Below are 64,356 nucleotides of genomic sequence, written 5' to 3'. Positions count from 1 at the left end.
TCTCTCTTTGTATGTGTGTTAATGTGCGTGTATGTGTGAGTGTGTGTATGTATGTTTGCATGTCTCTCTTTGTGTGTGTGTGTGTGTGTGTGTGTGTGTGTGTGTGTGTGTGTGTGTGTGTGTGTGTGTGTGTATGTATGTGTGAGTGTGTGTATGCGTGAGTGTGTGTGTGTGTATGTATGTATGCATGTCTCTCTTTGTGTGTGTGTGTGTGTGTGTGTGTCTCTCTCTCTCTCTTTCTCTCTCTCTCTGTCATGGATTGGTCAGGCTCTCACGACCCCCACTCACGAAGATCACCATCACCTGACTTCTAATGAGCACACAGCTGCATCACATTCACGAGCACCAGATAAAAGCACAGCACTCCAGTCGCTCATTGTCCGGGCTCGTCTCGACGAAAGCGGACAACTGAGCGACCACTCAGCGTAGTCATCCTCAGCTAAACAAACGATTTACTTACCTGTTCTCTTTGTATTCCTCCTAGTCTTCCTGGTCCTCCCGAATCGTCCTGTCTTCCAGTCCTTCCAAGTCTGTGTCATCCTCTGTCAGCTGTATCTGGTGTGTGCTGTCCATCCTCGTGTATTCCTGTTACCCAGCCACGGAGGAAAAGACCCCAACATCATTCCTGATCCTCCTGGCTATCCTTCATGTGCTCCTTGTTGTCATTCAATAAACACCCTAACGTTTCCTTACCTCTGTCTCCTGTCCGCTTCATAACAGAAGCCCGGACCCATAACGACGACAACATGAGCACCCTCGATCACTTTCAAGAGCTGGTGGACCAGTTGAAGCGGATTCTACAGCCACCAGCTCCACTTTCCAACGCACCACCAGCACCGAGCACTTCCGCCTCCACAGTTTCTTCTTCGGCCCTTCCTTCCAGTCCCATGGCCCGACCAGCGCCCTACTCAGGCGGAGCGGGGGAGTGCAATGGTTTTCTGTTACAATGTTCCCTCATATTCGAAATGCAACCTTCTCTATATCCCACAGATAAGTCAAAGATCGCCTACATCGTATCACTACTCTCTGGACCTGCACTTAAATGGGCTGAGACGATCTGGAACCAAGCCGGGCCGGTCATGAATTCCATCACTACCTTCACGGAGTATTTCAAAGAGGTGTTTGGACGTTCTGATGGGGAAGTAGCCGCTGGAGAGCAGCTGTATCATCTAAAGCAAGGTACTCTATCTACACAGGAATATGCTCTCCGGTTTCGCACTCTAGCAGCTGCAAGTGGATGGAATGAGAGATCGTTGTTGACCACGTACCGGCTCGGCTTGGAACCCACTCTCCGAATCCAGCTGGCCACATTAGATGATACAATGGGTCTGGAGAGATTCATCCAACATTCTCTCCGATGTTCCGATCGTCTCCGTTCCTATCAACAGGACACCATCACCCCCTCGTCTGCACTCCTCCAATCGCCTGAGTCAACAGCCTCTCCAGAACCAGAACCCATGATAATAGAGTCTGGAAGACTGACATCAGCGGAACGACAGAGGAGGCTGACCCGGGGTCTGTGTCTATACTGCGGTGTCAGTGGACACACCCGTATGGAGTGTCCCCTTCGTCCCATTCGGACTTCAGTGAGTGTATTCAGTACGAATATTGAACAATGTAAACCACTTACTACCACCGTACAAATAACTACTGCCTCTATTTCTCTCCTTGTCACAGCCCTCATCGACTCCGGGTCAGCAGGGAACTTCATCTCCCAATCCCTCTGTCGTCAACTCCACCTCCGTACTGAGGCGTCCTCGCATATATACCAGATACAACCGATAACCCAGTGCACTCGATCTTCGACCCGTATCCATCGACAATGCGAAGACATCCTTCTTCAAGTGGGGCTGTTACATCAAGAGAGGATTCAATTTCTGGTTCTGGAGGGTGCAAATATGGACATCATTCTAGGGCGCCCGTGGCTGGTGAAGCACGATCCCATCATCTCTTGGGGCACAGGAGAGATAAAGAAATGGGGATCTGGATGTACACCTACCTGTTTTCCAAATCTCCCTCTTCAAGGTCGGAACCCCATTTCTTTGTTTGCAACATCGGTCGAGAGCCCTCCTGAGAAGCAGTCTATCCACATTCCTAAGGAGTACAGCTCCTTTCATGATGTCTTCTGCCCCAAGAGAGCTTCCCAGCTACCGCCGCATCGGCCATGGGACTGCGCGATCGACCTAGTTCCAGATGCCCAGTTGCCAAGAGGTAGGATCTACCCGCTCTCGCTTCCAGAGAATCAGGCAATGGAAGATTACATAAGGGAGGCTCTGAGTCAGGGGTACATACGTCACTCAAAATCACCAGCCGCCTCAAGCTTCTTCTTTGTGGCCAAGAAGGACGGAGGGCTGCGTCCATGCATCGACTACAGGGTCCTAAATAACGGTACAGTAAAATACCGATATCCCCTTCCTCTGGTACCAGCCGCTTTGGAACAGCTCCGAGAAGCTAAAGTCTTCACTAAATTGGACCTCCGCAGCGCGTATAATCTGATAAGAATACGTGAGGGGGACCAATGGAAGACAGCATTCGTGACCCCTACTGGCCACTATGAATATGAGGTCATGCCTTACGGTCTGGTCAACGCCCCCTCCGTATTCCAAAACTTCATTCATGAAGTCCTCCGGGAGTTTCTTCACCACTTTGTAATAGTGTACATAGATGACATCCTCATTTACTCCCGGAGTGAGGCCGAACATCGCCAACACGTTGCGGAGGTCCTACACACATTGAGAGAACATCACCTCTACCTCAAAGCGGAGAAATGCTCATTCCACCAGAAGTCGATTCATTTCTTGGGATACATCATTGATCAAACCGGTATACGTATGGATGGGAAGAAAATTGAGGCTGTTCTATCCTGGTCAGAACCCACTTCCATTAAGGAGCTCCAGAGGTTTCTTGGGTTTGCTAACTTTTATAGACGGTTTATCAAGGACTACAGCAGGATTACATCACCTCTCACTAATCTCCTCAAGGGTAAACCCAAAGGACTGGAGTGGACCAAAGAAGCAGCCGCAGCCTTCCGCCTTCTTAAGAAGGAGTTCACAAGGGCCCCACTCCTGACTCATCCTGACCCAAATCTTCCTTTCGTGGTGGAAGTGGACGCATCCACCACCGGCGTCGGGGCAGTATTATCTCAACATCATGATACACCGCCCCGACTGCATCCCTGTGCCTATTTCTCTCGGAAGTTGAGCCCGGCGGAGCAGAATTACAGCATAGGAGACAGGGAGCTGCTAGCAATCAAGCTAGCCTTGGAGGAGTGGCGTCACTGGTTGGAGGGAGCCAAACATCCGTTCCAGGTGATCACAGATCACAAAAACCTCCAATATATCAAAGAGGCCAAGAGACTATGTCCACGTCAAGCCAGATGGTCACTTTTCTTCTCACGTTTTGATTTCTCCATTTCCTATCGTCCAGGACCCAAGAATCTAAGAGCAGACGCTCTCTCTCGTTTACACGAGCATCACGATCATGAAGAACTCCCAACGAAGATTCTTCCCGAACACATCTCCATTTGTCCGATCACCTGGAACGCTCCTCCAGTCGTTGCCACTCCGGAAGCCCCTGCTCCGCCGGGATGCCCTCCTCATCGGCAGTTCATACCACCTGAACACCGGGTAGATCTGATCCACTCCTTACATACCTCGCTAGGCACTGGACATCCAGGGATCAACAATACTCTCTCGCTAGTATCCCAACGATTCTGGTGGCCAAACATGGCAAGGGATGTGAGGCAATATGTTCAGGGCTGTAAGGACTGTGCCCAATCCAAGAGCCCACGTCATCTACCCGCTGGAAAGCTCCATCCCTTGCCGATTCCGAACCGTCCCTGGTCACACCTAGGAGTGGACTTTATCACTGATCTCCCTTCGTCAGAAGGTAATACCTGTATTCTAGTCATAGTAGATAGATTCTCAAAGTTTGTCAAACTAATCCCTCTGAAAGGTCTTCCCACAGCCTTTGAAACAGCCGACAATATCTTTAATCAAGTCTTCAGGTCATTTGGTATTCCAGAAGATATTGTGTCGGACAGAGGTCCACAGTTCATCTCACGTCTATGGAAAGCCTTCTTCAAGCTCCTAGGTGTGGCCGTCAGCCTCTCTTCTGGATATCACCCCCAAACCAACGGGCAGACAGAGAGGAAGATTCAGGAGGTGGGACGGTTCCTGAGGACCTTCTGCAGTGGTCACCAGAGCTCCTGGAGCCAGTATTTGGGCTGGGCAGAATATGCCCAAAATTCACTGCGGCAACCCTCCACCGGACTCACGCCATTCCAGTGCGTCCTGGGCTTCCAACCACCGCTCTTTCCCTGGGATGGCGAACCATCTGATGTCCCCGCAGTGGATCACTGGTTCCGGGAGAGCGAGAGAGTCTGGGACGAGGCTCATCAACATCTGCAGAGGGCAGTCCGTCGAAGCAAGGTAACCGCCGATAGAAGAAGGTCTGAAGAACCCAGATACACACCCGGACAAAAGGTGTGGCTATCCACCCGGGACATACGCATGCGACTGCCCTCTCGCAAGTTAAGTCCCCGATTTGTTGGTCCCTTCACCATCGTGGAACAGGTTAACCCCGTCACCTACAAACTACAATTACCCTCTCACTACCGTATTCACCCTACATTCCACGTATCACTCCTGAAACCCTATCACGATCCTGTTCTTCCCTCCACAGAGCCTGACCACGAAGAGGAACCCCCTCCTCCACTGCTCCTAGAAGAAGGAGCCGTCTACGCAGTGAAGGAGATCTTGCGTTCCCGACGTCGTGGTGGCCAGTTGGAGTACCTGGTGGACTGGGAAGGGTACGGCCCCGAAGAAAGGACATGGGTTCCCAGAGCTGATATTCTCGATCCTAGTCTCATGGTGGAGTTTCATGAGAGCCACCCTGAGTTCCCAGCGCCTAGAGGCAGAGGGAGACCACCACGGCGTCGGAGGTGTCGGCCCTCAGGAGCGGGCCCTGGGGAGGGGGGTACTGTCATGGATTGGTCAGGCTCTCACGACCCCCACTCACGAAGATCACCATCACCTGACTTCTAATGAGCACACAGCTGCATCACATTCACGAGCACCAGATAAAAGCACAGCACTCCAGTCGCTCATTGTCCGGGCTCGTCTCGACGAAAGCGGACAACTGAGCGACCACTCAGCGTAGTCATCCTCAGCTAAACAAACGATTTACTTACCTGTTCTCTTTGTATTCCTCCTAGTCTTCCTGGTCCTCCCGAATCGTCCTGTCTTCCAGTCCTTCCAAGTCTGTGTCATCCTCTGTCAGCTGTATCTGGTGTGTGCTGTCCATCCTCGTGTATTCCTGTTACCCAGCCACGGAGGAAAAGACCCCAACATCATTCCTGATCCTCCTGGCTATCCTTCATGTGCTCCTTGTTGTCATTCAATAAACACCCTAACGTTTCCTTACCTCTGTCTCCTGTCCGCTTCATAACACTCTCCCTCTCTCTCTTTGCATGTGTAACTGTTTGTGTCTTTGTGTGTGTGTGAACCACAAGCATTTGCATCATGTATGCCATAAAGGTGGACAATATTCAAATGCATGAAAGTTTGAAAGAACAAAAGGCATACAGTATAATAATAATAATAATAAATAAATAATAATAATGATGATAATAAATAATAATAATAAATAAATAATAATAATAATGATAATAATAACAAATACTAATGATAATAAAAAATAATATTGATAAATAATAATAATAATGATAACAATAATAATAATAATAAATAAATAATAATAATTATTATTATAATAAAATAATATTAAATAATAATGATAATGATAATATTAATAAATAATAATAATAATAAATAATAATAATATTAGTAAATAATAATAATAATAAATAATAATAATAATTATTATTATTATTAATAATCAATAATAATAATAATAATTATAATAAAAATAATATTAAATAATAATGATAATAATAATAATAATAATAATAAATGATAATAATAATAATAATAATAATAAATAATGATAATAAATAACAATAATAAATAATAATAATAATGATAATAAATAATAATAATGATGATGATGATAATAATAATAATAATAATAATAATAATAAATAATGATAATAAATAATAATAATAAATAATAATAATAATGATAATAAATAATAATAATGATGATGATGATAATAATAATAATAATAATAATAATAATAATAATAATAATAATAATAATAATAAATAATAATAAAAATAAATAATAATAACAATGATAATAATAATAAATAGTATTAATAATAAATAATAACAATAAATAATGATAATAATAATAAATGCTAATGATGATAATAAATAATAATAATAAATAATAATAATAATGATAATAATAATAAATAATAATGATAATAAATTATAATAATAACAAATAATAATGATAATAAATAATCATAATAACAATAATAAATAGTAATAATGATAAATAATAATAATAATAATAATAATAATAATGATAAATATTAATAATAATAATAATAATAATAATAATAATCTTATTTAACAGCTGAATGTGACTGAAAGAGAGCTGAACTGATCCGTTTCTGCAGACTCAGTCAAATGCAATAGAGAGAAACAGGAAGTGGAGGTTTCCTTTCTCTTAATCTGGACAAAAAACTGTGTATTTATATATGAACTTTTCCATCACTCTTTCAGGAAAACCTCATCCACAATTTTCTGATAAATCTCTCTGCTGTCCTGATTTATTCAACCATTCAGTCATTTTCCTTCAGCTTGGTCCCTTTATTCATCAGGGGTCGCCAAAGCGGAATGAACCACCAACTATTCCAGCATTTGTTTTACACAGCAGATGCCCTTCCAGCTGCAACCCAAAACTGGGAAACACCCATACTCACTCATTCACACACACACACTCATACACTATGGCCAATTTAGTTCATCAATTCCCCTATAGCGCATGTGTTTAGACTGTGGAGGAAACCCACGCCAACACAGGGAGAACATGCAAACTCCACACAGAAACGCCAACTGACCCAGCCGAGGCTCGAACCAGCGACCTTCTTGCTGTGAGGCCACAGTGCTAACCACTGAGCCACCGTGCCTTCCTGCTATGCAATATTTTAAATTTTATTTTATTTTATTTCATCGAATCGTATCTCCGAAACATGTAGATTTCATGCAAATAAAATAAATGTCCTAACCATGTGCAAAAGTAAAACAAATAATGAAACATTTCAGATCTGTCTACATTAATTACTAAATGTTTATTATTAATATTTCAGTTATTTACTAATAAACTATTGATCAGTCAGAAAAAAACACAATAATTAACACACTTAAATCAAGAAAAACAACAGAATCATTCAAAATTAATTAGAATATATTAATAATTTATTTTGATGCATTAATAAAATGCTAAACTCAAACTATATCATATGAATATAAATGTTTTTGTTTCAAATAACTGCATAGAATCAAGAAAAATACAGAAGATATTTAAGGCATTAATATTCTCAATATACTTCATGTTTCCCTTCAGTTTGTTGCATATTATAAAAGATCCGTGATCCACTGATCTGCCGCCGCTCTCCTGTCAAAACACATATGAAAATGAAGATATAAAGATTTGAACTTAAAGAAACAGATCATCAAAAACTGACAAATCAGTGATTATTTCAGCACAAATGACTCTTGTTGAGTTTGACTTCATGATAATTATGAACAGTTAGTATATGTGGAGATGATAATGTATGTCTAGATGAAACTGAATATTGAGTAGAGGGCGGGGTTTAATTTCAGTACGATGACATACTTCCAACTGAAACTGAATATTAAGCAGTGGGCGGGGTTTTATTCCAGTATGATGATGTATTTCCAGCTGAATCTGAATACTAAATAGGGGGCGGGGTTTTATTTCAGTATAATGATGTATATCCTACTAAAACTGAATATTGAGTGGGGGCGGGGTTTTATTTCCGGTATGATGATGTATTTCCAGCTGAATCTGAATACTGAGTAGGGGGCGGGGTTTTATTTCAGTATAATGATGTATATCCTACTAAAACTGAATATTGAGCAGGGGGTGGGGTTTTATTTCAGTATGAGGATGTATTTCCAGCTGAATCTGAATATTGAATAGGGGGCGGGGTTTTATTTCAGTATGATGATGTATTTCCAGCTGAATCTGAATATTGAGTATGGGCGGGGTTTTATTTTAGTATAATATTGAATATCCTACTGAAACTGAATATTGAGTAGGGGGTGGGGTTTTATTCCAGTATGATGACGTATTTCCAACTAAAACTGAATACTAAATAGGGGGCGGGGTTTTATTTCAGTATTATGATGTATATCCTACTGAAACTGAATATTGAGTTGGAGGTGGGGTTTTATTTCAGTATGATGACGTATTTCCAAATGAAACTGAATTTTGAGGAGGAGGCGGGGGTTTTATTTTAGTATGATGATGTATTTCCAACTAAAACTAAATATTGAGTAGTAATAATACCATGTATGATACCAAGTATTATTCATATTATTTATTAAATTACCCATTAATTGTGCTTTATCAACATCTACCCCTGAACAAACCCTTAACCCAACCCTCACATTAATGTAAAAATATTAATTATACAAAGTATTATTCTTATTATCTATTAAATTACCCATTAATTGGATTTTACTAACATCTATCCCTACCCCAATCCTAAACCCAACCCTCATATTAATGTAAAATATTAATTATTGTTGTACAGAGTCAGATAAATGATGCTATATTGAAGTGAGTACCCATGACTGAAACTGAATATTGATTAGGGGGCGGGCTTTTATTTCAGTATGATGACGTATTTCCAGCTAAATCTGAATATTGAGTAGGGGCGGGGTTTTATTTCAGTATGATGACGTATTTCCAGCTAAATCTGAATATTGAGTAGGGGCGGGGTTTTATTTCAGTATGATAATGTATTTCCAACTGAAACTGAATATTGAGGAGGGGCGGGGTTTTATTTCAGTATGATAATGTACTTCCAACTGAAACTGAATATTGAGTAGGGGCGGGGTTTTATTTTTGAGCTCTACCTCTCATCTATCACTCTCAGCAAACTGATTGTAGGGGCGTGGCTTAACATGTTTACATACATATTAATATGTATATCTCAACATATATACACACACACATATATATCTCATTCCAGAGCAGAAGCACGTGGTCAGATTTTAATTAACAATTACCAAAACAAACTTTTTATTCAGTGGATTAACTTGCACAGATTAAATGTTCCCATTAAGACTCACAATGTGCACTAGCAAATAAACATTGTACATTTTGTTATCTTGTTTTCTAAAAACAATTATCAGAATAAAGGGAGTTTATGAATAAAACAACAGTAAATATCAGCGCCAGTGGTGTAGTGGTTAATGCGTCGACACATGCACTCCGGTGCTCACGGCGACCCGAGTTCGATTCCCGCCTCGTGGTCTTATGTCGAGCCTTCCCCTCTCTCTGCTCCCCACACTTTCCTGTCAATACTCTCTACTGTCCTATCAATTAAAAGGTGGAAACCCCACAAATAAATAAATAAAAATAAAAAACAACAATAAATATCTATAAACAATAAATATAATAAAAATAGCTTCCCTATCCGTTTTTTTATTTTGGTTTAAACAGAAACCCTCATAATTCAATATCATTTTGCTATCCAAACCATTCATGAATTTTGTTTTTCTGGTGAACACATAAGAATATATTTTAAAGAAAGTCAGAAACCTGTAACTATGCAAGTACTATCTTGTACTATACAAGTCAATGGTTACAGGTTTCCAACATTCTTCAAAACATCTTCTTTTGTGCTCAACAGACATTAAAAACTCAATCAGGTTAGGAAAAATTTAGTAAATGATGACAGAAGAATCCTCATTTTTGGGGGAACTGTCCCTTTAAGAATGTTTAGAGATGTTTGTACGAGAAATTGGTTGCTGCTGGAAGGAATATATATTTGCAGATAGAAGTTAACAAGAATTATGTACATTATTTATAAAATTATTGATTAATTGTATTTTATTAACGTCTACTACTCCAACCCTAAACCCAACCCTAACAGTAATGCAAAAACAGCAATTATACAGAGTATTATTCATATTATTTACAACATTACCAATTAATTATATTTTATTAATGCCTACCCTTATTCCAACCCTAAACCAACCCATTTAAAGTAATGTAAAAATAGGAATTATTGTTGTATGGTGTCACAACAATTATGCTATAGTAACACGAGTATCTGCAGCTGTATCCCTTTTAGACTTTATCCTGGAAATACCATAGAACATGACTTTTTGCAATGCATGATAAACCATTAGTGCAAATGTCTAAATCCACTGAAAAAACAGACATGTTGCAACACAGCTCATGCAAAACTAAGTTTAGCACCAAAGAAAAGCAGAAGAGCCACAGACTCTTTCCCCAATCCTGCTTTTAGCTGACTGTCTTATATTTTCCCTTAAAGGGGCAGTACATAAAAAAAATGGAAATTCAGAACACTTCTCGTTTACTCACTTGTTAAAACCGGTTTGAGTTTCTTTCTTCTGTTGAACTCAAAAGTAGATATTTTGATAAATGTTGCAAACAGGTAACCATTAACTACCATAATATGTTTTTTCTTATAGCTGTCAATGGCTGACAGTTTCCCACATCCTTCAAAATTCCTTCTTTTGTGATGAGCAATAATAAAGATTTAATGAGCATTTTGAGGATTTAATGTTAATGTATAATGTTAAATATGTTAAAATGTTATAATAGTTTTACTGTTCAAATACTAATATCTTTGAGCTATTTTTATTTTAGTAAAATAGTTTTTTGTAATTTTGTTTGTGATTTTTAACAAAAAAAAATATCTATACCATTTTATATAATATAATATGGGCAACACAGTGGCTCAGTGGTTTCAGTTTCAGTTGGAAATACGTCATTATACTGAAATGAAACCCCTCCCCCTACTTAATATTCAGTTTTAGTAGGAAATACATCATCATACTGAAATAAAACCCCTCCCCCAACTTAATATTCAGTATCAGTTGGATATTCGTCATCATACTGAAATAAAACCCCTCCCCCTACTTAATATTCAGTATCAGTTGGATATTCGTCATCAGACTAAAATAAAACCCAACCCTCTACTCAATTTTCAGTTTTAGTAGGAAATACGCCATCATACTTAAATGAAACCCCGCCCCTACTCAATATTCCATTTCAGTTGGAAATATGTCATCATACTGAAATAAAACCCCGCCCCTACTCAATATTCCGATTCAGTTGGAAATACGTCATCATACTGAAATAAAAACCCTCCCCCTACTCAATATCCAGTCTCAGTTGGATATTCGTCATCATACTGAAATAAAACCCCTCCCCTTACTCAATATTCAGTCTCAGTTGGATATTTGTCATCATACTGAAATAAAACCCTGCCCCCTACTCAATATTCAGTATCTGTTGGATATTCGTCATCATACTGAAATAAAACCCTGCCCCCTACTCAATATTCAGTATCTGTTGGATATTCGTCATCATACTGAAATAAAACCCCTCCCTCTACTTAATATTCAGTCTCAGTTGGATATTCTTTATCATACTGAAATAAAACCCCGCCCCTACTCAATATTCAGATTCAGTTGGATATTCGTCATCATACTGAAATAAAAACCCTCCCCCTACTCAATATCCAGTCTCAGTTGGATATTCGTCATCATACTGAAATAAAACCCCTCCCCCTACTCAATATTCAGTCTCAGTTGGATATTCGTCATCATACTGAAATAAAACCCCTCCCCCTACTCAATATTCAGTGTCAGTTGGATATTCAGCATCATACTGAAATAAAACCCCTCCCCCTACTTAATATTCAGTCTCAGTTGGATATACGTCATCATACTAAAATAAACCCCACCCCCTACTCAATATTCAGTTTTAGTAGCCAATACATCTTCATACTGAAAAGTCTTCAGCAACTTCTAGTTCGTACAGACCGTAAGTTAAAATAAGTTATATTACTTGACAGAAAAAACACCTATTTCATATGTTGATATATGGTAATATTTTCATATTTAATGACTACCAGTGTGCAACATTCTCCAAAATATCTTCATTTGTGTTATTAAGAATCTTTTATGGGTGAACTGTCCCAATAAATCAATAAAGCATGATTATTACATAAAAACCGCTGCATAATGCACAACACAAAGTGCTTTTCTTTGCATTCGTTTCTGGACTTCCTGTTCTACCCTCATTCCTCTAAGGCCAACTTCCTGTTGATGTAAAAGAGTGGATCAGGCCTGCCAAACAGCTCTCCGGATGCAAGTCCAGCGCTGCAGGCTAAAAATAATGTCCCACACAGCTGCGTGTATGAGTATGGAGAACCAGAGGGTGAAATGAGTTTATATTTGAATAGTCAGAGAAGCTGCACATCGCCTCAGGACACACACACAAATGAGCTCACTAATAATCATCGCATTGTCATAAACACTGCTGTAATAAACATTCATACTCATGTATTAGAAAACAAAAGTGCTTCAGTTTCATGCCGCCCGCACCAAAATCTGCCTTATAATAATATATTCATTTTCATTGATAGTAGAATTTATTTAGTAATTGAATATTTGGGTCAAGTGAAACAGAATATTGAGTAGGGGCGGGGTTTATTTCACTACGATGACAGATTGACAGCGGTAAATGAATATTGATTAGCACAGTTTCATTTAGTATGATAATATATTTCCAACTGAAACTATATATTGAGTAGGGGGCAGAGTTTTCAGTATGATGATGTATTTCCAGCTAAATCTGAATATTGAGTAGGGGGCGGGGTTTCATTTCAGTATGATGACATATTTCCAACTTAAACTGAATATTGAGTAGGGGGCGGAGTTTTATTTCAGTATGATGTATTTCCAACTAAAACTGAATAATGAGTAGGGGGGGGGGGTTATTTCAGTATGACGACATATTTCCAGCTGAAACTGAATATTAAGTAGGGGAGGGGTTATATTTTAGTATGATGTATTTCCAACTGAAACAGAATATTGAGTAGGGGGTGGGGTTATATTTTAGTATGATGTACTTGCAACTGAAACTGAATATTGAGTAGGGGGCGGGGTTTTACTTCAGTATGACGACATATTTCCAGCTGAAACTGAATATTAAGCAGGGGAGGGGTTATATTTTAGTATGATGTATTTCCAACTTAAACTGAATATTAAGTAGGGCGGGGTTTTATTTCAATATGATGACATGATTCCAACTGAAACAGAATATTGAGTAGGGGGCGGGTTTTATTTCGTATGATGACATATTTCCAACTGAAACAGAATATTGAGTAGGGGGAGGAGTTTCATTTTAGTATGATGACATATTTCCAATTGAAACTGAATATTGAGAAGGGGGAGGGGTTTTATTTCATTATGAGGACGTATTTCCAGCTGAAACTGAATATTGATTAGGGGGAGGGGTTTTATTTCATTATGAGGACGTATTTCCAGCTGAAACTGAATATTGAGTAGGGGGAGGGGTTTTATTTCATTATGAGGACGTATTTCCAGCTGAAACTGAATATTGAGTAGGGGGAGGGGTTTTACTTCATTATGAGGACGTATTTCCAGCTGAAACTGAATATTGAGTAGGGGGAGGGGTTTTATTTCATTATGATGACGTATTTCCAGCTGAAACTGAAGATTGAGTAGGGGGAGGGGTTTTACTTCATTATGAGGACGTATTTCCAGCTGAAACTGAATATTGAGTAGGGGGAGGGGTTTTACTTCATTATGAGGACGTATTTCCAGCTGAAACTGAATATTGAGTAGGGGGAGGGGTTTTACTTCATTATGAGGACGTATTTCCAGCTGAAACTGAATATTGAGTAGGGGGAGGGGTTTTACTTCATTATGAGGACGTATTTCCAGCTGAAACTGAATATTGAGTAGGGGGCAGGGTTTTATTTTGGAGCTCCTACTCTCATCTGTCACTCACATCAAACTAAAGGTTGGAGGGGCGTGGCTAAGCATATTTCGCCCAATCAGAGTCATCAGAGAATGACTGAAAGAAATTCACAGAGAAGGGCACTATTACTAAATAAACATTGTACATTTTGATTTCATGCAGACTGTCCTGAAGATGTAGTGTAGCCACTGACTTCATAAACTGGTTTATTTAATTGAACTACTACTCAAAATTCAGGTCCTGTATTAGAAATAAATCTCAGTGCATTATTGTGTACCTTCAGTCTACAGCAGTGTGCATGAGCGCGGCTCTCTGAACGGGTTGCTGGCGGCAGGAAGGCCCACCAGCAGCGCATCTTTATTGGCGTTCTGGAGGCAGTACTCCTGCAGATCTGCTGCGGCCTGAGAAACCTGCATACAAACACATTCACAGCTAGTTTTAAAACTTCTTAATTGTTTTTGACAACTGTAAGGCTCCTTCATAGCAAAAATGAAATGTGAAGAGAAAAAGCTCAGAACCAGTACTCTGCAACCCAGTACTGGGAAACACCCATACACACTCATTCACACACACACACACACACACACACTGTTAGTTGATCAATTCCCCTATAGCGCATGTGTTTGGACTGTGGGGGAAACCGGAGCACCCGTAGGAAACCCACGCCAACACGGGGAGAACATGCAAACTCCACACAGAAACACCAACTGACCCAGCCGGGACTCGAACCAGCGTCCTTCTTGCTGTGAGGCCACAGTGCTAACCACTGAGCAACCGTGTCACCCAATTATTTATTTATTTATTCATTCACTTTCTTTCAGCTTAGTCCCTTTATTAATCTGGGGTCGCCACAGCGGAATGAACCTCCAATTTATCCAGCATATGTTTTATGCAGTGGATGCCCTTCCAGCCGCAACCCAACACTGCGAAACACAATATAAAATATTTTATAAAATATTTATTTTCAATTCAAAAAGGACACACAGCATTTGATATTAGGATTATTACGGTTTACTGCTGTTTTTGCAATGTTGAAAATCTATTCTTATTTTAATTTAATAATAATAAAATACTACTACTACTACTACTACTACTACTAATAATAATAATAATAATAATAACAATAAAATAATAACAACAATAATATTTTTCTTATTATTTTTATTAATAATTTAATAATTATAAAAATATATTTATTTTGATTTCAAAAAGGACGCACAACACACATTAGCATTATTACTGTTTGCTGCTGTGTTTTTTGCAATGTTGGAAAATTATTCTTATTTTAATTTAATAATAATAAAATACTACCACTACTATTAATAATAATAATAACAACAAAAATAACAACAATAATATTTTTTTCTTATTATTAATTAAATAATTTTAAAATATTAAAAAATATATTTATTTAAATTTCAGACAGGACATACAGCACACATTAATTCATATTAGCATTATTAAGGCTTACGGCTATCTTTTTGCAATGTAGGAATTTTTTTTTTAATTTTAATTTAATAATGATAAAATACTCACACTACTGATAATTATTCTCATTAATATTATTAATTATATAATAACAATACAATATTTTTTATATTTATTTTTGCTTTAAAAAGGACACAAAGCACACATTATTCGATATTACATTTGTGTCCAACATGTAAATATGCCAGATTTAGTTCATGCTTTTTTACCAGTTCTTTATAATTATTATAAGGTTTTAGGGGTATAATATAAATTGGTGTTTGGTGACAATATTAATATAATAACAACAACAACAACAATAACGTAGAAGTGTGGCATATTCAACATATATTTAAAACTTTGAAGTTATAAATTCATATTCAGCTACACATTTGTTGTAATATTGTATAAAACGCTCACGTTTACCCAATTATGTTTGTTTTTAATGTTTACGACAGTCAATCTATATATCCTAGACAAACAAACAGCAGAACCGTAACTCTCATCGAGTAATAATATGCTAATTTGATGACCGTAACACAGCAACTACACCAACGTTATAGGTTTGTTTCGAGTTACTGTACATCCCTGTATACTGAATTAAATGCATATATGAGAGATGTTTTGGTGTCTTACTTTGATTCTCTCCACGCTGGCCTCCAGTTTGAGCTGCTCCACACTCCGTCTCAGGGTCGTCAGGTTGGAGTTTGAAGACATTATGAAGATTAATATGAATATTTTCCTCAGCAAAGAAGAAATTAAGCTTTTCTGGTGATCGTCAGCTTCATGTGTGAGAGGGACGGTTGATCTGCGGACACACAGTGGAGCTGCGGGGGCGGGGCGGTGGGCGTGACATAGACGTGGGTGTGGAGGTGGGCGTGGTCCTGAGCGTGGAGCGGATGCTCAGAATCATAATTTTATATAATTTTAGACATTTATTACCTAAAAAAAGCTATTTAAAGGAAATGGAGAAACTGTTTAAGACGGAAATGTTATTGGTATTCCTTATTAAGAGAAGTTACCTTGAAAGAAAGCATGGCAGCTACTCAACACATTTTGTATTTCAAATAAAGTACACTGTAAAAAATATCTGTTTATTTCCAAGCTAAGTGTTTATTTTTGGTTGTGAACTGCATTATGGGATGTTGATCTCTTTAATGTTGAAAATTCATCTCTACAGTTCAACAAAGTGACTTTTTTTGGCATTTTAGTGGTTTAAAATAATAATATCATGTATCAGAAATAATATGTAGAGAAATAAGTCTGTAAAATAACAGAAAATGTGCTGGCAGTATGTTACAAGGTTTTTGTACAATCAGACATGCAAAAGATCAGGTTTTAAGTGTGCATAATGGCTTGTTGCATGCGCATTAACAATTATGCACACAACAGATCATGTTTTGAGCATCCACAGTGGCTTGCTGCATGCTCAAAACAGGATCTTTTATGCTTATAAGTGTTAACATGCATGCAACAAGTCATTGTGCATGCTCAAAAGTGCAAACATTTTATTGACATTGCAGAAGTTTGATATAAGATAATGTATATAAGAAATCATATACAGAGAAACAAGTCTGTAAACAAAATGTTCTGGCTGGCAACACCAAAACTGACTGTACTTGGCAATATCAACACAGACAATATAGCACTTTATACTAATAAACGTTCATAAAAGTGACTTTTTTACCCCAAAATACAGAAAACTACTAATGTATGGTTATTTTATACCGTAAGGGCAATTCATTTAAAGACATTACACAAAATATACTCAACTAACATATGTTGCTCTCTAAATAGTGGATACTGAGACCTTATCCTTTTGTAACAGTGGTGAGGATGTCATTTAGTCAAAGTCAAAGGCTTTATTGTCATTTTAAGCACATGTACAGGACATACAGAGAATCAAAACTGCGTTACTCTCAGACCCTAGGTGCATAACAGATAATATTAATACAAAAAGTAGACTTTTAAAAAGAAATACAGTAAATACAATAACAAATATAATCTAAAAAATATGAGTAAAACTAAACATCTGTAAACAATACAATTACACATTTATTTATTTGTTGATTATGCGGCCATTTTGAAAAGATTGTTTATGTATATGTATAGCAATAGTCAATTACAACAGAAATACAAACGGGTAGAAGTATAATACATGCAATACAAATATAACTTTTTTGCAACAAGAGAAATGTGAGAATTTTAAAGAAATATGATAAAGGTAAAGCAAAAGGAAGACAATGAGAAAGAAAAAGAAACAAAAAATGAGTAAATAAATGAGGGCACATGAATAAATAATACAAATTAATTTCAGAATATTAAATAAAGCACATGTTTTATAAGTTTTAAATGCTTTCTTGTGATGAGACTCCGTGATGGTTTTTAAGTAGTTCCTTGTTCAAAAAACACAAAATTTGGCTTAAATTGAGTATATTTGTGTTTATGTATAAAAAACTTTCCGATAAATAAAATGAGGTTTATACAAAAAGCTGAATGAAGGAAGTGTTTTATTTTAATATAAAACCCCAAAACAGGTCAGGATTGGCTAATCGCGAGGACCAGGAGAATTCCTGGTGGGCCGGTCTTTTTTTTTTTTTTTGGCCGCGAGGGCCGGTGTCCCTGGCTGTTTGCACTCTCAGCAGTCACACTTTTTTCATTTATTTATTTATTTGACCACAGTCTCACTCTTTTTATTCATTATTTTGCTGCTCTTTTTATTCATTTTCTCGCAGCTCCATGAGCCATTCGACCCCAAACAGCGGCACCTTAGTGAATATAAGAATTGGAATAATTAATATTAATGGATATTACACCTCTTAATGAAAATTAGATGATTCACTACATTAATAAATCTGACATCATTTAATCAGAAATCTGTAAAGGGGACAAAAAGATTAAGCCATAAACAGAAAGTAATACTGTGGTTAAGAGTCTTGCAGATGACAGCGCAATACTTTCTCTTCCACATGCTCTTGCATAACAGCTCTATTGTGGTCCAGTGGTCAGCATGCTGCGTTACGACGCTGGAGTTCGAACCTCAATTGAGTCATTTATTTTTTTACTTTTTAGTGTTCAGACATACATTACTGTGTGGGTTACTTCTGTAGGTGTACATATTACAGATTTTATTTTAATTGTTTGTGTGACCACCGTTAAGGAGGCTGGACATCTATAAAGAAATTTGCACAGAATATATATTCAGATATTGCAGGAAAGGACATTGTGATGTTTTAGAGTATAGTGTTGGAGATTTAGCTCCCCTTTAATCTTCTCATATTTATGAAAAACATTTGACGTTCTAAAGCAGCTGTTTCCTTGAAAAAGACGAGATTGTGTCATTAGACACTGAAATGGAAGCGACCTTATTTTAATATAGTCAGTCGTGAACTGAGGTGGGCCGGTCTAAGGCTTAAAACTCCAGGGCTGAAAAGGAGTCCCACTCTGGCCCTGCCTCAAGATAATGTGTCTATAGCCTAAAGAAAAATCACCACAAACCTTTTGGACAATTAGATAATTAACATCAGACCAGAAAGATTTAATAAAGGGACATTCCCTAAACAAGTGAGCAGCAGACTCTCAGAAAGAGCAAGACACGTCAATGTCATTTTTTAATTTTTGTAAAACTCGTTTAACTGGTTAAAATCACTGAATAATTTTAAAATATATTTATTTCATTTTATTTATTAAAAAAAATTAAAATCCAAACATACGACCATTTATATCATCAAAAGGTTGTTCCAATAAGAAACAGAGGAGGGATTTGAGATGACAAGATCTAAAAATGAAGACCTGATTTCATGATTGGATTTTTAGTGGAGAAACAAATGGACCCAACAACAGTAGAATCAGGTGACATACAGAGATCAATGAATTATTATTATTTCTTAAAAAGCATACAAATCTCAGAGGAGATGGCCTTACAAACAATATTAAATTCCTTTTAGACATGGGCAGAGTATATCTTGCGGTAAAATCAGGGTAAGTAAATAAATTTATATATAAATTGACATATATATATATTTATTATTATTATTATTATTATTATTATTATTATTAGGATGTATTTACGGTACATTTATATTGACATTCTCAAAGCATTTAATGAATAAATGAATGATAATATATTTTGTGCGAAGACTTGCACTTGCTCATAACTTACGTTTACTCCGGAAAACCCAAAACATGTTAAAATAAAGCATTAAAGTTCGTATTATTACTTATTTTATTTTATAATTTTTCGTCGACTGAAAACTTTTATTTTGAAATAATTTCCGGCTAGGTTTTCCCTTCCTTCTTCTGTCTGTCAGTCTTCTCCATCATCGATCACATTAACATTTATCGATAAAGGTAAATCCTGATTGCTATCGATCTGCTTTTGCACGAGGCGTCTGTCGTGGCGTCATAGCTCACGTGTTGAGAGTGTAGATTTTACGCGCTTTAACGCCGTCCTGTCTTGGCAACGGAACCGGCGTCCCTGGAAACGGGCTCCTTGATACTAGTTGAACGGAGTGTGTGTGTGTGTGTGTGTGTGTGTGTGTGTGTGTGTGTGTGTGTGTGTGTGTGTGTGTGTGTGTGTGTGTGTGTGTGTGTGTTTGTGTTTATAGAGTGTAAACTGGTGTAAATGGAGCTGATTCCTGTTCTGGAGCCTGAGCAGAAGCCGCAGCACGGCCACTGGTAAATATACTCGTATAATAATATGATTAGCGCTCTCGCCTTACAGAAAGAAGGTTGCTGGTTCGAGTCCCGGCTGGGTCACTTGTCATTTCTTTGTGGAGTTTGCATGCTCTCCCCGTGTTGGCGTGGGTTTCCTCCAGGTGCTCCAGTTTCCCCCACAGTCCAAACACATGTGCTATAGGGGAATTGATGAACTAAATTGGCCGTAGTGTATGAGTGTGTGTGAATGTGAGAGTGTATGTGTGTTTCCCAGTACTGGGTTGCAGGTTGGAAGGGCATCCGCTGTGTAAAACATATGCTGAAATAGTTGGCGGTTCATTCCGCTGTGGCGACCCCTGATAAATAAGGGACTAAACCGAAGGAATGATTGAATACATCTAATATTTCTGCGTAATTGACCGTTTTCTGTAGTTCTCACCTTCTCTCGCACCATTATTGGTTTATAAACGTTTATGTATAAAGCCTGCATGTTGTTATTGGTCAAACCATCTCTTTAAAGCACAAATGTCTTGATACCTCAGGCTGTTGATGTTGATCATCCACTCTGCAGATCTCTCACACACCCCCATACTGAATATAACCCCAAACCATGATTTCTCCTTCACCAAACTTGACTGATTTCTCTGAGAATCTTGGCTCCATGCTGGTTCCAGTAGGTCTTCTGCAGTATTGGTGATGATTGGGATGCAGATCAACAGATGATTCATGGGAAAAATCCACCTTCTGACACTTTCCCAAATGATCAACTAGAAGTCAAGATATTATTTGCTGCTCTTACAACTGAGATCCACCACAAGACTTGTGTCAGGTAGTGTATATGTGCCTGTCAGTGGTCTTCATCATGGGTCTCTGTCCCACACAGGTATGTTCTGGAGCCCACAGGTGCGGCTCCTGGAGTCTCGGTAGGCCACACCTGCTCATTCCTTCCCGCTGCCCATCACCATGATGACGATGGAGGAGGAAAGGGGAGGATTGTGATTGTCGGGGGAGCAAATCCTAGTGGAAGCTTCGCTGACTCCTACATCATCAATCTAGGTGCTGCAGAAACACCCGACACTGACAGCTGTAAAGAGAGGCAGATCCAGAATTACAGAGAAAACACTGCAAACAATGAACACATTATTGAAACAAAAGTAGACCAAAATCAAAATGTACAGGGCGATGCGGTGGCGCACTCGGTAGCACGATCGACTCACAGCAAGAAGGTTGCTGGTTTGAGTCCCCGCTGGGTCAGTTGGAATTTCTGTGTGGAGTTTGCATGTTCTCCCCGTGTTGGTGTGGGTTTCGTCCGGGTGCTCAGGTTTCCCCCACAGTCCAAACACATGCGCTATAGGGAAACTGGGTAGGCTAAATTGGCCGTAGTGTGTGTGTGTGTGTGTGAATGGGAGTGTGTGGGTGTTTCCCAGTGATGGGTTGCAGCTGGAAAAGCATCCGCTGTGTAAAACATATGCTGGATAAGTTGGCGGTTCATTCCGCTGTGGTGACCCCAGATTGATAAAGGGACTAAGCCGAAAAGAAAATGAACGCAAATTACTATTGTCTTCGTCATAATTGTCTATAAAAGAAACAGATGCTTTTTTAAATTGAAGATGGGTATTGATTGATCATATTTAGCATCAAGAAAACCTATTATTAAAACACAGGCATGGGCAAACTCGATCCTGGCGGGCCGGTGTCCTGCATACCAACCCTAATCAAACACACCTGCCTGTAGCTTTCTAGTGGTCTTGAAGATGCTGATTAGTTTGTTCAGGTGTGTTTGATTTGTGTTGGAGCTAAACTCTGCAGGGACATCAGCCCTCCAGGATTGAGTTTGCCCATCCCTGAAAACTCATTGATTAAATTCATTGAAATATTTGTACATGTTAGCGACACCTGGTGGTGAAAACCTTGTAAATGCAATGAAAACCCCAAACCAAAACATGCATTAAAATTGACTTTGTCAAACAAATTGGCGGTGTTGGGCAAGCTACTTGAAAAATATAGTGAGCTAAGCTATAAGTAGGCCCACACGGAATCTGCGCAGAATTTTTTTAGCTCATCATTAATTCTGTTTATTTACTGGAGTAAATGTGTGTAAATCTATATTTATTCAGTTTTTAAATTCATTACAGTAATATTATTGATTAATATGAACATGTCCATCTGATTTATGTACAGTGCAGTTTGTGCACTAATATTTTTTAGATATCTTTTAGTAGAGATATTATATGAGAGACTTGCTTTATTTATAAAGTGAATCTAATTGGATTTGCATTTCAAACATTAAATAAAAGTTTAAAAGACATTCTTTTTTATTTAATATATTAAGGTTTTAGTTATGATACTCCCAAAATAATTCAGCAGAAATCAGCAGATTTTCACCAAAATTCTCAGCAGAAAGCTGGCCCTAGCTATCAGCTACACTACTTAAAATGTAGCTCAACTACACTAAAAGCTAGCCCCTGGGAAATGTAGCAAGCTAAGCTAAAAGCTACTTCGCTAAAATAGTTTAGCTACATTTAAGCTATTTTTGTATATATGTGTATATTAAGTTTTTGCTTCTTATATGCATATAAACAAATAATAAATAAATAAATAAATAAAATAACATCCTTGCAAAAAAAAACAACAACCAAGAAGGTACGGTCCAGCTCACATACACAAATAGGGCTTTACAGGTGCCCATATACATACATGGGAGTTCAGTAGATCTGGAAAATGAAAAGAATGTTGAAGTATTAATAGTAAGGCATTTAAGCCATTTTTGCAATTTTCATTTTTAAATTGAAGCAACTTAAATTATCATTCATATCTCAGTGATCTCTAAAACTACTTAATTAAATGAGAGCAGAATTGTTCAGTTCAGTTATTTACTGTAAATAATATTGTACCAAACAGAAACAAATTATAGTAAATAACAGCAAAACCAAAAAAAATCCAATAAAACCAGCAGTTACGCATTTAAAATACTATAGTTATGTATAGTAAAGGGAAATATTTACCAATAGGCATTAAATTACACTCACTTGGGAGAAGCACTTACATATTGTAGTGTCATTAATAACTATAATAAAATAATAGTAATTACCGTAGTATACTTTAGCCTTTACTACAGTAAACTATATATATATACAGTTGAAATCAGAATTGTTAGCCCCCCTGTTTATTTTTCCCCAATTTCTGTTTAACTGAGATATTTCTCCAACACATCTCTAATCATAATAGTGTTAATAACTCATCTCTAATAACTGATTTATTTTCTCTTTGTCATGATGACAGTAAATAATATTAGACTAGATATTCTTCAAGACACTTCTATACAGCTTAAAGTGACATTTAAAGGCTTAACTAGGTTAATTAGGTTAACTAGGCTGGTTAGAGTAATTAGGCAAGTTATTGTATAATGATGGTTTATTCTGGAGACAATTGGAAAAATTATATAGCTTAAAGGGGCTAATAATATTGACCTGAAAATGGTGTTTAAAAATGTAAAAAAACTGCTTTTATTCTAGCCGAAATAAAACAAATAAGACTTTCAAGACATACTGTGAAAATTTCCTTGCTCTGTTAAACATCATTTAGGAAATATTTAAAAAAAAAAAAATCAAAGTGGGGCTAATAATTCTGACTTCAACTGAGTATATATATATATATATGCACATACATTTGAAGACAGAACTCCTCTCCTTCAGTCATCTCTCCATCAAGTAAGTTTCTCGTGTCAGCCCAATGATTGATTTGCGACGTCACCGACCAGTGCGAGAGCTGGCAGTAACGCACTAAAAAGTTTGTTGTCAACCATCGTAAAACAGGAAGAAAAAGGAATCACCATTCTCGCCATCATATTGATTTACCTTCATCGGCTAGACCAGGGGTCACCAATCACGGTCCTGGAGGGCCGGTGTCCCTGCAGGGTTTAGCTCCAACTTGCCTTAACACACTTGCTTGATTGTTTCAAGAATACCTAGCAAGACCTTGATTAGCTTGTTCAGGTGTGTTTGATTAGGGTTGGAGCTAAAATCTGCAGGACATCGGCCCTCCAGGAACAAGTTTGGTGACCCCTGGGCTAAACACTGGCCTCACAGCTCTGTGAATGGTGGTGCCGTCACTTATTGATCTGCGATCGGTAAATGTAGCTTGTGTGGACACTACTGCGCTACTTGACTAAAAAATAGCTTCCCTACTGAAAAGCTATTGGAGTTATAAAGTAGCGACGCTACCGCCACGCTACTGAGCAATGTAGTGAAGCTGCTACTGCCCAACACTGCAAATTGGAAACTTGAAATTGAAAGTGTGACCTATAAATGCACTTAGCTTATCTTCTAATATCATTAAATATTAAGTGTCTGCGTAATATGCTTTCTTCAATACGTTTTCAAGGCTTATATAATGTTTGTTTCAAAAAGCAGCCATCACTAGATCAAGCAGCATCTGATCTTTCTTACGCAGGTAATATATGAGCTCATGAATATGCAGTTATTAAGCTAATTTCTCATTTTTTTCCCACAGATACTCACCAGTGGGATCTTCCAGATTGGGAAGGTCTGCAGGCGCGTTATGAGCACTGCAGTTTCACACCTGAGAGTGAGCCGCGAAGCCTCTGGGTGTTTGCTGGAGCAGAGAAGAGCACAAACCGCAACTGTGTTCAAGTGCTGCGCTTCTCAGGTTATTAGTACACCATCAGTGTTTATACTACTGTTATATTCAGACTTGATGAAAACAATCTGCAAAAACACTTTGATTGACATTCTCCCTTTATAAGCATCACTGGGAAAGCCCCGCCCACTAGTGACCATCTCTCCCTCATTAGCATAAATAACAGCCCTGAGTGAGAAGCAGCAGTCCGCCATTAATGTTTTAGCACCTCTTTTAGCTCCAAAAGACAGCTAATTTAAAGCGACAGTCACCAAAACACTACAATTAGGATCAAAGTCTAAAGGGTTCAGTTTCAGAGAGATAGAAAACATTATCTGTGTGCTATTTTCAGCTCAACACACACTAGAGACATCACCGACGTATTTTACAGTTGTACATCCCCCATGAAAAGGGAAATAATAGGTCCCCTTTAAGTAATTATGCTGAAAATTCAGCTTTACAGCTATAAATTACATTTGACTATGTATTCATGTTTAAAACAGCTATTGTAAATTCTAAAAAAAAACATTTAAAACAAATTATTAACCTGTATTTGATCATGTAAATGCATAGGAGACTTTTTCACCGAGTATTTTCTTCTCCTGAGTCTCCTGCAGATGGTGGTGAAGGCCGTGGGTTTTGGCAGTCGGTGAAGGTGATTGGAGCGCCTCCTTCAGGCCGCACGTATCACACGAACTCAGCTTGTGTTGGAAACCGGCTGTTTGTGTTTTCTGGAGGAGAAGCAGGATCTTCAGCAGTCACTGATGCGCAGCTCCACGTGTTTGACGCAGGTCTAGATGCATTTCAACTGAAACAGAATATTGAGTAGGGGGCAAGGTTTCATTTCAGTATGATGACGTATTTCTAACTGAAACTGAATATTGAATAGGGGGCAGGGTTTTATTTCAGTATTTTGAATATTAAGTAGGGGGCAGGGTTTCATTTCAGTATGATGACGTATTTCTAACTAAAACTGGATATTGAATAGTGGTGGGGTTTTATTTCAGTATTTTGAATATTACGTCGGTGCGGGGATTCGTTTTTCATTTCATTTCAGTAAGGTGACGTATTTCCAAATGAAATTGAATACTGAGTAGGGGGCGGGGTTTCATTTCTGTAAGATGACATATTTCCAACTGAAACTGGATATTGGATAGGGGGCGGGGTGTTATTTCAGTATGATGATGTATATCCAACTGAAATTGAATATTGAATAGGGGGCGGAGTTTAATTTTTAGTGTGATGTATTTCTAACTGAAATTGAAAATTTAGTAGGGGGCAGGGTTTTATTTCAGCATTTTGAATATTAAGTAGGGGGTGGAGTTTCATTTCAGTATGATGACGTATTTCCAACTGAATATTGAATAGGGGGTGGGGTTTTATTTCAGTATGATGACATTTCCAACTGAATATTGAATAGGGGGTGGGGTTTTATTTCAGTATGATGACATTTCCAACTGAAATTGAATATTGAGTAGGGGGCAGGGTTTTATTTCAGTATTTTGAATATTAAGTAGGGGGCAGGGTTTCATTTCAGTATGATGAATTTCTAACTGAAACTGAATATTGAATAGGGGGCAAGGTTTTATTTCAGTATTTTGAATATTAAGTAGGGGGTGGGCTTTCATTTCAGTATGATGACGTATTTCTAACTAAAACTGGATATTGAATAGTGGTGGGGTTTTATTTCAATATTTTGAATATTACGTGGGGGGCGGGGATTCGTTTTTCATTTCATTTCAGTACGATGACATATTTCCAACTGAAATTGAATACTGAGTAGGGGGCGGGGTTTCATTTCTGTAAGATGACATATTTCCAACTGAAACTGAATATTGAATAGGGGGCGGGGTGTTATTTCAGTATGATGATGTATTTCTAACTGAAATTGAATATTGAGTAGGGGGCAGGGTTTTATTTCAGAATTTTGAATATTAAGTAGGGGGCGGAGTTTCATTTCAGTATGATGACATATTTCCAACTGAATATTGAATATTGAGTAGGGGGCTGGGTTTCATTTCAGTATGATGACGTATTTCTAACTGAAACTGAATATTGAATAGGGGGCGGGGTGTTATTTGAGGATGACATATTTTCAACTAAAACCTAATATTTAGTAGGGGCGGGGTTTTATTTCAGTATGATGACGTATTCCCACTGAAACTGAATATTAAGTAGGGGGCGGGGTCATGTTTCAGTATGGTTAAAGAGGTGTGATAAACGTCGCACATAGTGATTTATGAGGACTTTAACAAATGAGGACACATTTAATTACCAAATCTAATGTTAAGAACTGTTTGTGAATCTGGAGGAGAGTTTTCCGGAAGCACAAAATCACTCTATTTCCCCTATATTTGCGAATGTTTCCGCTGTGTTTCTGTGCAGTCAGTGTGACGTGGACGCAGCCAGACATCACAGGAACGGCTCCAGCTCCGAGACACGGACACGTGATCACAGCGGTGGGTTCAGACATTTACATACACGGAGGAATGAGCGGAGAGAAGTTTCACAGCGACATGTTCACACTGAACACAGGTGAGGAGCGCAAAACCAGCACAGCAAACACTTGAGATCCGTGCACTTACAGTTGAAGTCAGAATTATTCGCCCTCCTCTTTTTATTTTTTCCCCAATTTCTGTTTAATGGACAGAAGATGATGACAGTAAATAATATTAGACTAGATATTCTTCAAGACACTAGTATTCAGCTTAAAGTGACATTTAAAGGCTTAACTAGGGTAATTAGGGTAAAGTTAGGGTAATTAGGCAAGTCATTGTATAACAGTGGTTTATTCTGGAGACAAACTAATATTGCTGAAGGGGGATAATAATATTGACCTTAAAATGGCTTTAAAACAATTAAAAACTGCTTTTATTCTAGCTGAAATAAAACAAATAAGACTTTCTCCAGAAGAAAAAATATTAGAGGAAATACTGTGAAAAATTCCTGAATCTGCTCAACATCATTTAGGAAATATTTGAAGAAGAAAAAAGTGCAAATTATGTTGACTTCAACTGTGTTTATAAGAAAAAAACATACTTGGAAACACTGAACTCTTTTACTTTCTTGAAAAAAAAATCCAAATACATTATATACCAGCATCTTTCTGAAAATAGCATCTCATTATTTGAGAAAAACTAAATAGGAGTGTTACTTACTACGGTGCTTCTGTTTTCCCACCAAACTGATGTCACTTCCTGGAGGAGGATGCTGTCATTTAGGATTTGTTTTTTCTTTATCCTGAAAGAACAGAAAGTGACGATGAAGTTAGAAAATAAATTATTGATCTGGTAAAAATTGTCTTTATCCTACTATTTCAGTAGTATTCCTTCAGCTTTGCATTTTGGGTGCATTATACATTAAATCTATTATTATTATTATTATTATTATTATTATTATTATTATTATTATTATTATTATTATTATTATTGTGGTCTCTATTAACCTTATTGAGTAGAACTACAGTTTATTCAATATGTTATGTTTAGATTATTATAATCAATTATATTTAGATCAAGAATCATTTGAAGGCATATTACAAGAGTGTTCCTAGAGAAACAGAATATTAAATGAGAAAGCAGTGGGCGTGGCTTGTTTTTTCTACTGCAAGCTGATTGGATGTAGTAAAGTAGGCGTTTTATTCAGAAAGATGGGGAAAAGGGTTTGGGGAGAGTTATTATAATCTAACAGACTCCTCCTGCTCACCATTACTGTTTGATGTCAAAACTGACAGCTGGAGGGGCGTGGTTAAGTGTGTTAGCCACGCCCAATACCTTAGAGAGATGTAAATCTGACAATTGAACTGAAAACAAACAGGAAGTGCATTTTCAGATTTAAGATTACAAGAGGAAACTATTGTTTTGTTCTTAATGACACGCACAGATGAACTGTTCAACACTAAACTAGCAATGTGAGCTAACAACATCAATATGGCTAGTTTTGATTTCATGTGTGCTTTAAAAAAGTAGACAAACACATTAAAGAATGAATTGCTGAGTAAAACTGATAGAAGGATTGGAAATAAGGTTGTATAAATGATACCTCAGACTTGTTGTTGACGTCATTATTATCTTTTATTCTCCAGAGTCTCTGAAATGGCAGAAAGTGAAGGCAAAAGGTGATCTTCCACCTGGAGTCGCAGCTCATTCATCTGTAACATTCAACAAAAACATCTTCATCTTTGGAGGAATGACGGCCGACGGAGCCACAAACTCCATGTATAAGTTTCAATGCGGTACGACAGCATTACAATATGACCAGCTTTTATTTAAAGGGGATCTATTATGCCCCTTTTGTATAATAAGATGTCAAATAATGTGTCTAGAGTGTGTGTGTTTCAGTATGTGCTGAAAATAGCACACAGATATTGTTCTCTCGCTCTGAAACTGACCCTTTTAGGCTTTGATTCTAACTGTGGTGTTTTGGTGACTCGCTTTAAATGCAAATGAGTTTGTGCTCTTTTTTAGAAGAGGGCGGAGCTACAGATGAATATGCATAAGCATAGCGACAGATGTAAAACAGCAGTGTGTGTGTGTTGTCAGGTGTGCTTCAGTGTGAGTGTGTGCTTGATGCTTCTGTCAGTCTATGTCGCTCCTGTCGCTGCTTCATCTAAAACTCCACATCTATAATCCTCTTAGTCTATGCTGACATTATCTTCAGCAGCTCAAACACTCTAATGGCTAATGGACAGACGGCTGCTTCTCACTCAGGGCTGCTGTTTATGCTAATGAGATGGAGACTAGTGGGCGGGGCTTTCCCCCTCTGACAAATGGAGAATGTCAATCAAAGTGTTTCATTCATCAAGTCTGATTAGAATAAACACAATTAATACATGTTGACCATTAGAGGCTGGAGATACTCACACACTGCTGACACACAACTGGGGTTAAACCCTGCATAAAAGTGATTTTTGCATAATAGAGCCCCTTTAAATGTATGGAGTCTTAAAAAAGGTCTTATTATTTACTAATCAACAGCCCATCATCAATTATCCCTCATCATTGTTTCTTCATCAGATAAACAGCGCTGGACGCTGCTGAAGTTTGCGGGGGATCTTCCTCCGGGTCGGCTGGACCACTCCATGTGTTTACTGCCGTGGAGAGTAAAGATGGAGGACAGCGAACATGCAGACGTTCAGCATCTGTGCTTCGTCTTTGGAGGAATGGACACTCAGGGGATCATATTCAACGACTGCCTTGTTACTGTGCTGACGTGATCAGTGTGCTTTAATATTTAATAAACCTGACCAATCTCAAAACCGCTTCATTTCTGGTCTACAGGGCTCTCGATATAAACTAAATGTCAGATTCCCTCTCGTTCCCTGATGACTAAAAAGCTGAATTTCCAGAAGTGCATCGCATACTTATGCCCCATTTTGTGGTATAAGTAGTGTATTCACACTAAAAACTGGAAGAGAAGTGCACTTTAAATACACGGATGAAGCATTTATTTAACCATTAAATATACACTCACCGGCCACTATATTAGGTACACCTGTCCAACTGCTCGTTAACGCTAATTTCTAATCAGCCAATCACATGGCAGCAGCTCAATGCATTTAGGCATGTAGACATGGTCAAGACGATCTGCTGCAGGTCACAGTGAGCATCAGATTGGAGAAGAAAGGAGATTTAAGGGACTTTGAACGTGGCATGGTTGTTGGTGCCAGACGGGCTGCTCTGAGTATTTCAGAAACTGCTGATCTACTGGGATTTTCACGCACAACCATCTCTAGGGTTTACAGAGAATGGTCCGACAAAGAGGAAATCTCCAGTGAGCGGCAGTTCTGTGGGCGCAAATGCCAGAGGTCAGAGGAGAATGGCCAGACTGGTTCCAGCTGATAGAAAGGCAACAGTAACTCAAATAAGCACTCGTTACAACCGAGGCCTTCAGAAGAGCATCTCTGAACACACAACACGTCCAACCTTGAGGCGGATGGGCTACAGCAGCAAAAGAGCACACCGGGTGCCGCTCCTGTCAGCTAAGAACAGGAAACTGAGGCTACAATTCACACAGGCTCACCAAAACTGGACAATAGAAGATTGGAGAAACGTTGCCTGGTCTGATGAGTCTCCATTTCTGCTGACACATTCGGATGCTCGGCTCACAATTTGGCCCCAACAACATGAGAGCATGGATCCATCCTGCCTTGTATCAGCGGTTCAGGCTGCTGGTGGTGGTGTAATGGTGTGGAGGAGATTCTCTCGGCACACTTTGGGTCCATTAGTACCAATTGAGCATGGTGTCAACACCACAGCCTACCTGAGTATTGTTGCTGACCATGTCCATCCCTTTATGAGCACAGTGTCTCCATCTTCTGATGGCTACTTCCAGCAGGATAACACATCATGTCATAAAGCGTGAATCATCTCAGACTGGTTTCTTGAACATGACAATGAGTTCACTGTACTCAAATGGCCTCCACAGTCACCAGAGCTCAATCCAATAGAGCACCTTTGGGATGTGGTGGAACAGGAGATTGGCATCATGGATGTGCAGCCGACAAATCTGCAGCAACTGTGTGATGCTATCATGTCAATATGGAGCAAAATCTCTGAGGAATATTTCCAGTAGCTTGTTGAATCTCTGACATGACGGATTAAGGCAGTTCTGAAGGCAAAAGGGGTCCAACTTATGATTCTGTAACTGCTGAAATTAAAGGATAGTTCACCCAGAAATTCACTCCCCCTCAAATGGGTTTTAAACCAGTGGTCTCAAACTCAATTCCTGGAGGGCCGCAGCTCTAAAGATTTTAGCTCCAAACAACTCCAACTCATACCTGCTTAAATAGTATAAGTAGTGTTGAACACCTTGAATAGTTGATCAGCTGTGTTTGATTAGGGATGGAGCTAAACCAGGGATGGGCAAACTCGATCCTGGAGGGCCGGTGTCCTGCATAGTTTTGCTCCAACCCTAATCAAACACACCTGCTTGTAGCTTTCTAGTGATCTTGAAGACACTAATTAGGGTGTTCAGGTGTGTTTGATTAGTGTTGGAGCAAAACTCTGCAGGGACACCGGCCCTCGAGGATCGAGTTTGCCCATGCCTGAGCTAAACTGTGCAGAGGTGCGGCCCTCCAGGAATTGAGTTTAAGACCAACGTTCTCATGAGTTTCTTCTGTTGAACATTAAAGATATTCTGAAGGCAGAAGGCATTGTTTTTGTAAAATGGAGCCGGAAACAATTCATTTATTTTTCTATTGCAGTTACACAAAACAGTTTTAGTCCAAAGTTTCTTTAGTACTTTGTGTATTATAGATTCATCAATATAACCGATCAAAGGGTTTTATTTATGGATTGCAACTGCATTATTGAATATGGACAAAACACCACACATGCTTATTTTACCTGGATAGTACCACATCCACAAATCAAAATGCATGCTGACTGTACCAAATTGTAAACTATTTTTCACTGATCTAAAATGTATGATTTCCTGATCTCTATACCAGTGTTTCCCAACCCTGTTCCTGGAGGCACACCAACAGTACATATTTTGTATGTCTCCCTTATCTGACCCATTAACTTCAGGTGTTGGAGTCTCTTCTGATGTTCTGATGAGTTGATTCAGGTGTGTTTGATTAGGGAGGGCTTGAAAATGTGGACTGTTGGTGTGCCTTCAGGAACAGGGTTGGGAAACATTGCTCTATACAAAGTAATATCAAAGCCAAGACACCCCAACTGCTGAAAAAATACTTAAATGTACATGATTATTTTTTGTTGTGAATTCCCTTGTATATTGTTCTATGTATAATTATGTGCTCCCGTTTAATCAATTAAAAAAACAACAACAACAAAGCCTCAAAATATCCACCAGAGTAACAACAGAAAACGAGTCTTTCAAAATAAAAGTCCCACTAAACAGCTCATCCTTGTCGCCCTCTTCTGGCAGTGATCCTAAACGGCTTTTAAATATTGTATTTATTATTATTTTTTAAAGTTTGAAAGGCCAAAATTACATTTTATAGTTGTTAATGGCCTCTAATATTAAAAGCAAAGAACTAAATATAAACAGGACTTAGCACAAACACTGAATTGATGAAATAGTCAGTAAATTAAACATATCTACAGTAGTCAACATTTGAAGTGGATCACCTTTCAAAGTTGCCCTAAAACTAGAGCGCCCACTCTTGTCCTATAGGACAATCTTAAAATACACAATTCCCTTTGAGTCAGCGCAATAGCCTAGTGGTTAGCATGCTGACATATGGTGCAGGAGCACATCAGGGCGTCATGAGTTTGAATGCCAGCTCGAGGACATTTCCCGAATCTACTCCCCTTTTCTCTCTCCCCAAAAACTTCGCTTCCGGTCTCAATACAATCCTATCTAATAGAAGCAAAAAATAAATAAATATTATTAATAATAATAATTCCCTTTGAATTGACTACTGTATATTAGTGCAGTGTTTCTAAACCACATTCCTGGAGGATCACCAGCAATGCATGTTTTGGACGTCTCCTTTGGCACACCCATTACAGGTCCTTCAGTCTCTGCTAATGAACCGATGATCTGAATCAGGTGTTTAAGGAGACATGGTGAATGTGCAGACTTGGTGGTCCTCCAGGAACACGGTTAAGAAAACAGTGGTTTAGCGTATACTACACCCACACAGAGTGGTTAGCACTGTCACCTTACAGCAACAAGGTCCCCCCACCCCAGTACTGCATTGCAGCTGGAAGGGCATCGGCTGTGTAAAACATATGCTGGATAAGTTGGTGGTTCATTCCCCTGTGGCAATCCCAGATTAATAAAGGAGGGACTGTGTGTGTGTGTGTGTGTGTGTGTGTGTGTGTGTGTGTGAGAATGTGAATGAGAGAGTGAGACACATGGTAACTTGCACATCTTCATAAAGCAGCCCGAACACTGGAAGTGATTTTGTATCAAACCTTTTATTTTTGTATTTGATGTGGAAACATCTTCTACAGTTGCCAGATCTCAATAATAAATAACTTTCAGCACATGACTCATTTACCCACAATCCCCCCAAAAATCACAGAACTGCCTGAGAACAGCAGCAGAGCCTCGAAATAAAGCAGGCCACGAAATCTCCACCGGAGTGAAGAGAACAGAAGAAAACAAAGTCTTTTCAAAATAAAAGTCCCCTGTGTGTCTACAGCTCATCCTTCTCTTCGGCCTCTTCAGGCGGTGGTCCTCCCGCACTGCCGTATAGTTTGCTGACGATGGGCTGCACCACCTCCTCCAGCTCCTTCTTTTTGGCCTGGAAATCCTCCAGATCGGCGTCCTGATGCGCCTCCAGCCACTCGATCTTCTCCTCCACTGCTTTCTCAATGGCCTCCTTGTCTTCTGAGGACAGTTTTCCGCCTAGTTTCTCTTTATCCCCGATCTGATTCTTCAGGGAGTATGCGTAGCTCTCCAATTCGTTGCGGCTGTCGATTCTCTCCTTCAGCTTTTTGTCCTCATCAGCGAATCTCTCGGCTTCGGTCACCATTCTCTCGATGTCTTCAGGAGTCAGCCGGTTCTGGTCGTTGGTAATGGTGATCTTGTTTTTGTTTCCGGTGCCTTTGTCTTCGGCGGTGACGCGCAGGATGCCGTTGACGTCGATCTCGAAGGTTACCTCGATCTGTGGGACGCCACGGGGTGCTGGAGGGATGCCAGTCAGGTCAAAGGTGCCCAGCAGGTGGTTGTCTTTGGTCAGGGGACGCTCGCCTGGAGATACGAGAATTAAACAAATTAGCTGCTGATAATCTCACCTAAAACTAAAACAAAGTACACTCAAACCATGTCCATCAACAAAACAATACACATGGAATTTAGGACCAGGACCATTTCAAAGGCTCATTTCCATTAAGAAAAGGTTTAATTTCGCATAATAATAATAATAAATTAAAATCTTATGCAAAATCAACTCAAATGCATGCTTTTCCCTTTCATATTTTCCTGAAATAGCCACAGGTCATGATTTAGGAAGATGATTTGAGTCCAACACTGGTCAAAGCATTAAGTGTGTCTTATAAATGAACTGCATATGCCTATAAACTTAATACAAGAGCGGGTTGCTACCGTAAAAGTGCACAAATCATCAGCTACTTGATTCTTAATCTTCTTACCCTCATAAACTTTGATGGTGACGGTGGGCTGGTTGTCAGAAGCGGTGGAGAAGATCTGGGATTTCTTGGTGGGAACAACAGTGTTTCTGGGAATGAGTTTGGTCATCACTCCTCCAACAGTCTCAATGCCCAGAGTCAGCGGACACACGTCCAGAAGAACCAGATCACCTGATCGACACAATATACACATTAAATCATCCTCAAACCTTTCAGAAGTGTTGATTAATTAGAACAAACACGAATCATGAGGTCACCACCCCTATACCACTGGAAACAGCAAATATAATTACATGATATACAATAAACTTGACCGTTTTAAATCATACCACATTATTTTTTAGCATGTGTATTTTAACATTAATACACTATAGTTAATACATCATGCTATATTTCATTACACTACACCACTGTTATGTTGTCAATACACTATACTGTATTTTTACTCTATACTACATTATATTAAGTTATGGTACATTTTAACATGGCATAATAACTATAATCTGGTGTATTATAACATGTTATGTTATACTTCATGTTATAACATACTAAAGTCACAACTGACAATATTAGTTATACTACATTATATTAAGCAGTAACATGTTAAAAAGTCATACAATAGATTGTTCAATTACACTAAATTATACCATATTATGGCACACTATACTGCATAATATAATTTAGGGTGTTAAAATATAATGTAGTAGTGTACCATAAAACAACATGGTGTATTTTAACGCAATATAACTATAACCTAGTCCATGATGCACTTTAACTGCGTATTATAACCTGTCGCTACTTAAATGTAGTATAATAACTAATATTGCCTGTATATAATTTAGTGTTATAATATAAATTCATAAGTCATAAGACAAAATTTGTTATACTACATTCAGTAGTAACGCGTGTATTTATAAAAAATAAAAAAATTAAAAAAAAAGCCTCATACACTAGATTACAGTTGTATTACACAAAATTATACCATGTTATTTTATGGTACACTATACTACTTTGTATTATAATAAACTAAAAACAGTCACAATAGACTATTAGTTGTATTATATGGTTTTATTATACTACACTACATTAAGTTGTCATGATGAATTATATTGTCACAATACACCATATATTATTTTCACACTACACACTTTTGCTCCAACCCGGATCAAGCACAGCTGATCCAACCAATTACGGCGTTCATGACTCTTTTAAACACCTCTATTATTGGGATCTGCTGTGTTTGACAGAGTTGGAGCAAAACTGTGCAGAGCAGCGGCCCTCCAGGAATTGTGAGACCCATGCTTTACATTATGTAGTGTTCAAATACACTATACCATATGGTCACATTACACCAGTGTTTACTATATATTGAGTAATCTGTGACCCATTTCAAAATGACCATAAATAAATTTTCCAAAAGGCTTACCAGTGTTAAATAAATGCTACTGATCAACGTTATATTAAATTGTACTACTGTCAGTTTAAGATTAAGCATTTGCGCAGAGCCAATCATGAGGTGTTGTTTTTCCTTAGACTCACCAGTATCCTCCTCTCCGGACAGGACTCCAGCCTGGACAGCGGCTCCGTATGCCACAGCCTCGTCAGGGTTGATTCCTCTGGATGGCTCTTTTCCATTGAAGAACTCCTTGACCAGCTGCTGGATCTTCGGGATGCGAGTGGAGCCACCGACCAGCACAATCTCATCGATGTCTGGCTTCTTCAGGTCAGAGTCCTCCAGAACCTTCTGCACTGGCTTCATGGTGGAGCGGAACAAGTCCTGATAGATGAGGGAAGAATAAATATTAAAATCAATAATTCAGTGCTTCTTTCATGCGTTGCTTCTCAAACTCATTTAAAAAAAAAACTATGTTTTGATGTAGTGATTTGAGGCTGGCGCTTCTCACCATATTGAGCTCCTCAAACTTGGCTCTGGTGAGCGTCTCGGAGAAATCTTCTCCCTCGAAGAAGGACTCGATCTCGATGCGGGCCTGGTGCTGGGCAGACAGTGCTCTCTTGGCCTTCTCCACCTCTCTGCGCAGCTTCTGCACGGCACGGTTGTCTTTGCGCACGTCTTTGCCGGTCTTCTTCTTGTACAGCTTGATGAAGTGCTCCATGACGCGCTGATCGAAGTCTTCTCCACCCAGGTGAGTGTCTCCGTTTGTGGCCACCACCTCGAACACGCCGTTATCGATGGTCAGAAGAGACACGTCAAAGGTGCCACCACCCAGATCGAACACCAGGATGTTTTTCTCTCCGTCCTTTTTGTCCAGACCGTATGCGATGGCAGCCGCCGTACTAGAGGGATAACAAAATATTAAGGGTTATTAGGGTTTAAATAAATGAAACTAGACAAAATAAATGCATTTAAACTATTATAATAATAGTCATTATTATTTAAATAGCAGCAGCAGAGGTGTACTCACGGCTCATTGATGATCCTCATGACATTCAGCCCAGCGATGGTTCCAGCATCTTTAGTGGCCTGACGCTGAGCATCGTTGAAATAAGCAGGAACGGTGACCACAGCATGGGTGACCTGCAAAAACAAGAGCAGAAATTAACTCTGTGTTCAGCTTCACACAAAACCAAATGCAGAAACGCTGGACTCAGGCTTTTACCTTCTTTCCCAGGTAAGCCTCAGCGGTTTCCTTCATCTTGGTCAAAACCATTGCAGAGATTTCCTCCGGTGCAAACGTCTTCATCTGACCGGAGCCGATGTCCAGCTGGATGTGAGGCTTGCTTTTCTTCTCAATGACCTGGAAGACAGGTGTTTAGAGTCTCTCGTTAAAAGTTAGATATTAGCAATAGGCAAAAAAAGGCAATGTGTTCATTAATTTAAATTGCATGCTCAATAACATCTGCAAAATGGCAGTGCAATATGCAAAACAGGCAATACTTTGTCATTTAAATTGCATGCTCAATGACGTGCAAAAGGCAATGCAATGTAAAATGGCAATGCACTTCATTTAGACTATTGCACGCGCAGTGACATGTGCAAAACAAATTAAAATAAAATTTACATTTAGCATTTCAAACCACAGCTTTCATATGTAAATGAACCATTTCAATGCTTTATTACTTGGAAAATTGAATAGAAAATGTAATACCCAAACTGAATTGTTATGTGTAACATGTACCGGCAGAAATGGCAGCAAAATGATCATTAAATAGTTGTCTTAAATGCATTTAAACTTTAAGGTTTAGCAAAATTACAAATATTTAAGGGCCCTAATTCCCTCAATAGAGTCACTTGAAAGTAAATGTTAATTTTTGGTAAACTATCCCCTTAAAATAAAATGCAGACCAGGGATAAATTGTACCTTAAAGGGAAAGTATTTGATGTCCTGCTGCACAGAAGAGTCGCCCCATGTCCGTCCGATCAGCCTCTTGGCGTCAAACACAGTGTTTTCAGGGTTGGATGTGAGCTGGTTCTTCGCAGCATCTCCGATGAGCCGCTCTCCTTCTGTGGTGAAGGCTACGTATGATGGAGTGATGCGGTTTCCCTGGTCATTGGCGATAATCTCCACGCGACCATTCTTGAAGACTCCCACGCTGAGGAGAAAGAGTAAATACACCTTTATAATGCTCATAAAAATAGAAGGAAAAAAAATTAAACAACATTACAAATTGCAAGTATATCAAACTTAAATAAATTGCATTTAATTTCATGAAATTTAATTGACTTCTTTAATATCAGCTTCACTGGTATTTGAAATGTGTATAAAATACTTTTAATGCACGGTTACATGTGTTTTTACTCATTAACATTATAAACATCTTACATTTTGTTAATATACACTTAACGTCAAGTTTTTTTTATTCCAATATCATTTTTTTTTTAACTAACGTGCATAAAATTGCATGAATCAAATATTGTATTTGTAGTTACAATTTAAATACCAGTGAAAATTATACTAAAAACCGACAACAAATACTATTAATTGTGCAAGAACATGCTTATAAAATGAAATCTAAACTGAGTTAATAAATAAAATTTAAAAGTACAGCAAATTCTAATAAAAAAAAAATAAAAAAATAAATAAAAAAGGAACTTTGGGAATTGTAGAATGTTTAAGTGTATAACTTAAACATTTTGGTAAATTTCATTTGTTTTGTTTTTTAAAAAGGTATATAAAACAAAAATACGTTTTCGGTGAAATTACTGAATCGATTTAGCAATGTTGTATTGGTTTTTAAAACTTTGTAGAAATATATATAAAGTTTATTTAGGCACTAATACGTCAAATTTAATCCAAATGTATATTGATGGACAGTGCTTGGAAAAATGTCATGCTCAAGGTCATTTCTTAATCTGGTTACAAAATAAAAGCAATGTTTTGGAGTATAGCAGCTGAATATTTGCTAAATAAGAATAACTTTAACCTTACAATGCAAATCCAATTTGTAATCAAATCCAAGTACTAAAAGGTACAGCAGGTATATCATAAATACAAAAACATTGAATTTACAAACTATATTATACACAAATCAAAACGCTTGCTTATTATTCAGCAAAATTAAATTTTACCACCAAATTAGACTTATGAGTTTCTGTAAATATTGCATGTGTGCCTATGTGAAGCATGTGCAAAATATCTTAAGTAAACCACATACAATTTTATTGTCTTGGAAATCAGTTTATTGTGTGTGGAAACCCTGTACAAGTGCTCAATCTCACCAGGAGTATGTGGTCCCGAGGTCGATCCCAATCACGGTCCCAACACTCTCCTTCTTATCGTCCTCGTCGGCAAACACACTGCCGGCCACCAGCAGAAACAGGCAAAGCAACCGCATTTTGGCCAGATCTGATGTCAAATCCTCACTGATATCTGTAGATGACAATACAAAGATTAAATAGGCATGCCAGAAGTCAGTGCATGAACATACCAAAAATACATATAGTAAAAATGCCACTAGTATTACTACATAAACACCAGCCACGTGTTAGACACGTAACTATAATCAAGCACCAAGTTTAAATTATAGAAGAAATACAAATTATCTTCTATATTTGATATTATCTGGGTCAAGTGTAAAGGGATATTGGAGTCCTTCAAATACAAATAAAAGAATGCATATATAATGTAGGCCAAAAAACTTGGTCAATACCTTATGAAAACTATACATTTACTATGCAAATCATAGTTTTAAGACCTGTATACAAATTGTAATCAATGCCTTCAAAAGATACAAATAACCCTCTAGATATGGCACTATTTGAGTAAAGTATAAAAGGGTTTTTAAGAGTCTTTCAAATACAAATATTGAAGGCAAATTAAACAGTTTTACTACACGAACCATAGCTTTATTATGACATGTTGGTTATACAAATGATAATCAATACCACTACAACATCAAGAAATATACATTATCTTCTAGATATGATACTATCTGGGTCAAGCGTAAAGGGATTTTAGAGTCTTTCAAATACAAATAAAAGCACGCATGTTTATAAGGCCAAATTTAAATTTATTTTAAAATGCTTGTCAATACCTTATGAAAAGAACCAGTTTTAAAACAGCAATCACAGAACTACTAACTATAGTTTCATTATGACATATATACACTTGGGTTTATACAATTTGTAATCAATACAACCCCAGCCCAAAAAAATAAAAACATAATTAGAATTCACTTTACAAAAATAGCGATTATCTGCATGAACCGATCACTAACCCATATTCTCCTTAGTAATGTTAACTAGTCTCAGGTTCAACCTCGTGGGTGCTCATTCACTTCCCACCATCATCATCTTCATCACCTAATTTTTACCATTTACTCCAAATAATGATGATAATTATTTACCGTTACGTTACTTTTATTAACCGTTATTACATATTTAACCGCCAAATGTATTTTGTGTAACGTTAGCCGGTTATTACATACACAATGAATGAACCTCACAAGCAGCAAATTAGACATTTATAATAGCATTTACACACGTTTTATTAATTTTGACATTTTATTTAATCCACACAAATGTAAAACATTTATCTGGACTATACGGTTAAATTAGTTATATAACCGGCGAATTTCGTTCTTAACGGTTTTGGTGACAGAAGTAGACGAAACGAGAGATTAAATTTGGTATTGTTCTTACCTTATAAATACAACAACGTTGTTAAATATGAAGGGCGTGTGCTGAAACGTCTGTCTGCAATTTTTCCTGTCTTCTGTGTTCTCTTGTTTTTTCTGAGCCTCGACTGTAACTCATGGAGCTGCGCTCGTCTGTTTATAAAGCCTTCGCCGCTTCCCAATCGTGGAGCCTCGTTATTGGTCAGAGAGCAGCTCGTTGGAAGGCGCTGATTGGCTGTGCGCTGCACGCTGGCTGATGCTGATTTGCCCACGTACTGGTGGACGCAACGTCATCATGTGAGGCGAACTGTGATGAGCTGATTGGTCCGCGTCAGTGTCAGTCAGTGAAGGTTCTGGATGGGGGAGGGGTTTCAGCTTCTGCTGCATTTCAAGCGGGCCGAAAAAGCGAAATATTCTGACAGGCCTTAACCTAAAACTGATAATAAAACACTTTCTACATGGGTTTATATTGTTTATTTGGTTTAATTACATAGAATTCACCATTACATTAGTCGTTGACAGTTCTAAACTTGAAATGGATGGGAATGAATGAACGAATGGAGATTAAAAATATGGAATATATTATTTTTATATATAGCTTAGCATATATTGCAACATCACACGTCTTATTACATGCCTATTAATCCAGTAAATCAACAAGCAGTTATGTTTGTCAATGTATAAATAAACACTACAGAATGGCATCATTAATCAATCACTGTACTATTCGAGTATTTATTGAGCATATTAAACTTATAAAGTTTACGTCAATAGATAACAGTAGAGGAGAATCAATCACGTGAGTGCATTTGTTAGCAGATGCATGAAAATATGGCACATTATCAATATTTTTGTGGTTTGATGAGTCATTAAGCAGAATATCAGCAAAAATCTGCAGACAACAGAGATAGTCTGGGTAATGTAATGATGCAATGACAAGGAGCAACCTGGAAATGTTTTTTGAGTAAGTCAGAATTACACTAGTGTTACTACATAAAGCATAATGCAATATACTGTGTTTCTGACACTATCAATTAACCCACTGATCAAAATATAAACTATTGAATTGATTTAGCATTTGAGTGTTGAATTTGTATCAACATTTAATTTACAGTGAAAACGAAAGTCAAGTCTTCATAGTAATCTATTTTAACTAAATTATTTCATGGGCCCACATAGCTAAAATAGCATGGGATATCAGCCCCTGAAGAATTTTGCAAGGTCATTTATATATATTTTTTCAGCCTAAAATAACAACGCTTTTTTCTCAGAACTTCTGGCGCTATTTGCATTGATTTTTGTGTTTCCCTGTGAAATTACACACAAATCTTGGACCTTTCTGAACTCTTTCTGAAATATTGGACGAGCAAAATCATGTAAGTACTGGAAAATGCCATGGTCAATGTCATTTTTTTGAGGGTATTTACAAATTGAATTAAATTGTATACTTACTAGATCAAGCACAATCCTTGGAATGCTTTGTTAATACATTGATCCACAATATTCGTGAAAAATAGTAAATATCTTGACATATTAAGTCTGCATTATTCAACACAATATTAGCAATTTTCTTCTGTAATAACAGCAAGGAAATAAAGATATATGAAATACTGACTATAAACACAATACAAGGACAAAAGAAATTAAAGAGTAAAACAATAGTGGTGGGTTTCACACAGCAACACTTGCCGATGTTAAATAAACACTGAGACCGGTGAATGGGAAATGGACACCTGCATAATAAATAGTTAAGACTTACCATGTAAATAATGACATTTTCACATTGTACTGTGATTTATTGTACGTTATAAAAAGATTTTTGCTGCTGTATAAATCATTGCACTGCACATGTTAGGCCCAAACACTGACTAGATCTTCAAGGAAATACACTCCACGAATTTAACACTTGAGTCCTTTTTTATTGTTTATTATGCATCAAAAATATTTTTAACACCAATCAAATATTGAGATTGAGATAACATTCAACACATTATCAAAAGTTTTATGGTCTCAATTGTGTACTTCCATTAATCTAATTGCTTCTAACAGTGGCATTATATTTATATAAAGCAGAACTAGTTTAAAACAACTCAGGATTGATCATTTTTCAGTCATTTACATAATCACTTCACTAAAACACGTAAGTGATGTGGTTTTGTATCATGAGAAATAGTTTGCTTGACAAACATCTCTCTATCCAGAAGTTTCTGCAGCATCAATTCAGCCTCCAGTACCTCAACCAGGGGCGTAGCAACCAGAGGGGGATGGGGGGGGGGGACACATCCCTCTCACTTTTAGAGACAGACCATTTAGAAACAGGTGATTAATAATTATATGAACGTATGATCCCATACAGCTGCCCCCCCTACTTTTAAAATGTCCGCTACGCCTCTGACCTCAACCTTTGGGCAGATCTCAGATTGAGCAAAATCTCAAAGCTATTTGGCCACTTCTTCCCTCACGGCGAAATTAGACCTTGGGATTGTTGACTCTGGTAACTCCAGTCCTACAGTTCCATCTACAGTAAACAAGTCTCTGTTTAACTCAAGCTCCTGGAATTTACAACCCTGTTGATGAACGCTTGACTTAAAGACAGACTGAGCAAGTCTTCAGAGAATAAACCTGCAAAAGCAAGTCAGAGTAGGACCTGGTTGTTTATATATGCAGATAATTTAATTAGTCTATATTTTGCAGTCTCTGTAGCTGAATATCTTGCAGTGCAGATAGGCAAGTTTTTCAGCCTGTGAGCGTCTCAGCAGGGGAAACCATTCCCAGTGCGGTAACTCCACAACTCTGTATCCGGCCAGTGTGAGATGCCTCCTCTTTAGTGCATGCAATCCAAGCAGCTGCTTCGTCCTGTAGCAATAATGATTCCTATTTGTCACTTGAACAGCAAGTCTCTTAACAGACGGCTTAGAATCTTTGGGATGAGGTGAATGTTTACTAGATTTGGTTAACAACATCAGAAGATCGTCCGTCAAGTCAATACCCACACTGAAAACACTTTCCCTAACCGGTTCGACTCTCAGAGGCACAGGCTGTTGGAGTGATTTGTTGAACGGCTCCAACTGAGTCTTTTGAGTATTAGTTAGCTGAGCAAGTAGGTCATCAGTTATGGTTACTCCAGAGGGTTTTTGCTCCCAGTTTTGAGAGGTGAGCTCTTGTTGGAAAGAACCAGAGGACACTGGAACAGGTTGGTCATTTTGATCTAAGTGCACTTCCAAGTCAACAGAGCGCAAATGTGGAAGAATCATGTGTTTGCGCACAAACATCTCTCCACCCAGAAGTTTCTGCAGCATCGATTCAGCTTCGAGAACCTCAAGCTTTTGGCAGATCTCAGATTGAGCAAAATCCCAAAGCTGTTTGGTCACTTCTTCCCTCACTGCGAGATTAAGCCTTGGGATTGTTGACTCTGGTAACTCCAGTCTTACAGTTCCATCTAAAGTGAACAAGTCTCTGTTTAATTCAAGCTCCTGGTATTTACAAGCCCTGTCGACAAACTCTTCGCTTAAAGCCAGACTGAGCAAGTCTTCAGGGAATAGACCAGCAAAAGCAAGTCCAAGCAGACCTGTGAGCAGATGTTCAGGGAATCGCTGAAACTCAGATTGACGTTCTCGTAAGAGTGCAGTGAGAGACGGATAAAGGTCCGGACACTGGCTAGGAAGAAATCCTAAAGATCCATAGGCCCAAAGCATCTTTGCAGCATCTTTGCTCCTGCATTGATTAATCACATTAGGTAATTGTTTGGCCACAGCCAACAGAACATGATCGTCCCGGTAGTGTAGAGCAGAGAATCCCAAAATTATGTGCATGAGGCCTTGAGCCTCCATTTGTGGAGCCCGTCGCGGCACCTCCACACCCATGGCCTCCAACCACGGGAGATGGTCTAAATAGCTGAATCGCAAATACTTCATTACATTAGCAATGCCAAAGTCACTCATATCCTGGACTACAACAAGTGACCTGTCCACAAGCCGCTGGACTGCTCTTTCAGAAAGGGAGGTTTGTGCTTTAAAGAGGCCTAAACAAACAACACCCAGTTCTTCAGGCTTCAACTCATTCAAATGGCGCATAAGTAACGACTCGATAGATTTAACGAGGGTCTCAGGACACCCCCGACTCTCTCCAATAATGTAGATCAGCTGAACCAGCTCTGGAGGACTTATCTGGTTGAGGTTTTGACTTACATTATCATGGAGTTTCTTGAGGTACTTGGGGACATTTCGAACAAGGCAGCGCCACAAATCTGCAGCAAGCAGCAGCTGGTGGAGATTCATCTCACTTGCTTGCTCACAGAACTCGGCTTCGTATGATCCCAGTATGCTATGAGAACGAGGCAAGTCCAAGTTCACGAAGGCCTTCAGAATGTCCAATAACTGCTGCAGAGTGAAGGTGTGTATGATCGCCACACTGTACTGAAGGAGCATGCTGAATCGTGGGTCTCTTCTGACTACCGCAGTGTCTTTAATAGGAATCTGGCTAAGTTTGTGCAAGAAGCTGCTTATATCTGAAGCTCCCATGTTGTTTTTTAAAACGGTAACTTTATTAAGAATTAACAAGGCTTCGTTGAGGTTTGAAGTACATGAGCGCTGGGAGATGTCATGGGTCATGTTGCTGTAATCAGGTCGGCATCTTTGAAAAGTGCGTGGATCAGCGCTCACACTAGGGTTTGTGTTTGGGGTCGGCAGAGCTTCTTGACTGGATTCAGATCCACTGATGTTTGACAACGTATTCCTGGAGCTGATACTGTAGGAGTTACACTGTTGGCAGAAAGTAGGATTTGAGTGGAGACTACTGGGATTTTTTTTGCCAGTTTTTAAGTAGCTGAAATGAGAGGAACGTGACATTCGTGTCTGGTAATACGATGAACGTTTGCACAACAGTGTGCACAACAGTGTGCTTTCGCTTTCTTCTCTCTTTTGCTCTCCATTGTCCACATGTGATGACAAACGCAGGGTTTTAAAGAGGGAAATGCGCTGTACGTGAGCACAAAGACGACGCTTCGCCACGTTATGAAGCAGCACATTCGCAGACATCAGCAGCAGACACTGGAAGGGATCATAGAAAGTCAATATGATGATTGACAGTATGCAAGTGTTGTAATATCACCTACAGTTGAAGACATAAAGTTTAATGCTTTTCAAGTATTGCCAAAGTGATGTTTAACAGAAGATTTTTAAGAGACAAATTGTATAACCACATTCTAATAGCTCATTTCTTTTGTCCACGATGACACTTATTAATTATTAATGATGACAGTAATTTTAGAGCTTGGTGCAAAAATAAATTAGATTGATTGATGTAAATAAATAAAGTTGTAAACATAAATCACTGGAGTCTGTATTACCAAAAAAACAACAACACGATTTTAAAGTTTTCACATTTAATTCAATTATTAATTTGCAGAGACGCTACTAGCTTAACTACATTTCTCAGTAGTGTGGCGGTCGCGTCGCTACTTTCTGAATCAAATAGCTTTCCAGTAGTGAAGCTATTATTTTAAGCATTTATTATTTTAATTATTTTAGCGCAGTAGCATCCACACAAGCTACATTTACCGATTGCCAATCATTGAGTGAAGCCACTGCCATTCACAGAGCTGTAAAGCCAGTGTCTGGCCAATAAAAGTAAATCCATATGATAGTGAGAAATGCTAATTCTTCATGTTTTACGGTGGTCAAAAAAAAACCTTTTGTGCGTTACTGCCACCTCTCGCTCTGGGGTGCGTTTCCCAAAACCATCGTTAGCCAACTAAGGTCGCAAGTTCCGTCGTTACAAACATAGTTTTTTGATTAGCCGTTTCTCAAATCCGTCGCTCCAATGAACATTCGCAAACTGCATCGCAAACTTGAGCACTCGCAACCACACGTCTGGAGCTGTCGATAGAAACAGTTCCTGGCTGTGTTCTATTCCCACTTATCCCCCCTATGCCCTATTCATTTAGAACATTCTAACATTCAAAGTTGGAATTATTAAAAACAAAAAAGCTTTAAGGTATATCCCTTAGGTGTAATTTGCTTTCGAACTATTTTTACAGTTCAGTTTTAGCGATCTTCATGTTTACAATTGTGCTCCCTTCGCAGTGCACTTTGAAAACATTGATGTCATTTTGAACACAGCCTCATGGCGAAAGCTATAGGTGACCTATTATTTAAAAGAGGAATTTATGTTACGTCTCCAAAGCTTGTGAAGCAAAAGCATACGTTAATTCTTTTCATTTATAGTAGGTTATTTATTAAGTGTCTGTACTGTATATGACATGGGCCTGCTGGTTAGAACTTTCTGCTGTGGTTTACAAGTGTTAAATAAACAATACCCTACTTAATGATAATAATAATAATCATCATGATCATCATTAGTATTATTAAATTAGGATTTTTTTCATTTCCTAATTTATAATAAAAAAATCATTTTATAATAAATAGCCTCATTATTTATTTATTTATTTATATGATCTATATTTGATATTAGAGTACGTGTTAGCTTTTGTAAGTGATTTGTTTTAGAATAGGATATGTCATATTCTCAATAATATTTGTAAAGGAAACACAGGCTCTGTATGTGGCATTTACATATATTTCAGTTAATATGGAAAGCGAGTGCATGTTTTTAGCAAATTTAAAAATTGGATTAAATGCGTGTTTTTGTAAAACAATATAATCTGCACTGTTCTTCTCTAAAGAAGTAGTTACTCCACCCAGTTTAGAGCATCATTATGGGCGTTTATAACTATACGTTATAACTAACATGGTTCAAGCGATGGATCAGCGACAGAGAAACTATGTGTTTTGGGAAACACTCGTCACTACATCGTTCTTTCCCCAAACGATGCATCGTACTATGATAGTTCAGCCATGAGTTACATTATTGTATGTCAAACGCACCCCTGGTCAGTGACGTGGCCAATCAGTCATTGGGCTGACATGAGAAACTTGCTGGATGGAAAGATAACTGTAGAGGAATTATTTCTGAAGCAGGACAATACCTCTAAGTACAAGTCTTAAAGTTAATTCTGATGCTGTGCTCCTATTAGAGCTGAAATAAATATAAATTTAACAATCAAAGTTGGAATTATTAAAAATAAAAAAGAATTAAGGTCATCTCTCTTAGGTGTAATTTGCTTTCAAACTATTTTCACAGTTCAGTTTTAGCGATCTTCATGTTTACAATTGTGCTCCCTTAACAGTGCACTTTCAAAACATTGATGTCATTTTGAACACAGCCTCAAGCTAAAGCTATAGGTGACCTATTATTTAAAAGAGGAATTTATGTTACGCCTCCAAAGCTTGTGAAAACAAAAAGCATACGTTAATTCTTTTCATTTATAGTAGGTTATTTATTAAGTGTCTGTACTGTATATGACATGGGCCTGCTGGTTAGAACTTTCTGCTGTGGTTTACAATTGTTAAATAAACAATACCCTACTTAATGATAATAATAATAATCATCATGATCATCATTAGTATTATTAAATTAGGATTTTTTTCATTTCCTAATATACAATTAAAAAATCATTTTATAATAAATAGCCTCATTATTTATTTATTTATATGATCTATATTTGATATTAGAGTACGTGTTAGCTTTTGTAAGTGATTTGTTTTAGAATAGGATATGTCATTCTCAATAATATTTGTAAAGGAAACACAGGCTCTGTATGTGGCATTTACATATATTTCAGTTAATATGAAATATTAATAAGCGAGTGCATGTTTTTAGCAAATCTAATATTGGATTAAATGTGTGTTTTTGTAAAACAATATAATCTGCACTGTTCTTCTCTAAAGAAGTAGTTAGTCCACCCAGTTTAGAGCATCATTATGGGCGTTTATAACTATACGTTATAACTAACATGGTTCAAGCAATGGATCAGCGACAGAGAAACTATGTGTTTTGGGAAACACTCGTCACTACATCGTTCTTTCCCCAAACGATGCATCGTACTATGATAGTTCAGCCATGAGTTACATTATTGTATGTCAAACGCACCCCTGGTCAGTGACGTGGCCAATCAGTCATTGGGCTGACAGGAGAAACTTGCTGGATGGAAAGATAACTGTAGAGGAATTATTTCTGAAGCAGGACAATACCTCTAAGTTCAAGTCTTAAAGTTAATTCTGATGCTGTGCTCTTATTAGAGCTGAAATAAATTTAAATTTATTCAATGATTGTTCTGCAAATGTGCCCAAGTGCACTTACATGAAAAAAATAATATAGTAGTTTAATGTTAATACAGTATTTAAAATATTGGTTTATATTAAGTGTTTTTGAACAATACTATGGGTGTGTGTGCCATCAATCCGTCTCTTCTCTTCTTGTTTCTTTCTTTGAATTAGCAGGGTTTGAACGCGAGTAGCACAAGACAGTCCAGTGATGTCGTTTCGAAAATGTTTAATAACAACTTAACTGAACTATATTACACGGTCAAAAAAAACTGTCTTGCTTCCATCTTCATGACACAACAACAACTTCCTCCTTCCTGGAAGTGACATCAGCATACACTCTATATTAAAAATTAAATTACTTTTAGTAAAATATTTTCGAGTTTTGCTTTTCACATTATTATTAATTTAACATAAATAAACCAATGAACTTATGGCTCTTATAATAGGGAAGCAATTGATTTAATTTTGCTCTGGTACTTTTATAGTTGCAATACAACAACTACAGTAACACTATACTTTATCGTTGTATTTCAAATGTGCAACACCTGGTTTCTTGAATTTTTTGTTTTTGCTGTCTACTGAAATATGATTCTGTTTGGAGTAGGGGTGTAGCGGACATTTTAAAAGTGGGGGGGATGGCTGTGTGAGATCATATTTTCATATAATTATTAATCACCTGTTTCTAAATGGTCTGTCTCTAAAAGTGAGGTTGCTACGACCCTGGTTTGGAGCAGCATATTAATTACAGTAAATAACTGAACAATTAAGCCACATATTTCCGAATGGCATTTTTATTAATCACTAAAACAGAACTGACTTGGATTGAAGTTGCTTCGATTTAAAAATGATGTTGCTAAGCTACTTTCGCCATTTAGCTTTTAGCTTAGCTCGCTACATTTCCCAGGGGGTAGCTTTTAGTGTAGTTAAGCAGAGTAACTAATAGCTTAGCTCACAACATTTTCCAAGTAGCTTGCCCAACACTGTTAATTTGGTTTCATTTGTTTAATCAACTGCTATTATTTGTATGGTGTTATTTGACATTTCTAATTTCTGAATCAAATTCTAAGAAAGAGCTGGGTGAAAACATACTTCACATTTTGGGATTATGTAAACACTGCCTCACTCTGCGTGCATTTTGTAGATTTGCAGTATACATTGCTTTAAGGTTACCCTATGAAGAAAACACTATAGTATGGTTATTTATAGTAATACTGTTGTGTTTTTAAGCTATAATGTAGTAAATTAATTGAATTAATCTCTTGTGGTGATTTTATTGTTGCTATGGTAACACAATAAATACAGAAATGTAAACAAATGACCCATTATTGTAGTTTTCAACAACTATAGGGTATATTATGCTACAATACATCAGTTTATAGTAGTACAAACTAAAGTACGCTACAATATTTATTACAATTTATCAGCTCACTATAGATAATACAAAAGTATGATACAGCATTCATTAACAAAGTTATAATTTAAAATACAGTATAATTTTCAAGAGGGTAATTTATTATTGGACCAAATCTATTGCTCTAACATTAGATAATCTGACTGACACAGAAGAGAAATTTAACAAAGGACAAATATTAATAAATAAATAAATAAATAGATAAATAGATAAAACAGCAATACTTTGAGGAGATTTGCGTGTTTCTAATGCAGACTTTCGCTGAAAACAAACAGTTTTACTACATTTCGTGGTTTCGTCAAACGAGATGTTTGTGATCAGGTTGTGACAACTGAAATCCAAAAGACATTTAGCGAAAAATCAATAAAGTGATCTGTAATTAAAATTAGTAACATAAATAAATATAACGTAGGCGTTACTCCATGTGGCGAAATGTTCTTCATCAATCATAAAATAGATGTTGCCCTTGACAGTGAGTACTATCCTTCTGTTAAACAGCACATTTAACACACACAGATGACTGTATGACTGTTTAATGAAACACGTACCTTTCGCGAGGGTAGTTTTCTTCAAAGTAAGAACTTATATTATAAAAACACTTTATAAAACCGCTCATTTATGTTCTGAATCCACAGACTGCATGTGTCATGCGCGCTACGGAGACCCGGAGGAGACAAACATGAAGCAACGCATGCGCAGACTCAGTTCAGACTTACTGGCCACTTTGTTAGGTACACGTTATTAGTACCAGCCTGGATCCCCCTTTGCCTTCAGAACCGCCTTAATCCTTCATGGCATAGATTCAACAAGGTATTGGAAATACTACTCAGAGATCTTGCTCCATATTGACATGATAGCATCACACAGTTGCTGCAGATTTGTCGGCTGCACATGCTCTACTGCACGTGGTCTATTGGATTGAGCTCTAGTGACTGTGGAGGCTATTTGAGTACAGTGAACTCATTGTCATGGTTAAGAAACCAGTCTGAGATGATTGGCGCTTTATGACATGGTGCGTTATCCTGCTGGAAGTAGCCATCAGAAGATGGAGACACTGTGCTCATAAAGGGATGGACATGGTCAGCAACAATACTCAGGTAGGCTGTGGTGTTGACATGGGGCTCAATTGGTACTAATGGACCCAAAGTGTGCCAAGAAAATCTCCTCCACACCATTACACCACCACCAGCAGCCTGAACCGCTGATACAAGGCAGGATGGATCCATGCTTTCATGTTGTTGAGGCCAAATTCTGAGCCGAGCATCCGAATGTGTCAGCAGAAATGGAGACTCATCAGACCAGGCAACGTTTCTCCAATCTTCTATTGTCCAGTTTTGGTGAGCCTGTGTGAATTGTAGCCTCAGTTTCCTGTTCTTAGCTGACAGGAGCGGCACCCGGTGTGGTCTTCTGCTGCTGTAGCCCATCCGCCTCAAGGTTGGACGTGTTGTGTGTTCAGAGATGCTCTTCTGCAGACCTCGGTTGTAACGAGTGCTTATTTGAGTTACTGTTGCTTTTCTATTAGCTGGAACCAGTCTGGCCATTCTCCTCTGACCTCTGGCATCAACAAGGCATTTGCGCCCACAGAACTGCCGCTCACTGGATATTTCCTCTTTGTCAGACCATTCTCTGTAAACCCTAGAGATGGTTGTGCATGAAAATCCCAGTAGATCAGCAGTTTCTGAAATACTCAGTGCAGCCCGTCTGGCAGCAACAACCATGCCACGTTCAAAGTCACTTAAATCCCCTTTCTTCCCCATTCTGATGCTCGCTTTGAACTGCAGCAGATCGTCTTGACCATGTCTACATGCCTAAATGCATTGAGTTGATTAGAAGTTTTAACGAACAGTTGGAAAATCAATACACAAAATTTATTTTAAAACAAAAACATTATTTTGGTTGAAATCATAAAGAGAACGCTTTTTTCTGTATTCACATCTTTATTTATTTAAATTAATATCTGCTAAGATATGCTCTTTCCAAGCAAATTCTGAAAAAAAGACAGAAAAAATGAAATGTTTACAAAAAAACTCTCACCCAAAGCTCTGAACAACTGATAGCCCACATGAAAGAATACTATAGTAATTTAAAGCAAATACTATAGTGTTTTTGAAGAATACAGTAAAGTGTATCATACTGTATATTTTGTCGCATTTGCGAATCTTTTTGAATAAATTCCAAGTAGGTATCGCTGCAGCCTGAAGACCTCCATGTGTGAGGGATTACACCACAAGTAGGTTGGGTGACCTCCGAGTGGGAGGGACTTATGCCTCAAGTAGGCTGGGTTTAGTTGGTGTAGGTGGAGTAGACATTAGTAAAACACATCAGGTTACTGTAAGGTTGGGTTTAGGGTTGGGGTTGGTGTAAACATTCATAAAGCACAATATTGGACTCCGTGTCATGTTTAAAACATTAAATAAATAAAATCTCCAGGTTTGTACAGCCCATTTGGAGCTTAAGGACCACCCACTTGGAGCTGGCTCCAACCTCCGTTTATACACTTCGCAGTATTAAGTCATTTGTTTATATTACTGTAGTTGGTGTTACCATAGCAATAGATTAATTACTATAATTGCTGGTACCATAGCAACTATAAAATAACCAAAACAGATTATTACTACAGTTGTGTTACCATAGCAACTATAGAATCACCAGAACAGATTAATTACTATAGCTATTGTGTTACCATAGCAACTACAGATTCACCAGAACAGATTAATTAATGCAGTTGCAGATTAGTTACCATAGTTATTGTTACCATAGCAACTTTAGAATCAACACAGAATAATTAATATAGTTGCCGTTGTCATAGCAACTATAGAATTACAATGAAAGATTAGTTACTATAGTTGCCGTGTTACCATAGCAACTATAGAATCACCTGAACAGAATAGTTACTGCTCGTGTTACCATAGTAACTGAAGAATTACCGCAACAGATCAATTACTATAGCTGTTGTGTTACCATAGCAACTGTAAAATCACCACAACAGATTAATTACTATAGTTGTGTTACCATAGCAACTATAGTCACCAGAACAGATTAATTACTAGAGTTGCTGTTACCATAGCAACTATAGAATCACTATAACAGATTAATCACTATAGTTGTTGTGTTAACATAGCAACCACTGTCATCAGAACAGATTAATTGCTATAGCTGTGTTTCTATAGCAACTATAGAATCACCATAACAGATCAATTACTATAGTTGTTGTGTTACCATAGCAACTATAAAATCACAATAACAAATTAATTACTATAGTTGTTGTGTTACCATAGCAACTATATAGTCACCAGAACAGATTGTTATAGTTGATTTTTTACCATAGCAACTATAGAATCACCATAACAGATGACTTACTATAGTTGCTGTCTTACCATAGCAACCAAAGGATTACTTTAACAGAACAATCACTATAGTTGTTTTGTTGCCATAGCAACTATAGAATCACCAGAACAAATTAATTACTATAGTTGCTGTGTTCCCATAGCAACTATAGAATCACCAGACCAGATTATTATAGTCGCTGTGTTATCATAGCAACTATAGAATCACCATAACAAATAAATTACTATAGTTGCTGTGTTACCATAGCAACTAAAGAATTCCATTTACAGATCAATCACTAGTTGTTGTGTTCCCATAGCAACTATAGAATCACCATAACAGATGAACTCCTATAGTTGTTGTGTTCCCATGGCAATTATAGAATCACCACAACAGATTAACTCCTATAGTTGCTGTGTTACCATAGCAACAATAGAATTGCTTCCCCACTATACTCTACTATACCATAGTGTTTCCTATAAATGACTGTAGTATCTTTTCATGTGGTTAAGAACGGGGAAAAGACATCGGACTCTCGAATGCATGACTTTACCATAATATTTCTGATCGAAGGTTTGAAGATCCATCATATATGTATATTATATTCCTATATTAATAGTTTGAAAAATAAAAGCTGACATGTCAGTCTCATTACTTCACAAAAGTATTCACACGCATTAGCTCGGTATATTTGGATAGAGTAGTTCTGTACACATAAGGAACAGTGATATTTACATGCTCCGTCTCTACCAAGAACACAGCAGGACACAACAGAAGCACATTAGCAGCAAATGGTGGAGAGTGGCGTCCATCTAAAGCTTTTTCCGCTAACACCTGGTGTCAGAAAGCTGCGTGGATGGATCGGAAATGATTATCTCCAACATATTAGTGATGATAGAAAACAAGAGGCACGAGCATCAGGAAAAGCACTGGGAGACACACTCCACGTCCTTCTATTGCATTTCTGTAGCAGAAAGAAAGAAATCACTTTAGGCAAATGGTTTGTGCTTGTTTCTGATCCCATTCGCTTCGTCCAGCACGTGTAAGACCAAAAGAGTCTGGCCTGTCGGTGCTGTGATATGACCAAAGCAAAAACTGTGTTTGAAACAAAAAGATCTGGCAACCGGCGTCCATTCAGGCTCAATGGAGTCATTTCTATATAGCTTATAAGCAACATTTATAGACTTTGTGACAAAAGGTGTTGTGTAAAATGCTACCACTACAATAGCAAACCACTTTTGTCCCTCCTCAGAGCCTGTAGTTTGTTGTTTATTTCTTCAGAAAAGCATACAAACTATTGGCGTTTCTATACAAGAGAGCACACTGCGGGATTACCATCATAGAAGATTTGATTTAAAAACAATAAATAAATAAATAAATAATAATAAAATAATAAATAAAATATTTTTATTTTAATTTAACTGTAAAATGACTATAATAAAATAGTAAGTAGTCAAGTTTTGTTTTCTGAAAAATAGATAAAAATCACACAAAATCTGCCAATGGGATTGGAAAAAAACATTTTCACTGCCCTTTTAATGGAGTTTATTGTGATTTTCTTCCTTTTGTCTTATGTCAAATTAGTATAAGTTAATATATACAAAAACGTAATTAAATATCAAAATTAGGCTCAGATTTATATATTAGATATTTTATGATAAATGCTCTTGTTTTTCAAAATAATATCTTAACTCATTACTAGGCCCACACTGAATCTGCATGTGCAGAAATCCACAGACTTCCGCAGTTTTTTAGCCCATCTATTTACTTGTGTAAATGTGTGTAAATTTATATTTGTTCAGTTTTTGAATTAATTTCACTAATATTATTGTGATATAATAATATCAATATTAAAATGTTCATATGATTTATTTACAATACAATTAGTAAAGTCATATGTTCTGTCTTTTAGTAGAGATATTATATATGAGACTTGCTTTGTTTACCAAATAAGTGGATCTAATTGTATTTGCATTGTAAACATTAAATAAAAGTTACAAATTTATAATTTCTTATTTCATACATTACGTTTTTAGTTATTATACTCCCAAAATCGTTCCGCATTAATCTGCAGATTTTTTACAAAATTCTCTGTAGAAATAGCAAAAGATGTCCGCAGATTCTGTCTGGCCCTAGTCATTACACCTCACCAGTAAATGTATCTTAATTTAAGAATGTGTACATATTTTTACTAAAATAAAACGTCAAAAAGTACAGAAGAAGGTGTACATAAACAATTAAAAGCTTATTTTAAATTTTTTACTATTATTTCCAGTTTATTGATCAAACTCTAAATGCAGTTACCATAGCAACCGTAGAATCACCATGGCAGATTAAATACTACAGTTGCTGTGATACTATAGCAACCATAGAGTCACTACAGTAGATTAATTAATACAGTTGCTGCGTTACCATAGCAACTATAGATTTACCACAACTCATTAGTTACTAGTTGTTGTGTTGTCATAGCAACTATAACATTACCACAACAGATTAGTTAATACAGTTGCTGTGCTACCATAGCAACTATACATCTACCTAAACAGATTAATTTCTACAGTTGTTGCGTAACCATAGCAACTATTGTATAATCGTAACAGATTAGTTACTACAATCGTCTTTTGTTTCCACAGCAACTATAAAATTACCACAACCAATTAGTTACTACAGTTGATGTTACCATAGAATAAAACTATAGAATTACCATAATCATTTAAGTACTATGGTTTTTGTTACCATTGCAGCTATAGAATTACCACAATGGATAAGTCACTACAGTTGTTGTGTTACCATAGGATAGATTCATGGTTTCATGGTGATTCTTTCAACTATAGTTGTTTTACCATAGCAACTATATAATTACCACAACAGATGAGTTACTACAGTTATTGTTACCATAGCAACTACAGAATTACCACAACAAATGAGTTGCCACAGTTGCTGTGTTACCATAGCAACTATAGAATTACCACAACAAATTAATACAGTTGCTGTGTTACCATAGAAACTATAGAATTACCACGACAAGTTAGTTAGTACAGTTGCTGTGTTACTATAGCAACTATTGAATTATCACAACGAGTTAGTTACTTGTTGTTGTGTTACCATAGCAACTATAGAATTACCACATTGATTTAGTTGCTACAGTTACTGTTACCATAGCAACTAAAGAATTACCACAATCGATTAGGTACTACAGTTGTTGTTACCATAGCAACTATAGAATTACCACAATTTCAGAATGAGCCTGGGTTGGATTAGTTACTACAGTTGCTGTGTTACCATAGAATAGAATCATAGTGTCATGGTGATTCTATCAACTATAGTTGTATTACCATAACAATTATAATTACCACAACAGATAAGTTATTACAGTTGTTGTTACCATAGCAACTATAGAATTAGATTCAACTCTATTTTGCGCAGCGTGCTCTGTGGTATGCACCGTATGCTCTTCTGAAGAGTGAAACTACACCCCTCGACTCTCGCTCATAAACTCCACATGATCTCTGTGCACTTACTTCAAAACATTTAAAATGATCACTTCAGTCTACTGCATATTACATCTTTAAAGTCTAAATGATACCCTCAGCAAGTATACATTGACACATATTATATGCTCTTTTTGGAAGAATGTAAAAGTCAAATATAATCCTGTTCCGGACGGCACAGTTTTGGCTCAGCCGCTGTCCGTCTCCAGCAGCTTCATCAACCAAACTGCCTTCAGCCAAGTCCTCTGGGAAAAGCAGGATATTTAAACATATTCACTGGTTTTTTAAATCTCAATCTCTCGCTCTATTATACTCTACATTGCTGGAAACATAGAAAAGGGCAAAAACAACATTCAGGTGATACAGTACGTTCTGAGTGTAAATGAATATATGCGTCCTCCGCCACTGCTTTGGCCAATAGAGCAGGAGGGTTGAGCGCTCCTCTGTCCCACAACTGACCTCAAAACAGTTTCAACACAAGCACATGAACACAAAAAACATTTGTGAATTAGCAAAGCACAGCGTCAGTCTGGTAGATGCTTATATCCTCATATGTTGCCATTCAAGTGTTTGGAAATAAATGTATGCTGAGTTGTCCATTATAAATTAATGCACAGTCATTATTTTATTTTAATGCATCTTTGCTGAAGAACACACTCTAAAAAATGCTGGCTTATTGGGTCAAATATGGACAAACCCAACCATTGTTTCAGTAAATTCAAATTACACTTTTTAACTCAATGGTTATAATTCACGTAATTCATGACAGATGCATTACTTAAGTTGCTGTGTTACCATAGCAACTATAGAATTACCACAACAAATTAATAACTAGAGTTGTTGTGTTACCATACCAACAATAGAATTACCACAACAAATTAATTACTAGAGTTGTTGTGTTACCATAGCAACTATAGAATTACCACAACAAATTACTAGAGTTGTTGTGTTACCATAGCAACTATAGAATTATCACAACAAATCAATTACTAGAGTTGTTGTGTTACCATAGCAACAATAGAATTACCACAACATATTAATTACTAGAGTTGTTGTTACCATAGAAACTATAGAATTAGCACAACAAATTAATTACTACAGTTGTTGTGTTACCATAGCAACTATAGAATTAACATAACAAATCTATTACTACCGTTGTTGTTACCATAGCAACTATAGAATTAACACAGCAAACCAATTACTACAGTTGTGGTGTTACCATAGCAACTATAGGTTTAACACAACAAATTAATTACTACAGTTGATATGTTACCATGGCAACCATAAAATAAACACAATAATTTAATTACTAGTTGTTGTGTTACCATGGCAACTATAGAATTACCACAACAATCAATTATTACAGTTGTTGTGTTACCATAGCAACTATAGAATTAACAGCAAATTAATTACTACAGTTGTTGTGTTACCATAGCAACTATAGCATTAACAGCAAACTAATTACTACAGTTGTTGTGTTACCATAGCAACTATAGAACTACCACAACAAATTAATTACTACAGTTGATGTGTTACCATAGCAACTATAAAATTACCATGTTACCATGGCAACCATAGAATCAATATAACAAATTAATTACTACAGTTGTCGTGTTACCATAGCAGCTATAGAGTTAACACAACAAATAAATTAGTATAGTTGTTGTGTTTCCATAGCAACTATAGAACTAATATAACAAAATAATTAGTATTGTTGTTGTGTTACCATAGCAACTACAGAATTAACACAGCAAATAAACTACTACAGTTGTTGTGTTACCATGGCAACTATAAAATTACCTAAAGAGATTAATGTCTACAGTTGTTGTGTTACCAGCTTAATGTGCTTGTGTTGAACATGTTTCCGGTCTCACGATCCGACTGACTGATTTTGGTCCTAAAACGTGACAGTATTTTGTGTCTAAGCACCAATACGAGATCTTCACTGAACTCCCTGCAGGTTATAAATCATGAGACGAGCTCCTGATTGCTGCAGATTGGATGAAATCGCTTCAGTTTTTAATGCACGTTTTTAATCCCCGTTAATTAAACCCCTGAGTTTTCGCAGCTGATCTGCACTAACTGGCCCTCCACCAGCGGATCCGGCTCTTAACCACCTGCCCAAAGTACTTAACCACTTAACCACTCTTAACCACTGCCAAAAAGCAATGTTAGTTACTTTACTTTAAAAATATATGTAAACCCATTGACTTAACTTAAATTTTATAATTATGCACATAGTATGCTTACTTAATAATAATAATAATAATAATAATAATAATAATAATAATAATAATAATAATAATAAGGCAACGAGTTTACTCTCTTTTTTTTTAAGCAAAGTCAACTAATCGCTTTTTACAGTGTACCCTCAACTCAAAACACCCGCCCAAGACCAGCAGGGCATCCTTGGACAGTCCTCCAGTAGCTGGGATTGTACCGAATGCTAATAAATAGTGATTTTTACTGCATCAGATCTCCGTGGACTCGATGCGCTCCAGCCGGGTGGGAACGGGCCACGGCGGCGCCAGCGTGTGCAGATCAGGCAGCTTCTTCTCCTCTGCTGGCGGAGTGGGAGACGTCAGCGATATACAGACGGATACGGGCGGATCTGGAGACGGGAGAGCTGGAGTGCAGATCTGAGAGCCCAGTTTGTCCACGCGCTCCTCCAGCGCCTGGTTTTTCTGCAGCATCTCCACATAGCTGAGCTGCAGCTGCGCCTGGTATTTGAGCACGCGCTCCTTCTCGTCCTGCCAGGTCTGCCGCTCCTGGGCGAAGCTGAGGGCCTGGCGTTCCCGCTGCTGCCGCTCCAGACGGAGCTCGCCCTGCAGTCGCTCTAGCTGACAACGCAGGTCGCCCGACTCCTGGAGCTGCACCTTGGAGTCGTCGCTCTGCAGGGCGAGCAGTGGATCGGGCGCAGGCAGGGCCGGCAGGGCCGTGGAGGTCTCTGCTGAGGGCAGGAGACGATCTCGGCTGCGGGATGACACCAGTTGCCCCATATCTGGAGGATTGGTGTCGCCGGTGCGACTGCTGAGTTCGCTGAGGGCCTTCTTCAGACGCGAGACCTCTGCCTCAAACGCACTCAGCTTGTCACGCAGCACTGTCACCTGCAGAAAACAGGAGTGAACATTAGAGGTGTCGAAATGAATAATTTCTTCGATGCACTGGACGCAGATGATTCGGTATCTGTTCAGTAACAGTGTGTTTCTTCTACAACGTCAATGCTCCTGGCAATGATACAACGCTACTGTTCTGGGTCGTGTTAGGTCAGAGCAAATCTGTTTTAATCAGGTGCATCACATGCAAAAAACGATCAATGCATAAACACACAGGCATACATGGTTCAGGATGTTTGTGTAAACTGAAACTGTGTGAAGGCATTCTCATCGAAGCCTACATGTAAGTGTTCTCAGCACAGTAATCCAGTTCCGCAAACATACATCAACATCTAGCCTTGACTACTTCTCACAGCGATTGGTTGCGATTTTTCCTTGACATTTGGATAAAGTCGAGAAACGGCCAACCTTTCAGACACCCTCTGCTGCTCTAAACGATTTCTCCACTGCGTAGGCATTTACACTCAACTTCCATATGACTGAACTGAAAACACTGAAGACACTCAATCTGTTCTCTGTTTCCAGTAGAAACGCACCGTGAGAGATCATTACTGGTTATTACCAAAGTGGGTAAAGTCTAGATGGGATACGCGGCCGGCCGGAAGTGCGATATGCCCAGCAATTTACTGTGACGATTGGGTTTAGGGTGGGGTTAGGCGTTAAAAAATACAATTTATTGTGTTATTTAATAGATAGCATAAATAATACTCGGTACAACTACTGTTTTTACGTTACTGTGCCGGTTGGGTTTAGGGTTGGGGTGGGGGTAAACATTAACAAAATACATTAAGTGGGAAATTGAATAAATAATATTAATAATTCTCGTTAACTTCCGGCCACAACCATATCCGATCTAGCAACAACCACCAAAGTCCCTTTACGGAAAGTCATTTCACTCGGCCATCTTGAAACGCCTCTCGTCAGTACGCTCGGGCATTCTGTCTGAATGGGGAAACATCAAACTCTTCAAAACCATTAGCCAAGCTTACGATTACATTACATATCTGGAATCACCAATAAAATTAAACAACAGCCGTCTCCTTTCTAAAACTCCAAATCAAATAAAATCTGCATATTTTCAGGTTGCCTGAGCTAATGCGCATGAAAGAAACGAGATCACGACACCAACCTCATTTATAGCCGTGTTACACATTATCATTCTCTGGATAATGATCGTCAGATCACACTGCTCTTCTGAAGTAATCCACAACTTGGTCTTGATGGTGAATCTCCTCCGGAAATGACAGCGACTCAAGTTTACAAGCTTGTGGGTGTTTGAGTAGCTGCTGTTGTCATGTGATGTGTTGTGCGTTTGACAGGATGGACTGTACCTCGTGTTCATTTCAAACAGATTACAAAACCAAAAACGTTTGTTTTCAAGTGCACTTGGTTCATTTAAAAGCACAGATGTCAAGCTTCATCTGGATATATTTCTTCTGTCTCTGAAGCAAGTATTCACTGAGATTCCAGTGTGTTTGTTGACCACACAACTGTCATAACGCACACGTCTGATCTGAGGTTCACCCCTGGAGAAATGTCAGTCTATAGCGATCGATGATTGGCTGCCGTACTAGTAGGCGGGGCTTCATCCGCCATATTGACCGTTACACCTTTCCCCATTCAAGCCTATATGAGTGACACGCCTTCTAGAGTCTTTGTTATTACGTATTAATGTCATTTACCTCATATGGGCAATGCAAGCCGTTCTATTGTGAAGGAGGTGAGAGATTAAATGCTCCAGCTACTTAAAAAGCAGACAACTGTGGACAATTCACCACTTCTGAGTTTACTGGGACAGACTTTCACTGACACTGAAGTACAGCAGAACCCAGGAGACACTACTTCACAAGAAATGAAAGCTGTAGGCAGCATCTCTCTCTCTCTGGATAATTGTCTCTCTTTGTCATCAATTATTTTTTATTTATACTACAGGGGGTGGGCAACGCGGTGGCGCAGTGGGTAGCGTTGTCGCCTCACAGCAAGAAGGTCACTGGTTCGAGTCCCGACTGGGTCAGTTGGCATTTCTGTGTGAAGTTTGCATGTTCTCCACATGTTGGCCTGGGTTTCCACCGGGTGCTCCTGTTTCCCCCACAGTCCAAACACATGCACTATAGGGGAATTGGGTAGGCTAAATTGTTCGTAGTGTATGTGTGTGAATGAGTGTGTATGGATGTTTCCCGATGACGGGTTACAACTGGAAGGGCATCCGCTGCGTAAAACATGCGCTGGATAAGTTGGCGGTTCAATCCGCTGTGGCGACCCCAGATTAATAAAGGGACTAAGCCAAAAAAAACATATGAATGAATGACTATAGGGGGTGGCAGGGTGGCTCAGTGGTTAGCACTGTGACCTCACAGCAAGAAGGTCACTGGTTTGAGTCCCAACTGGGCCAGTTGGCGTTTCTGTGTGGAGTTTGCATGTTCTCCCCGTGTTGGTGTGGGTTTCCTCCGGGTGCTCCCGTTTCCCCCACAGTCCAAACACATGCGCTATAGGGGAATTGATGAACTACATTTGCCATAGTGTATGTGTGTGTGTGTGAATGAGTGTGTATGAGTGTTTCCCAGTATTGGGTTGTGGCTGGAAGGGCATCCGCTGTGTAAAACATGGATAAGTTGGCGGTTCATTCCGCTGTGGCGACCCTAAATAAGGGACTAAGCTGAAGGAAAATGAATGAATGAATGAATTCATACTACATGTCTGCTAAATGCATGTTTCTGATTGGCTGATGAACATTCTAATTATTTTTCATATAAACGCACAGCTAAAGTAGTCCCGGCTGCTGATAATGTCATACCTCAGCCAGCATGGTCTGCAGTTCGGCCTCGCAGCGCTCCAGCTCCAGGGTTTTGGTGCAGAAGGACTCTTTGAGGCTGATCTCGGCCTCCTCGCGCTCCCGCAGCTGAGCGTTCAGATCTTTGAGCTGTCCGCGCAAACACACCATCTCTCCGGCCCGCTGCGTCACCTCGCCCTGACTGTCCCGCAGCTGCTGCTTCAACAGAGAGATCTCACCCGCCTTCTGACACACCTGCACACACACACACACACACAGTGATACAAACACACACATACATGCAAACAGAAACTGGGGACTAATAATTCTGACATCAACTACAAAGTGAATAGCTAATGAGGGATGTTGTTATTAGAGTCTGACCTCCCACTTGGTCTCCTCCAGGCGGGGCAGGATATCGGCCTGCTCCTTCCGGAAGTCCAGGCACTTTTTCTCCAGCTCCTCCCTCTGTGCGAGCAGCAGCGTCATCTCGTCCTGCAGGCGGCGCTTGTCCTGCTGCAGCCGGCTGATCTGCGCCTGCAGGGCCTGCTGGGAGCGCTGTGCGCGGCGCGACACCTGCTGCAGCCGCCCAGCGTAGTTCTGCCGCAGATCCTCCATCTCGCGCTCCCACAGACGCTGCTTCTCTTCGAACACCTGCACGATGGCCGCCTCGCTCTGGTCTAGGTTACGTCGCATGTGGATCACCTGTGAGCCCAGAACAATGGAAACATGTTGACGCATGCTCACACATTCAACACACGCAACCCATGCAATGTATTTTAAAGCTGAAACACATAACAAGCAATAACACATGCATCTACAACAGATGAACGTTTTAACACATGTACTTCTTTGAAAGTGATGTTAATTATTGGAACTAACCTGAAGCGTCATCACAACACTAGCCTAGAGCGTCATCTGCTGTTAAACACTAGGCTAGAGCGTCATCTGCTGTTAAACACTAGCCTAGAGCATCATCTGCTGTTAAACACTAGCCTAGAGCGTCATCTGCTGTTAAACACTAGCCTAGAGCATCATCTGCTGTTAAACACTAGTCTAGAGCATTATCTGCTGTTAAACACTAGGCTAGAGCGTCATCTGCTGTTAATCACTAGCCTAGAGCATCATCTGCTGTTAAACACTAGTCTAGAGCATTATCTGCTGTTAAACACTAGTCTAGAGCATCA

The 64,356-nt window shown here is 38.3% G+C and overlaps 5 protein-coding genes across 5 annotated transcripts in view; 1 reads left to right on the top strand and 4 right to left on the bottom strand.

Annotated features, from left to right (window-relative positions):
- Window positions 1–7,370: 7,370 nt before the first annotated feature.
- Window positions 7,371–16,266, bottom strand: gng10 (guanine nucleotide binding protein (G protein), gamma 10). The gene is made up of 3 exons (XM_056456817.1): window positions 16,093–16,266; window positions 14,267–14,399; window positions 7,371–7,587 (listed from the first exon to the last, which is right to left on the bottom strand). The coding sequence occupies exons 1-2, from the start codon at window positions 16,171–16,173 to the stop codon at window positions 14,274–14,276; spliced, it is 207 nt and encodes a 68-aa protein (XP_056312792.1). The 5' UTR covers window positions 16,174–16,266; the 3' UTR covers window positions 7,371–7,587; window positions 14,267–14,273.
- Window positions 16,267–19,736: 3,470 nt separating this feature from the next.
- On the top strand, window positions 19,737–30,007 carry rabepk (Rab9 effector protein with kelch motifs). Its single transcript, XM_056456815.1, has 8 exons — window positions 19,737–19,806; window positions 20,064–20,133; window positions 20,996–21,168; window positions 24,625–24,780; window positions 25,368–25,541; window positions 27,136–27,285; window positions 28,835–28,984; window positions 29,766–30,007. Exons 2-8 carry the CDS (start codon window positions 20,081–20,083, stop codon window positions 29,963–29,965), a joined length of 1,056 nt encoding a protein of 351 aa, XP_056312790.1. The 5' UTR covers window positions 19,737–19,806; window positions 20,064–20,080; the 3' UTR covers window positions 29,966–30,007.
- A 3,612-nt stretch (window positions 30,008–33,619) lies between these two features.
- Window positions 33,620–41,028, bottom strand: hspa5 (heat shock protein 5). Its single transcript, XM_056457203.1, has 9 exons — window positions 40,915–41,028; window positions 39,493–39,643; window positions 38,135–38,366; window positions 37,433–37,570; window positions 37,238–37,350; window positions 36,719–37,109; window positions 36,354–36,591; window positions 34,818–34,985; window positions 33,620–34,416 (listed from the first exon to the last, which is right to left on the bottom strand). The coding sequence occupies exons 2-9, from the start codon at window positions 39,606–39,608 to the stop codon at window positions 33,860–33,862; spliced, it is 1,953 nt and encodes a 650-aa protein (XP_056313178.1). The 5' UTR covers window positions 39,609–39,643; window positions 40,915–41,028; the 3' UTR covers window positions 33,620–33,859.
- Window positions 41,029–42,829: 1,801 nt separating this feature from the next.
- On the bottom strand, window positions 42,830–51,108 carry LOC130228766 (FAST kinase domain-containing protein 5, mitochondrial). Its single transcript, XM_056457202.1, has 2 exons — window positions 51,014–51,108; window positions 42,830–45,937 (listed from the first exon to the last, which is right to left on the bottom strand). Exon 2 carries the CDS (start codon window positions 45,923–45,925, stop codon window positions 43,571–43,573), a length of 2,355 nt encoding a protein of 784 aa, XP_056313177.1. The 5' UTR covers window positions 45,926–45,937; window positions 51,014–51,108; the 3' UTR covers window positions 42,830–43,570.
- Window positions 51,109–59,616: 8,508 nt separating this feature from the next.
- LOC130228385 (leucine zipper putative tumor suppressor 3) overlaps window positions 59,617–64,356 on the bottom strand; it is a 17,001-nt gene continuing 12,261 nt past the window's right edge. Inside the window, exons 4-6 of the mRNA XM_056456814.1 lie at window positions 63,554–63,874; window positions 63,194–63,424; window positions 59,617–60,390 (exon numbers count right to left, since the gene is read on the bottom strand). Of these exons, the coding sequence (XP_056312789.1) occupies window positions 59,755–60,390; window positions 63,194–63,424; window positions 63,554–63,874 (1,188 nt within the window). The 3' untranslated portion in view covers window positions 59,617–59,754. The remainder of the gene's footprint in view (window positions 60,391–63,193; window positions 63,425–63,553; window positions 63,875–64,356) is intronic.

This window comes from Danio aesculapii, chromosome 5 (assembly GCF_903798145.1).
Source record: "Danio aesculapii chromosome 5, fDanAes4.1, whole genome shotgun sequence".
Classification (NCBI taxonomy): domain Eukaryota; kingdom Metazoa; phylum Chordata; class Actinopteri; order Cypriniformes; family Danionidae; genus Danio; species Danio aesculapii.
This window is presented reverse-complemented; position numbering and strand designations above follow the sequence as displayed.

Excerpts from the sequence above, each read along its gene's own strand:
- gng10 (XM_056456817.1), bottom strand. The coding sequence starts at position 16,173 with ATGTCTTCAAACTCCAACCTGACGACCCTGAGACGGAGTGTGGAGCAG. Across the intron at positions 14,400-16,092 it reads CCAGCGTGGAGAGAATCAAA|GTTTCTCAGGCCGCAGCAGA; the intron begins GTAAGACACCAA and ends GTTTGTATGCAG.
- rabepk (XM_056456815.1), top strand. The coding sequence starts at position 20,081 with ATGGAGCTGATTCCTGTTCTGGAGCCTGAGCAGAAGCCGCAGCACGGC. Across the intron at positions 20,134-20,995 it reads AAGCCGCAGCACGGCCACTG|GTATGTTCTGGAGCCCACAG; the intron begins GTAAATATACTC and ends TGTCCCACACAG. Across the intron at positions 25,542-27,135 it reads GCTCCACGTGTTTGACGCAG|TCAGTGTGACGTGGACGCAG; the intron begins GTCTAGATGCAT and ends GTTTCTGTGCAG.
- hspa5 (XM_056457203.1), bottom strand. The coding sequence starts at position 39,608 with ATGCGGTTGCTTTGCCTGTTTCTGCTGGTGGCCGGCAGTGTGTTTGCC. Across the intron at positions 37,571-38,134 it reads TCAAATACTTTCCCTTTAAG|GTCATTGAGAAGAAAAGCAA; the intron begins GTACAATTTATC and ends CCTGTCTTCCAG. Across the intron at positions 34,986-36,353 it reads GTCCGGAGAGGAGGATACTG|GTGATCTGGTTCTTCTGGAC; the intron begins GTGAGTCTAAGG and ends TGTGTCGATCAG.
- LOC130228766 (XM_056457202.1), bottom strand. The coding sequence starts at position 45,925 with ATGTCTGCGAATGTGCTGCTTCATAACGTGGCGAAGCGTCGTCTTTGT.